At 44.8% G+C, this 72,089-nt stretch overlaps 1 protein-coding gene across 2 annotated transcripts; it reads left to right on the forward strand.

The window, feature by feature from the left end:
- Window positions 1-8,483: 8,483 nt before the first annotated feature.
- On the forward strand, window positions 8,484-13,622 carry LOC125452588 (uncharacterized). 2 transcript variants are annotated; one of them, XM_048531202.2, is made up of 2 exons: window positions 8,484-8,885; window positions 11,279-13,622. In XM_048531202.2, the coding sequence occupies exon 2, from the start codon at window positions 11,827-11,829 to the stop codon at window positions 12,604-12,606; it is 780 nt and encodes a 259-aa protein (XP_048387159.1). In that variant the 5' UTR covers window positions 8,484-8,885; window positions 11,279-11,826; the 3' UTR covers window positions 12,607-13,622. The 2 variants fall into 2 exon arrangements, with proteins under 2 accessions (XP_048387159.1, XP_048387160.1); XM_048531203.2 differs by having other exon boundaries at window positions 8,508-8,538.
- Window positions 13,623-72,089: the final 58,467 nt, after the last annotated feature.

A 72,089-nucleotide genomic window follows, 5' to 3' on the forward strand; every position in this document is an offset into this window, starting at 1 on the left:
CATATTCAGGAAGCTCTGCAAAAGGAAAGAAGAGAGGCATTTTTCATAGGATGCTACAACACAGCAATGTTGAGTGATGTCTGCCTGTGCCATGAAAGAAACTGAAGCATTAGCTATTAGACTGTGTACCAAAGATGTCTCTGATTGTACGGTTATAGAGTTGACCAGCTAGACTTTCAAAATGTTTGACTCCAAGCCCTGTCTTGCGCCCTTTGTTAAGTTTGAGCTGGGTTTTTCCCATGCTTCTTGACAGTGACAAAATGCTCTCTGGCAGACCTACCATTACTTCAAACACATTGTTGGGCTCATTCATCAAAGTTTCCGTCATCAAATTCCTCTGTAGTGGAACGTTACTTAAACGGTGATAGAATTTATCACAGCTGTCAGCAGGATAAAAGCATACTTAATGATTTTGAGGTAGAGACAATAGCCACTTATATTATTCTGCCATCAACTCTGATGCACACTCTCTTGATAAAAGGAGCATATTGCAGGGCATCTCCTGATCAATCTAATAGACTAAAGTGTTGCCTGAGGATTTTGCTCGCACACTGTTCTCATTGTGATCATGCAGCCTCTTTGAATTCCATAACTGTAGCCACCTGAGATACATCCTTGAGCGCAACCTCCTCTTTCCATTAATTCAGGCATTGCTCAGTGGATCATACAAAAGAACCCTCTTAATTGTTCATAATCTGTCCACTTTAACTTCAGTATATTGAAATTCCCCATGATTATCAGTTATTCCTTTCACACTCCTTGATCCGCTCAACCACTGTTTATATCTATGTTCAGCCTGAACTGACAATAGAAGCTTGTTATATGTCAGCCTTCACATGAGAATCGCTGATTTCCTGACTACTCCATTTCATCTGGCTTTTTGATTTCTGTTGTGTAATTTCTGTTTCATTTTGACCAGAGTTCTAAATAGTCCATCAACAAAAATAAATGTGTGGGCAATGTGCCTGCATTTTTAAAGATATGTATCTATTTCTTCAACTGCGTTGGCATCACAGACTAACATCCATATTACACCCACAGTTTTCTGATTATCAGCATGGCTCAAAATGTAAGAATAAGCAGAAATGGAGCTTCCATTAACAACTGAGTGTAAGGAGAGCACCTCCAAAGAAGCAGTGCTGTTTCAATACTCACTTCCTATAATGTTAGCCTGTTTTTTTTATGTTCATGTTCTGAAATGACACTGGAATCCAGGCCCTTATTGTTCAGCCCTGTCTATCCCTTGCAATATATGCTTTTTGGCATGTAGGTATTCTGTGTTATAGTTCCATCAGGTTGACAATTCATTTATAAGTATGCCTTACGTTTCTCCTGATATTCTCTCCTGGAGTCATTATTGGACGACAGCTGATTGCCTGACCTAATGGCAATGGTTGAGGGGGGCATAGATCAAGCCTTGAGGCTGCAGATTGTGTTGGAATGCAATTTTGATGCTGCTGATGACTCACGGGATGTCCAGTCTTAAATTGGTAGAAGTTTCCAAAATCTATCCCATTTAACAAAGTGGCAGTGCCACACAAGACAATGTATCTTCACAGTGAAGATGTCCTCAAGGACCATGCAGTGGTTAGTCAAGTTGTTATTTTCCATTGACAAGTACTTCTGTGACAGGCAGATTGGAGACAGGAAGTCAAGTATGTTTTATTTCCTCTTGATGATTCCTTCAACACCTGCCAAAAATCCAGTCGACCTGCTTTGTTCTTTCGGGCTTAATCAGCTTGATCAGGAACTGTGCTGCCGAGTCACTCTTGGTGATGAACATTGGCAATGGGCACTTAAAGGCCTCAATAGGCTAAAGGACAAGTTGACAATTGTTTGTCTTAGCTACGTCCTCCCAGTCCCTGAATTATGGGAAAGAGGTTGGGGATGGACAAATAAAAGATGGTTTGGCCACCTATAGGTACCCTGCATGTCCCCTACTGTTGTGAACACTTCTGGAGGAACAGCCTTAAAATGCAGACCATGGATTTCAAAATAATATTATGTCTGTATCTTAATAGAAAATCAAATTGCATGGCCATTGAGTAAAAAAAAATGAGACAAGGGGATGTGTGGTGCCAGAAAGCCAGTATTGACACAAGGGGCCAAATGGACTCTTCTTGTGTTGTAACCATTTTATAGTTCAATGGAAAAGAAATAGACGTTGTTTTTCAAATTTCCCCTTTAGCTCATCAACTTATAGAGTACTGCCCTGAATCTCTGAGGATGGATGAAGCTCATGGAAGCACATCATGGAAATTAATTCAATTTGTTAATCTTGCCAGATTCTTGATGGAATACGCATACAACTTGTTTTTTCAAGCCAACACCAGACTGGGGGCAAAAATCATTGTGAGGAACGGTCACTGGATCCGAAAGGTTAACTTTGTTTTCTCCTTCACAGGTGCTGCCAGACCTGCTGAGCTTTTCCAGCAACTTTGTTTTTGTTCCTGATTTACAGCATTTGCAGTTTTTTTTTCAGTTTTTACCAAACTGTGGGAGCTTGCTTTATGCAGGAAGTATTTTGTTCTTCAGCACCGTTAACATTTCCTTCAAGCTTGTCTTGTCATAGTAAAATATGATTAGAACTGGATACCCCAGATCTCTCTATTTAATATTCAATGGACATTGAAAATGGATAATGTTTTTATTGGCGGTTTCTAGCCATATAAGGAGTGCTTCTTATAAAGAAATACAAAAGTTTTAAAATTTTAAAAATTAACAACCATTAACTGCTGAGTACCTATGTTCCACATTCATGGTTCTAGTCAAGCAAACAAGTGCATTTTAGTTTTGTACCTGCTCTCAATATATGAATTTGCATCAGAATTAGGAAGGCCCCTTCAAGGCTGATTTATCATTCAATAAGATCATTTTTAAACTGCATATTCCTTTTTTTTTACCTCCAATAACTTTTAATGACCCTGCCTAACAAGAATCTATCTACCTCCACTTTAAAAATGCTCAATGAACCTTTATCCACCAACTTCTGAGGCAGACGGTTCTAAAACTGCACAACTAACTGAGAGGGAAAAAAAAATTCCCCTCATCTGTGTCCACAGACAGTGCCTGCTAGTTCTAGATGGACCCACAACAGGTATTGTCCTTTCCGTGTCAAGCTTGTTGAGACCATTTAGGATCTCATACACTTCAATCAAGTTACCCTTCTCTCTTCTAAACCTCATTGAAAACAAATAGTCTATTCAGCCTATCCTCACAAGGCAGCTCATTTATTCCGGATATCAATCTCGTAAACTTCCTTTGATTCGCCCCCAACACATTTACATCATCCTTCAAATAAGGACGCCAAACTGCACACAGTATTCATGATGTGGCCTCAATAATTCTCTTTACAACTGAAGTCTAACATTCTTGGTTTTACCTTCAATTATTCTAGTAATAAAGAATAGAATCCTGTTGGGCTTCTTAACATTAAGCGTAATAAACTTTAGTATAATTTACTATTGCTGAATGATCTTCATTGATTTAATTGTAATTTTGTAAAAACAGAAAGAGAACTTTGAGGTCTTGTAAAAGGGGAGTCACAACTGAGAGCTTACACACAAACAATGGGAAATGAGGTGCAAATAATACTCTGTTTTAGTTGAAGGAGAGATATTGGACCAGGACACTGTGGAGAAACTTTCTCGTTCTTCTTTTAAGTATTGGTTGTGGCCTGTAGCAATCACTTGAGAGAACAGATGGAATCCTAGTTTAATGTCTCATCCAAAATACAACATCGCTGGCCATATAGCAGTTTATAACTGTTGTGCAATACTTTCTGCCTAGATTTACTAGAGTGGAACTATGAGCACATAGTCTAGTGACCCAGAGACAACAGTGCTCCCATTTGAGTCATAATTAAGATCTGTAAAAGTTTAATTTGATATACAAGCAGAAAAGAGGACTGAAAGTTAACCCATTCCAAACAAAAAACAAGCACATACATCAGCTGACGCTGGAACTGAGTCCAGTTGAAATTCCACCAGCAATGCTCCTGCCACATTCTCCAGATCCAGTGAGGACATTGTTGATTAAATCCTCATGACTTTATTAATGCCAACTCCACAAGTATTCAGAGAAAACTGCTGCAGAATATATTATGATATACTGAATACTCTGTTCAAATGGTTAACAAACATCCCCCCCTCCCCCCACCAATTCCAGCTTTTCCAACTCTCAAATGGGCAGCATTCCAGCAGAAGACAAAGAAACGGCAGTTGTTGGTCTGCCCTTCAATTTGAAAATGATGTCTACTCACAGCACCAGCTTTGTGCTGCAGGTTCTAACATAAATGAGGTGCTGTTGCTCGATCTACAGGCCTTTGAGAATATGGGGCAGACGTCCGATGTGGTAATGGGCTTTGAAAGGCAGGGTTCTCAATCACGTTCTGTCTTCAGACATTTGGTGAAAGCATGGTACAGCCTGATGGACAACTTGTTGTCATTTTTGAATGATTGGTTTCAAATTCTTTCCAGTCATTAATGTCAATGTCACCACACTACAAAGAGAACTTCAGACTGTATTTGAAGCAATTTTTAGTGCTGCTATGTATTGAATTATAGAATCTTGAGAGTGCAGCCCATCAAGTCTATAATGACCCTCCAAAGAGCATCTCACCCTCCCCACCGTTCCTCTCCCTATCCCTAAAACCCTGCATTTACCATGGCTAATCAACCCAGCCTACACATCCATGGGCACTACAGGGCTGGAATTGCATCTGGGTCCCTGGCACTATGCGGTAGCAGTGCCAACCACTGTGCCATCCAAGCCACCTATATTGTTGATATACACACCAGCTCTCAGTTTAGGGCAGGAATATGGTGGGAAGTGTTCTGAACATGACGACTTCTGCTGACAAGGTCAATTTCAGCAAACTCATGTTGTGCAGAGTAGTTATCAACTCAGTCCACAGGGCTCATTATAATCTGTATTTTATCAGACACTATTACATTTTTTTTTAAAAGACAGTAAATCACCATTACATTTCCTACAAGTAGCACCAGAAGTATTTACACTGAACAAAGCCAGTGTTGATCAAAATGCATCTTGATTGCTCTCCATATAAAGTGTACATAAGTGCATGTTTTTATGTGTCAGACATGAGCTGTAAATGCGCAGGAACATTGCCAAAGATTGCTTTGTAAATGTAACATGTCAAAAATGTATTCATACAAGGTAGCTACTTTTTAGTGTTAAAATATTTATATATACAATTCACAAGGATGATGCCAGTCTGAGAGTTTGTACCTATTATCAATGATTGAAGAGGTTTGGTATTTTTTTTCCCCTTGTATATCTTGTATCACTCAGGAACTTATTGGAGCAGTGACAGGCCTTTTCCAGGATCAAAGACTCCACAGACATGAGTACTGCCCATCAAGTGCAGCTGCCAATCTGTAGTAGCACTATTGGGCAAGCACGTAGGAAACCTATAACCCAATAATCTGTTTTTGTGATATCAGTTGAGAGAAAAGACAGGAAAACAGAAAGTCTGTCGTGCTTTTACCTTCCCCTCCCCCACCCCTGCCACGTGGTATCTTTTAGAGCTTTGCACACCATTTTTTTTTAGGGATGACGGTGAGGCAGGTGTAAATTACTTTTTCATCCAATAAGACAGCATTTCTACTCTGTTGAAGATAAATATGAGACTGCTTAATCTTTGGTATGTACTTCGTTATTCTTGTTAACAAAGATATCACTTCATGCTTGTCAAGGTTAAATTCCTTTGCCATCTAAATAGTTTGTTTTAACAGTCATCACTTCAAATGGGCAATTCCCTTGGGTCTGGAACTGTCTGTAAAACTCTTTTGAAGTCATAAAATTCAGATGATTCTGATTTGATTAAACGTTATAGGAACCCAAGAAAAATGAGAAAGTTAAAAAGCCACCTGAACCCTAGGCGATTATTAAGCTGAACACCCAGCTCACAACTGACCCCTCCAAACCTGAACGCTGACACCCCTTTCCCCTCGCCAACTCAACCCAACCCCACCATGGCCAACACAATCCCTGCAGTCAACACTGTGACATCCCCCAATGCAGACACATACCTACCCTCAGTACTGATCCACTGCTATGGCATCATAAGGCCCTCAGCCGCATGGCACTCTAACACCACCACCTCACTTATCCGGCACCCTACCCCCTCACTCACCTGAAACCCTGCTCAGGCATTTGATAGGTAACCACCTAAACCACGTGGCACATAGCCTTCAAACATCCCCACCTGCCATCCAAGCTGCTCACTTAACTAACTCTTCATCAGCCACAGTCAAAATATCCTTGGGACCGTTAGCTTCTGATAAGTTGTAAAAAGGACATGCCTTGGCCGGCAATGCTATGCCTGCACTGAAGGGGCTTCTCCCTGGTTTTCTCAGATAGGCATATTTGAGATAGGCCAGACTCAGAATCTTGGCTTGAAAGTTATCAAAAGATAAATGGATAATGTTTAAAATACTGGTGATCTGATAGTAATCAGAATTTCTGGGCAAATTTATGCATAAAAGTGTAGTGATCTTCTCGTTGATTAGAGTCAACTACACACTGTACACATCCATGTAGTTCTGCCCTACTCTCCAAAAAGACTTCCACTCTAATCTTTTTTTTCTTATTGTCCATTATTACTTTCATTGCTGCTTTTGCCGTTTGACAAGGCATTTACCAACACTCCACAGCTACATCACATTCTTCAGTGGCTGCTCAGTGGATACCCAATGTGGTTACCAACTTAACCTTCATATTTTGACTCCATCCACAAAGTCCTTTGATAGCTGTTCTAGCTTAATCCTGAGATCATCAGTGCCATATGTCTCCATATCATGCACACTCTCGATCTTTCTATCTGTCAGCGTTGTTTCACTGTCTCTGAGCTGTCCTGCAACTCCCAGTTCCGCCTCATCATCCACCTCATTCAACATTCTAAGAAGGCATTTTTTCTTATCCTTTCAAGCATTAAGAACACAAGATACAAGTCAAAGATACCCTCCGGAACCTTCCATCCCTCCCCTTCCCTCTTATTCTATTGCGTCTCCGAGCCGAGCCTCCTGTCGAGTGATTATTATCCTTTCTGAGTTTCCAGTCTGAGACGTTAAATGTTTTGTTCTCAGTAAAGGTCTTAGTTTTATCCCTGTGCATTACCTCTGCTCCTCTGTTTTTTTTCTGAGGGAACTGTACATACAAAATAATTTAAATATTGACATTAAATCAGTGGCAAAATACTTCTTCACACAAAGGATTGTGAGAATATGAAATGCATTGCCTCAGAAGGCTGCAGTGGCAAGATCAGTTGAGAAATTTTGCAAGTACTTTCCAGAAAATGAAGAACATTTGACTTGTATTTACAGCTGTAAATGAGGAAGCACGGCAGCCAGTTTATACATGGCAAGTTTCCACAAGCAGCAGTGTGATAGTGAACAATTTGTCCAGCTCAGTACTGTTGGTCATGGGATAAATACTGTCCAGGGTACTGTAAGATGGGCTAAAAATCTGTCAGTTGTTGAACATACTGGACTTAAAAACCCTTTCAAGGGAGAAGTTATGTAAATTATGGTATATTGCATTAAAGTCACTGGGACTCCAGGAACCAGGGGGCTGCACTGAGCTGGGAAAAGGCTGGCTGGAACAGACTAGGAAATATACAAGCCCAGAGGCAGGTGTCTAGGACAGGGGCTAGCTAAGCAAAACCAAAAGGAAACCTCCCATTCATCCCTTAGCTAAAACAATGCAAGCCAGTGTACAGAAAATAAACAATCTCAACAATTCCTGACCCTTTGAAGACCACACGGGTATCAAACCATTCAATTCCAAATCAGTGCTCAGGCACAACGGTACTGAACATTCCATGCCATTGTGCCGCATGAAAACCTGTTTCACCTTGGAACCTTCACACCACCATGTAGACTGAACAGATACCTGTCGGACACTCTAAACCCATCAAACCCTTCTTTCCAATAAAAAAATGATTACCACCCACTTTAGTACTGTAAAAGATTAGAAATGTTGTTTCTGCAGATAAGGATGAATGGTGGGGTCTTGCAAAAGTAGACCATTATAGTCACAAGATTTTATAGCAGAAAGTCACATGATTTTGTAGCAGAAGTTTATCATTAACCAGAAATTAGGTTCTGCAAAGATGGCAGTTAGCACGACCAGAAACATTCTTTCTGCAGACAAGGACATGGTAGAGATAAGGGTGTTGTAGCAGAGGCTTATTTCTGCAAACCTGACGATTCGCACGTACAGCATGTCTAGTGCTCTTTAGGATAGCCAAATAAGGATTGCAGTAAAAAAAACAGAATGGGGCCTTCGGCCAGCAGAAAAGGGAACAATAAACAAAGGCTGTCCGACAGGACGGAGAATGATAGGATAAGACCAATGGGAGCAGGGAGGCGTGATTCTGCAACTCATAAATTGTGTAAGAATGTTTAACATTCTTTGTAGGGTGTGCCTGTTTAGCAGACACCCTTTCTTGCAAGATTGTACAGAATAAAATTGTCTTGTTCCCAAGGCTTTGTCTCAGGCTGAATTTGTGAGCAGGTACTGTTTCTCATAACTGGGGGCTCATCCAGGATCCGACACTCCGACCGTTCGACACTCATGGGATGACGGGGAAGGTGCGCCTCGCCGATTTCGGCGATCTCCAACTCCCTTGTTTGTCGTTCGCGGTTTGGGCGAGTGCAATCCGGACTGGGAGACCCTGGAAGCAAGACGGGTAGACGCGGCGGGTCCGGTCGGGTAACTTTTGTGCACAAGACGCGGGTCAGGAAAGGTCTTAAAGATCTGACCGGGGGAGCAGCGGTGTTTGCTGCAGGTATTGCCACGGGGACGTACGGGAAGTACGGGAAAGAGTTGTAACGAACAGGTAGCTCCGTGCGCGGACCAAGGTAAGAAAATTGACCTTTAAGTATTGCCTTGGTGGTCAGGACGTACAGACAGTAGGGGGAATTGGCGAAATAAAGAAAGTATATAATTGGCCTGATTAATCGGACGAGTAAGGTGTCTGCCTGATTCGAGCACCCAGCCTTAGACCGGTTGTTAAGAGGGGAAATCCCCCACGCGAGGGTTAGGACCCTGAAGTGGGTGTGGAAGAAGGCACCACCGAATCTCGACAAGATTAATTAAATTAGCAACAATGGGAGGCAAGGGGAGTTGCCTGAGTAGCGATCGATCTGCAAATTACGTCAAAGTGGAATATATTCCGCCCGACAGCCCTTTGGGGAGAATGTTGGGCAGTTGAGAATACGGCTCCCGGACGCGGGAGAAAGACAAGACTACAATGATAAATTATTGTTGTTTTGTTTGGTCTAGAGAAAGCATTAAGGTACCTGATACTTTTATTTTGGCCCAAATATGGATCCGACGAAGATCAGCTGTGCCAATACCTATATATATATACATCAATCGGAAAGAACCATTCAGTCAGAAAGAGTCAGATTATGCGGCTTGTTGGATAGGAGGTGTGAAGGTAGGACTATATCCTATGAGTGCAGAAGGATCAGGGGGAGGACAGGGAAAGGACGAACAAGAAAAACCACAATGGGATCCCCTAACATGTTTGCCGCCTCCATATTCCCCCCCTCCCCACTGACGGCCGTGAGTAGCCTCCACAACCAGCCCACGGCCCCAGAACTAACCCCAAACACCTGAAAAAGAGACGAACTCTGAGGTAAAAGACGCGGAACCTAGAGGGTCCAGAATTACACGATCTGCCACACATAAAGGAGGGGCAGAAACAAAGGAAAAGGAAAAATTATACCCTTTAAGGGAGGTCCCGATTGGGGATGGTGAAATTGGGTATGTGAATGCTCCCTTAACCAGTAGTGAAGTTAGGATCTTTAAGAAAGAAATGAAAAGTTTAATAGAGGATCCAGTCGGACTGGCCGAACAGTTAGATCAATTCCTAGGACCCAATTTATATACCTGGGGAGAACTGATGGCAATTCTAGGAACTCTATTTTCGGGGGAAGAACAAGGTAAGATTAGGAGGGCAGCCTTACAGGAGTGGAAAAAAAAGGCACCCAGCGGGACTAAACGTAGTCCCGGCAGATCAGAAATTCCCGAATGCCGATCCTCACTGGGATAATAATAGACCAAACGATAGAGAATCAATGCGGGATCTGAGGGAAATGGTAATATTGGGAATTAAAGAGGCAGTACCCAGATCACAGAATTTTGCTAAAGCCTTCGAAGTATGACAGGAGAAGGATGAAACTCCTTCTACATTTCTTCAAAGGCTCAAGGAGGCCACAAGGAAGTATTCGGGGATGGATCTCGATGATTCGGTAGCTCAGGGACTCTTAAAGGTCCAGTTTGTAACTAAATCGTGGCCGGACATACAAAAGAAATTACAGAAAATAGATGGATGGAGTGAGAGACAGATGGAGGAATTACTACGAGAGGCGCAGAAGGTGTATGTAAAAAGGGAGGACGAGAAGCAGAAACAAAAAGCAAAAATGATGGTCACCGCCATTAAAGAAGTAACAAAGAAAGAAAGAGAAACAAAGAGAAGAAGCAGATACCTGAAGCGGGAGACGACAGGCAGGATGTTACCATTGTGGGAGAGTGGGACATTTTAAGCAGGAATGCCTAGAGTTAACACGGGAAACGGAAACGGTCTCCCTAATGGCCCTCGATGAGGATTAGGGGAGTCAGGGGTTCCTTCCTCCTAAGGCCCACTGGGAACCCTTGATAAACTTAAAGGTGGGATCTGAAGGGGAGGAGGCAGTATTCTTGGTGGACACTGGTGCAGCACGTTCATCCCTAAGTTTTATACCTACGAGTGTTAAATTGACTAACGAGTATCTCAGGGTTTCCGGAGTAAAAGGCGAAGGATTCCCAGTGCCTATTTTTGACCCAACCCTAATTAGAAACGATGATAAGGAAGTGACAGGACAATTACTATATATTCCTGATATTGGGAGTAATTTACTGGGTAGGGATTTGAGTATATTGCTGGGCTTAAAAATTGGGGTAGAGAATAGTGCGGTAGCTGTAACAATGGCTATGTTAATGCCTAGGGAAGAACAACAAATCAGTCCTAATGTGTGGGTGAGAGCTGATAACACAGGGCACCTAACTATTACCCCGTTGGTAATCACACTGACTCGAAAAGATGAGACGGTTCGGGTTAGACAATACCCTATATCCTCTCTCCTTATGAAATGATGTTTGGATTACCTTTCTTGGGTGGAAAAGGGGAATTACCAACTGTAGAGTTCAACGATAAGTTTTTAAAGAACTATATTGTGTCGCTTGGTTCTTCTTTGCCTGTCCTCAGGAAGAAGGGTCTGTTGACCCAGACACCTCCACTAGAGTTCGCAGTACATCAGATACGACCGGGTGATTGGGTCTTGATCAAAACCTGGAAAGATACCAAACTACACCCAAGCTGGGAGGGACCGTTCCTAACCCTCCTGACTACTGAAACAGCCGTCCGAACTGCTGAAAAAGGGTGGAGTCATCACACTCGTGTTAAGGGTCCAGTGGACGCTCCTTCCCCTCCGGCCGAGTGGCAAGCTCATCCTACAGACAACCCTTTGAAAGTCAAACTGAACAGAAAGAATGAACTGAACTGATATGAGAGACTATTAAGTATTGGTTAAAATTTTTTTTTGAATTGTAAGCGTTGCATGAACCCACGCCTCCCGGGTACTTAAAGGGTTAGGCAATAGACAGGTAAGGGGAAGGTTGGGAAGCTGAAATGAGCAGGAAGCTTTATGTTGTTACGATAATATTGGCGCTAGTTGCCAAAGGGGTTGGGAAGAATCATTTTACCGCGTTATGTCACAATTATGCTAGAGTAATGGGGCGTACTGACTGTTGGGTATGTGCTGTGATCCCACACCATGGAGAATCTGGAATCCCTCTCACAGTAGTCCATTTACCAATAGAGAGGTGTACGAGGTACAACAATTTGATTTGGGGTCAAATGATACAAAATGGAGATCTGAAAGGGGTGATTATAAATTCGCGGGATGGTTCCCACGACCAGCTCCAAAAACCCCGGGTGCTATCAACGGCCTTAGGGTTTCCACACCGAAAGGAGTAGTCAATACTGCGTGTTTCTGCAATCAGAATGAGAGTGCACCCTTCCAGTTAGGAAACTCATCTTGTGTCGCCACCAGCCAAGCTACTGGCACAAATGTACCCAACATATTGAATGGGACATATTGGATATGCGGCCTAGAGGCCTATCCCTTTATCCCCGGGGAAAGGTACATTCGGGTGACCGAATGCGTAGGAAGCGTAGAAATGCAAGAATGTTATGATCTTGATCTAACACTGCCTCAAAGTCAGAAAGGCTGGAGTGGCTGTTGCTACCTCGCCTACCTAATTCCCCATCTGAGGCTGTTAGATAAAACCCCAGAAATAACTCAGAATGGGCAGGGAGAGAAGCGGACACCCCGAGAATTAACCGAAGGGGATCGCTTCCTCTGGACCTTGATACCTATGTATGAGACTGCCCGAGCAGGAAGAGAAATACAAAAGTTGGCGCCTTCCCTGGAGGAGTTGGCCAACAATACTGCAGATGCGTTGGCCGAGACACAACCCCAAGTGGTGGCCATAACGACTGAAATGATTGCCACCAGGCTAAAGACTCTTTAGAATGGGATGGCTCTAGATCGTATTCTGGCAGAGAAAGATGGTACCTGTGCACTAATTGGGGAAGAGTGTTGTACATACATACCTGATGCTTCCCATAACATTCTGGTAATGGGGGAGTTGGGGATTAGCTGGTTGGGGAAAGTGGTTGGTTAATTTGGCCATCTATGGATTATTGATATTAGTAGGTCTAGTGGTGGGGTTTAATGTCCTCAAATGGATACTGAACCGATTAATGACATCTCTAGGGGAATGAACCCTAGTACATCACCAGATGCTTTTACAATCATCAGATGGTATGCAACAAACAGAAAGTCAAAGAATGCTTCTAGAGTTCGAAAAACGAACATCACAAAGAGTGATTTGAGGGCTAACCGTGTACAAGATTGTGAACCTCAATGCCAGCAAGCGTAAGATGGCAGAAAATGGGAAAATGAATTTAAAAAAAGGGGGCTTAATTAGTGCAGAAACAACAGTTTGAGAAAAAGAAAAAGGGGGAATTGTGAGAGATTAGAATTGTTGTTTCTGCAGATAAGGATGAATGGTGGGGTCTTGCAAAAGTAGACCATTATGGCCACAAGATTTTATAGCAGAAAGTCACAAGATTTTGTAGCAGAAGTTTATCATTAACCAGAGATTAGGTTCTGCAAAGATGGCAGTTAGCACGACCAGAAACATTCTTTCTGCAGACAAGGACATGGTAGAGATAAGGGTGTTGTAGCAGAGGCTTATTTCTGCAAACCCGACGATTCGCACGTACAGCATGTCTAGTGCTCTTTAGGATAGCCAAATAAGGATTGCAGTAAAAAAAACAGAATGGGGCCTTCGGCCGGCAGAAAAGGGAACAATAAACAAGCGCTGTCCGACAGGACGGGGAATGATAGGATAAGACCAATGGGAGCAGGGAGACATGATTCTGCAACTCGTAAATTGTATAAGAATGTTTAACATTCTTTGTAGGGTGTGCCTGTCTAGCAGACACCCTTTCTTGCAAGATCATACAGAATAAAATAATCTTGTTTCCAAGGCTTTGTCTCAGGCTGAATTTGTGAGCAGGTACTGTTTCTCACAGCACTCAGGAAATCTTTTCAGCCCTGAAAAGAGGAACAACAGCTTACAGATTTTATGGGAGATAAGCGGGGCCTGCAATGGACTATAACTAGAGACCCTGAGCCCAGCACAGAGAGAGAGTGAAGTGGAGGGTGTGGTGGGAAGCAAAGGAAAAAGGAGAAAGAAGCCAGGAAAGAGAATGACAACTCTGCACAGTGAGCAGAACACCCCAAAATGAATTTTGCAAGACCAACTACTGAAGACTAACGACAAACCTCCAATCAATGTCTGGAGGCAACCAAAGGAACCCCGAGACATGAAGCACCAACTAGAGCAACACCAGCAACATTCTCCACTAGCCAAAACAACCCGCTTGCAAAACCACCTGGAGGAGGGGAAAAAAAACAGGGTCCTCACCCGGCCGGTCGCATGCGTCCAACCACATTGACTAACAATGCCAGATTAATTATTATCGGTACCTGCAGCCCTTTGCAGAATCCCAGCTCGGCAAGCGGCTTGTATATTTCCTAGTCTGTTCCAGCCAGCCTTTTCCCAGCTCAGTGCAGCCCCCTGGTCGAAATCGCGGTTTTCACACCAGGGTGAGCCTAAGGTCATCAAGACCTCGAATTCAGCTGGGCGAGTCATAGACAGGAAAGCGGGGTTTGGGGTCAATAGTGTATGACACCCCTGTGGAAGGGAAGAGGATTAGAACTGGTAACTCTCTCACTCTTTTTCTCTTTCTCCCTTTATTCCTATTAGTGTAGTAACAATCACCTATTGTATTTATTTTACTCACTGTACTAATTAACTGGGAGAAAGTCTCAGTCAGAGACAGGGGGACTTCAATTTGATATTCACTTTCTTGTTTCGTAAAAATGTTGATTTTGCTTGTTTGTTTAATAAAAACAGAGCTTTCTTGGCCTTTGAAACATCTGCCGCCAGTGTTTTTCCACCCCACCACATCACTCCCACAAGCCCAGTGTCAGAACCAGGGAGCGCTCGCTACATAAGATAACAAAGCGTGGAGCTGGATGAACACAGCAGGCCAAGCAGCATCTCAGGAGCACAAAAGCTGACGCTTCGGGCCTAGACCCTTCATCAGAGAGGGGGATGGAGAGAGGGTTCATCCCCCTCTCTGATGAAGGGTCTAGGCCCTAAACGTCAGCTTTTGTGCTGCTGAGATACTGCTTGGCCTGCTGTGTTCATCCAGCTCCACACGTTGTTATCTTGGATTCTCCAGTATCTGCAGTTCCTATTATCTCTGAGCACTCCCTACGTTACCTGAGAGACTTCATCTGATCTCCAGAATCTCTTCCCTGGGAATATTTGCATATGCCTAAGAAAACAGCCAGGGCTTACTTCCGATCCCTCAACTGAAAGATGGTGTGAAACAACAGTGTAAACCATAAGATCATCAGAGATAGCAATAAATCTGCCATTCATCCCATTGACTCTCCTTTGCTTCTCAATGATATCACAGCTGATCTGATAATCCTCAACTCCACTCTTCTGCATTATCCCCATGAACTTTGATTCCCTTGTTAAAAATCTGTCAATCACAGTCTTGAATATACAAAGCAAACAAGCATTGACAGCTATCTGTGGTAAAGAAGCCCACAGTGCAGCACTGTGAGAGCCCTGTGGTGGCTCTCAGCCTGGATTTTGGGCTTGGCTCTGGAATGCTCAGTCACCTAAGTCCAAAGTGAAAATGCTATCCATTGAAACACAGTTGGCACGTTTGATAACAATAGGACAGCACAAAGGACGACCCTACTTCAGTTCCTATGTTCTGAATTTTTTCAATAATGACAGTAAAGCATTTACAATGTGGTTAAAAACATCCAAAGGCATTTTATTTTAGTATTGCCAAACAAAATTTGACAACACACAACATCAAGAGAAAATAGGTAAACAAAATTCAAAAGAGCTTTATTAAAGAGATCGGTTTTAAAGAACACTTTAAAGGAAAATACAGTGTTACAGAGCCAAAACAAGTGGATAGACAAAATATAGATCTCAAAGGAGATAAGAGGAGTGGCAGGATTTAGAGAGGTGATTACAGATCTTAGTGCTGAGATGATTGAGGGTACAGCCACCAATGGTAGAGTAATTAAAATTGGATATGTGCCAGACAGCAGAATTGAAAATATTTCAGAGAGTTGTAGGAATTAAGAAGATTACAGAGGTAATGAGTATCAGGACCGCAGAAAGATAAAGGGTGAGAATGGTAAAGTTGAGATGTTGTTGGGCCAAGAACCAATATTAGTCAGAGGTGATGGGCAAAAGGGACTTGTGTTAGGCTACTGGCAGCAGGACTGTAGCTGTTCAAAACTTGAACAGTTGAATAATCTTCAATTTTTAACACAGTACTGTAGGTTTCTGGTTTGCAATCAGTAATTTGCTGATTTTAGTTGGTTCAAATCATTGACAACATCCCTGATTTTAGACACTGGACTTATTTAAAGAGTGAGAAATGAAGATGGCAATAGACATATATTTCAGGACAAATGAATTGCTGCATTTATTTGCAATACTAAAAGGTATAATACTGCAGAAAAATAGTGAAGTCAATAAATAGGGAAATTGACACTATCCGTTGTAATGAGGACAGTAATGAAATACACTATTAAATAAAACACAGATTAAATGCTATCAGAGCCTAAAACAATAGTTTTATCACAGGAACTTAATCATGCTTCCTCCCCTTGATGTTCTACGCACTATCACCGCCCATCTTCCCCACCCTATTAGCTAGGTCAGAGGCCTTGTGTCTCAGGAGATTAAGATCATGACTGAGGAAAAGACATAACAAGGTGTAGAGCTAGATGAACACAGCAGGTCAAGCAGCATCATAGGAGCAGGAAGGTTGACATTTTAGGCCTAGACCCTTCATCAGAAATGGGGGAGAGGAAGGGGGTTCTGAAATAAATAGGGAGAGAGGGAGAGGCGGATAGAAGGTGGATAGAGGAGAAGATAGGTGGGGAGGAGACAGACAAGTCAAAGAGGCAGGAATAGAGTCAGTAAAGGTGAGTGTAGGTGGGGAGGTAGGGAGGAGATAGGCCAGTCCAGGGAGGATGGACAGGTCAAGGAGGCGGAATGAGGTTAGTAGGTAGGAGATGGGGGTGTGGCCTGAGGTGGGAGGAGGGTATAGGTGGGATGAAGGACATGTTAGGGAGGCGAGGACGAGCTGGGCTGGTTGTGGGTTGTGGTAGGGGGAGGGGAGGTTTTGAAGCTTGTGAAATCCACAATGATACCATTGAGCTGCAGGGTTCCCAAGTGGAATATGAGTTGCTGTTCCTGCAACCTTCGGGTGGCATCGTTGTGGCACAGCAGGAGGCCCAGGATGGACATGTCGTCTGAAGACTGGGAGGCGCAGTTGTTTATTGTGAACCGAGCGGAGGTGTTCTGCAAAGCGGGCCCCAAGTCTCCACTTAATTTCCCTGATGTATAGGAGGCCACAATGGGTACAGCAGATGCAGCATACCACATTAGCAGATGTGCAGGTGGACACTTGGTTGATGTGGAAAGTCTTCTTGGGGCCTGAGATGGGGGTGAGGGAGGAGGTGTAGCACTTCCTGCGGTTGCAGGGAAAAGTGCCGGGTGTGGTGGGGTTGGAGTGGAGTGTGGGGCGGACAAGGGAGTCACGGAGACAGTGGTTCCTCCGGAAAGCAGACAAGGATGGAGAGGGAAAATTGCCTTTGGTGGTGGGGTTGAATTGCAGATGGCGGAAGTTTCGGAGGATGATGCGTTGGATCTGGAGATTGGTGGAGTGGTATGTGAGGATGAAGTGGATTCCTTTTTAGTTGTTATTGCGGGGACGGGATATGAGGGATGGGTTGCAGGACCTGCGGGGGACATGGTCAAGGGCGTTCTCTATCACTGTGGGGGGGGAAGTTGCGTTCCTTGAAAAATGAGGACATCTGAGATGTATGTGAGTGGAATGCCTCATCCTGGGAGCAGATGCAGTTGTGGCGAAGGAATTGGGAATAGGGGATGGCATTTTTGCAGGAAGATGGGTGGGAGGAGGTGTATTCTAGGTAGCTGTGGGAGTCGGTGGGCTTCAAATGGATATTGGTTTTTAGGTGGTTGCCCAAGATGGAGACAGAGAGGTCCAGGAAGATGAGAGAATTGTTAGAGATGATCCAGGTGAACTTAAGGTTGTGGTGGAAGGTGTTGGTGAAGTGGATGAACGGTTCAAGCTCCTTGTGGGAGCATGAGGTGGTGCTGATACAGTCATCAATATAAACGGTGAAAGAGGTGGCTTTTATGGCCGGTGTAGGTACGGAAGAGGGATTGTTCCGTGTAACCTACAAAGAGGCAGCATAGCTTGAGCCCATGCGGGTAGCCATGACCACCCTCTTTGTCTGTAGGAAGTGGGAGGAATTGAAAGAGAAATTGTTGAGGGTGAGGACGAGTTCGGCTAAGCAGATGAGGATGTCAGTGGAGGGGGACTGGTCAGGCCTGCGGGACAGGAAGAAGCGGAGGACCTATAGGCCATCTGCATGGAAAACGTAGATTTAAAATTTGCTTGGTTGCTGAGGTTCTTGCCATTGATTCTCTTGATGCTGAAGAGGCCCACGTCTGGAAGATTTTGTTTGAATAGTGCTTGGTTGGCTGCACCTTCTTGGATGTCCTTTGTTGTGATGATACCCTTGGTTTGGCTTCTAGATCCAGCTTCTCTGTTCGGCCTCTGTGGTTCTTGATTATGAAGGTACTTGTTGGTGGTGGTAGCCTGTGGGGAAGCTATTTGTGCAGAAGCTTGTTGTCAAAAAAGGCTCTCCCTCATGTGAGATCAGGTCTGGCAGTTGTGCAGACCGTGAGCGCCATTATCCCTCCTCAAATCTGTGTCGCCCATTGGGTTTCTGATGTTTCCTTCTGAAGTCAATTGGTTTCTCAATAGTTAGGAGTATGTTCAAGGTATTTTGATTGAAGTTGAATGGCTGGTACCTCTGTGAATGAATTTTTATTGAAGTTGAGCTTTGGTATTTCTGTCAGTCCCATGTTCTCTGTGATGGGTAGCCCGAGGTGTTAAGATTAGTTTTGGTCCAGAGTGTTAGGTTTGGTCAATTGTTCTTCTAGAGTGGAGGTGTAAATTGGAATTTCAAGTTGAACAATAGATTGAAATCATTCTGGCTATGCATGTATTTGTTACTATCTGAGTCTTTGTTCATTATTTTAGAAATCAGAAAAGCCCAGGGGCTCTCTGATGAAGGGTCTAGGCCCGAAACGTCAGCTTTTGTGCTCCTGAGATGCTGCTTGGCCTGCTGTGTTCATCCAGCCTCACATTTTGTTATCTTGAAATTCTCCAGCATCTGCAGTTCCCATTATCTCAAACACTGGATGTGAGTTTGCTCACGGAGCTGGAAGGTTCGTTTTCAGATATTTTGTCAATTTTTTTATTTGAAAAAATGTACTTTATTCATAAGGTGTACAGAAAACAAAACATATTAATACACCTGAGATGATGGAACTGCAGATGCTGGAGAATCCAAGATAACAAAATGTGAGGCTGGATGAACACAGCAGGCCAAGCAGCATCTCAGGAGCACAAAAGCTGACGTTTCGGGCCTAGACCCTTCATCAGAGAGGGGGTTGGGGAGAGGGAACTGGAATAAACAGGGAGAGAGAGGGAGGTGCTGAAGGGTCTAGGCCCGAAACGTCAGCTTTTGTGCTCCTGAGATGCTGCTTGGCCTGCTGTGTTCATCCAGCCTCACATTTTGTTATATTTATACACCTACCCAGTCATGCAAGCCGCTCTGGGTTACCCAGGGGCTACGTACACCAACTAAAGGAAAAAAAACGAAGAAAAAAACAAAGCAAAGAAAATACCCCGGCAGTCGTCATCCCGCACAGTCCCCGTTGGCCCCCTGACCAGTTGGGGAAGGCGCCAGCTGGGCCCAGTTACCAGATAGGGCCCTTTATTCCATTCTGGATGAGGGGTTTCATACAGTGGTCTTTCCCGACTGTGCCTTGGCGGCGGCTGCCCCAAGCTTTAGCGCATCCCTCAGCATGTAGTCCTGGACCTTGGAGTGCGCCAGTCTGCAACACTTGGTCGGGGCCCGTTCTTTCAGCTGGCAGACCAGCAAGTTGCGGGCAGACCAAAGAGCATCTTTCACCGCATTGATGGTCCTCCAGGCGCAGTTGATGTTGGTCTCTGTGTGCGACCTAGGAAACAGCCCATAGAGCATGGAGTCCCGCGTCACGGAACTGCTCGGGACGAACCTCGACAAATACCACTGCATCCCCTTCCAGACTTCCTGCGCATAGGCACACTCCAGAAGGAGGTGATCGACAGTCTCGTCCCCCCCGCAGCCGCCTCGACAGCAGCATGCGGTGGCGCAGAGATTCTGGGCATGCATAAAGGATACCACTGGCAGAAACCCTCTCACCACCAGCCAAGCAATTTCCTTGTGCTTGTTTGAAAGTTCTGGCGATGAGACATTCTGCCAAACGTCTTTGGCAGTCTGCGTGGGGAACCACACGACGGGATCCACCCTCTCCTTTTCCCAAAGGGTCCCGAGGATACTATGTGCTGACCATTGCCTGACGGCCTTGTGGTCAAAAGGTGTTTCCTTTCAAAAATTTCTCGATGAAGAACAGGTGGTACGGGACGGTCCAACTACACGGAGCTTTCCGCAGAAACGAGGACAGGCCCATCCTTCGCAACACGGGGGACAGTTAGAACCTCAGTAAGTAGTGACACTTGGTGTTTGCTTACTGAGGATCTACGCACAGCTTGATGCAACCGCACACAAAGGTAACCATCAGGGCGAGGGTGGCGTTCAGTACGCCCTTTCCCCCATTTTCCAGGTCTTTGTACATGGTGTCCCTGCGGATCTGGTCCATCCTCGACACCCAAATGCAGTGAAAGACGGCCCGGGTGACCGCAGCAGTGCAGAACCAGGGAATAGGCCAGGCCTGCGCCACATACAACAGTACCGAAAGCCCCTCGCACCTGGCCACCAGGTTCTTAAACACGATGGAGTGGGACTGGAGCGTCCACCTGCCCAGCTTCAGCTTCAGTTTGGTGATACGCTCCTCCCAAGTCTTAGTGCACGCCCCAGCTCCACCGAACCAAACACCCAGCACCTTCAGGTAGTCTGTCCTGACGGTGAAGGGGATGATGGAGCGGTCATCCCATTTCCCGAAGAACATGACCTCGCTCTTACCCCTATTGACTTTGGCACCCGAGGCCAGTTCAAGCTGACCGCAGATGTCCAACAGCCTACTCACCGACCGACGATCGGTGCAGAAGACGGCGACGTCGTCCATGTACAGGGAGGTCTTGACCTGAAGGCCTCCACTGCCTGGGATAGTCACGCCCTTCAGGCTCACGTCCTTCCTGATGGATGCAACAAAGGGCTCCACACAGCACACGAACAAGGCAGGAGAGAGCGGACAGCCCTGCCTGACTCCAGATCTGATGGGAAAACTGTCCAATTCCCACCCGTTGATCGAGACAGTGCTAACGATGTTGGTGTAGAGCAGCCGGATCCAATTGCAGATGCCCTCCCCGAACCCCAATTTTGAGAGGATGTCCCTCATGTAAGCATGAGACACCCTGTCGAAGGCCTTCTCCTGGTCCAGGCTGACGAGGCAGGTGTCCACCCGCCTGTCCTGTACGTAGGCGATCGTATCCCTGATGAGCGCGAGGCTCTCAGCGATCTTCCTGCCCGGCACAGCACAGGTTTGGTCAGGGTGAATCACCGACTCCAGGGCAGACCTAACCCGGTTGGCTATGACCTTGGCCTGGATTTTGTAGTCTACGTTCAATAGCGAAATGGGACGCCAATTCTTAATTTCTTCTTTCTCCACCTTCATCTTGTAAATGAGGGTGATGATGCCCTTCCTCATGGACTTGCACATTTGCCCTGCCTGAAGCGCACTATCGTACACCTCCAGCAGGTCCTGGCCGACCAGGTCCCACAGAGCGGAATACAGCTCGACCGGTAAACCGTCGCTCCCGTGAGTCTTATTCCTCTCCAAGCACTTGAGGGCTCTGGTCAGCTCGTCCAGGGATATCGGCAGGTCCAGCCACTCCCTCGTGCCGTCGTCTAAGGCCTCCGTGATATACGACAGGAACGACTCAGAGGCCGTGCTGTCCGTGGGCTTCGCGTCGTACAGTCCGGCATAGAAGGATCTGCTGATCCTCAAAATGTCTGGCCGAGTCTGCCTAGGTTTCCTTGGGTTGGTGATGTCATTTCCTGCTTTAGTGATGATGAAGAACAGGAAATAGCATCACCAAATTCAAGAAAAGACATCACCAACCCAAGGAAACCTAGGCAGACTCGGCCAGACATTTTGAGGATCAGCAGATCCTTCTATGCCGGACTGTACGACGCGAAGCCCACGGACAGCACGGCCTCTGAGTCGTTCCTGTCGTATATCACGGAGGCCTTAGACGACGGCACGAGGGAGTGGCTGGACCTGGCAAGGAAACCTAGGCAGATAAATAGAAAGCGGGACATAACACCACTGCTTTACTGGAGGCTCACTGATAATGTTACTTTGAATAGTGACGAAACATCTGGGAACAAACCTTCCAGCCTTCCAGCTCAGTGACCCAGCTTACATCTGGAACAAAATAAAGACCCACTCTTTTGTGGACCGAGGGGAGGAGAGCGCTGTTTTGGAGGTGGAAGGAAGACGTTGGGTTGGCTGTGCACCCTTGCAACCAGTAGATCTTAATGCTGGCTTCGGCCTAACGCTGGTTCAGGGGAGCAGCCAACCTGCAATGATGGCTGCGGCAAGTGCTCATGCCCCAGGTCAGGGGGTCCGGAACACCATCCGTGCTTTCGTAAAGAAGGTGGATGAAGGAGCACCTGTGGACCGCACCTTCTTCGTGAAGAGTGTCCTGTTGGACTACTGTGGGTTCACTGCTGCGGACATTTACTGCCTGCAGGATCTCCCCGGAGGAGGATTTTACGATGTGACCTTCAGGAGTGCCAAGCTTTGCGAGCGCTTCCTGGAGGTTTTCAAGGAGAAAGGAGGTGAGGGCCCTCTCTCTGTATTGACCGCTGTCCCGCTGTTTGTGATGCCAGCGCAGAGGAGCTGTATGGTGACTGTACACATGTACAATGCGCATGTGCCAGCAGTTGTTGTCCTGACCTTCCTTGGAAGGTACGTGAAGGTGGAAGGGGACCTAACTGACAACATGGACCCCTTTGGCATCTGGCCCAGTAAGAGACAGGTCAAGGTGACGCTGAGGATGGGCATGGACAGGAAGGTCGTACACCCACCGTCCAGCTTCGCGATCGGCGGGAGCAAGGGCTACCTGGCCTATGCAGGGCAACCTAAAGTCTGCCATGCCTGTGGTAGGCCAGGTCACGTGGCGCCGACTGCAAAGCCACCATCTGCAGGAACTGCAGGGAGGAGGGAAACCTTGCAAAGGATTGCCCACAAAAGAAAAGCTGCAACCTTTGCGGGGAAGCGGGCCACCTCTATAGGGCTTGCCCGCAGTGGGGGACCACCTACGCCCAGGTCGCCGGCAGGGGCAGTGCGGGTCCAGCCCTCCCGGAGGAGAGGAAGACACCAGGGCCCTGCAAGGACCCCACTAATGTGCAGGAGGGCCAGGTCGTGCAGGAGGGCCCAGCCCCGCACGATGGGCCCAAGGCCAGAAAAGCGCCCCTGCAGGCTCCGTTCCCCTGCACCCCCCCCCCCAACCCCGACAACCCGGAGTCGATGGAGGTGGCGACAGGCGACCCAGGGGAGTGGACGACAGTCTGGAAAGCGGGAAGGAAGGTGCGTCAGCGGGACCAGGAACCACAACCATCAGGCGGGAAGAGGCAGCTGCAGTGGGGCTTTAGGAGCTCCTCTGACGAGGGGGATTCGGAGAGGGCCCGCCCGAAGCAGAAGTTAAACATCTCAAGGGAGAAGGAAAGCACCACCATGCTTCAAGGTGACGGGAGGCGTCCTGAAGCTCCCTCCGACACCCAGTCACGTGCCGCTGGGGCACTGGAGGGCCCCCTGGAACCTCCAGGCGAGAAGGAGGAAACAGTGCGTCCCCAGCCTGACCCAGAGCTGGACTCTCCTGCCTCCATACCCCCGACGGGGGGATGCCACCCGGAAGGCAGCACGGATGGTTTCCTGAGCCCGGAGGGCGTCCAGCAGTTAGCCCGAGCAATGGGCATGAAGGCTCAGATAGAGGGGCTGGACCTTGGACTTGGGGAGGATACTGCAGTCACTGCCCACAATGGGGGTCCGAATTGCGAGCATTAATGTGCGCAGTGTCAAGTCAACCGCAAGATGTGCGTCCACGTTGGCCTACCTGACCACCGTCAGGGCGGACCTCCTGTTTCTGCAGTAGTACGGGATACCGCACATCAGCAGGTACGGGAAATGGTCCGGCGACTGGACCTGTGGGCATTCGATCTGGTCGGGGGGTAACAACTGTCGCTACTCGGGCCTGGCTATTCTGATGTGGGGGCGTAACTTCACCATCTCTCAAGTTCAGGAGGTGGTGGGGGGGGCACCTCCTTGTGGCTGACATCACCTACAGGAACGCTCCCCTGAGGATGATCAACGTGTACACCCCAGCGGTACGGAGTGAGCGGTTGGCCATCTTGCAGCAGCTTCCACCCCTGCTGGCTACGTCCAGGCCGGTCATTCTAGGCGGAGACTTCAACAGCATCATCGATGCAGATAGAAGATCCGGAGTGGGGAAAGCTGGGGGGGGGTGTGGGTGGGGGGAGTCAACTGGATGTCACGTCCAGATTCCTGATGGGCACTGTGAAGGACGCCAAGCTGCTCGACGTCTTCAGCGTCCCTGCAGATGGAGTGCAGCAGAGATACACTTGGTCGCGGCCAGACGGGTCTATTCGCTCAAGGATAGAATTCCTGTTTGTGTCACGGGCGTTCTCAGTCAGGTCCACCGGCGTCGAGCCGGTGTTCTTCTCTGACCACTGCCTCCTGCTGGCCGACTGTCACTTACAGGACGACCAGCCGGCCGGCAAGGGGACGTGAAAGCTCAACGCAACTCTGTTGACCCCAGGGAACATCGAGGAGCTTAAGAGGGAGTACGCCGGTTGGAGAACCGTAAAACCCCTCTTTGAGTCTCCAGGCGACTGGTGGGAGACGGTGAAGGAGAACATCAAGAGGTTCTTTGTCCTCAAGGGTGTTCGGAAGGCGAAAGAGAGGCGGGGAAAGCTGTCGCGACTCCAGAAAACGGTGCAGAACCTGCTCCTTCTGCAGTTGATAGGGGTCGATGTCACGGAGGACCTCCGTGAGGTGAGGGGCCAGCAAGACTCGCTCTTCGCGCGGAGGCCTCCAGGATAATCTTCCGGTCCAGGGTCCGCTCCGTGGAGCAGGACGAGACATGCTTGCGTTTCTTCTTTCAGAAGGTGCTCAAAGAGATCTCTGTGCTTAGCCGGCTGAAGGAGGACGATGGCTCGGTGACGTCGTCTCGGCCCGACATTTTGAGGATCAGCAGATCCTTCTATGCCGGACTGTACGACACGAAGCCCATGGACAGCACGGCCTCCGAGTCGTTCCTGTCGTCTATCACGGAGGTCTTAGATGCCGGCACAAGGGAGTGGCTGGACCGGCCGATATCCCTGGACGAGCTGACCAGAACCCTCAAGTCCTTGGAGAGGAATAGGACTCCCGGGAGCGACGGCTTACCGGTCGAGCTGTATTCCGCTCTGTGGGACCTGGTCGGCCAGGACCTGCTGGAGGTGTACGATAGTGCGCTTCAGGCAGGGCAAATGTGCAAGTCCATGAGGAAGGGCATCATCACCCTCATTTACAAGAGGAAGGGGGAGAGGGAAGAAATTAAGAATTGGCGTCCCATTTCACTATTGAACGTGGACTACAAAATCCTGGCCAAGGTCATAGCCAACCAGGTCAGGTCTGTCCTGGAGTCGGTGATTCACCCTGACCAAACCTGTGCTGTGCCGGGCAGAAAGATCGCTGAGAGCCTCGCGCTCATCAGGGGTACGATTGCCTATGTACAGGACAGGCGGGTGGACACCTGCCTCGTCAGCCTGGACCAGGAGAAGGCCTTCGACAGGTTCTCTCATGCTTACATGAGGGACGTCCTCTGCAAATTGGGGTTCGGGGAGGGCATCTGCAATTGGATCCGGCTGCTCTACACCAACATCGTTAGCACTGTCTCGATCAACGGGTGGGAATTGGACAGTTTTCCCATCAGATCTGGAGTCAGGCAGGGCTGTACGCTCTCTCCTGCCTTGTTCGTGTGCTGTGTAGAACCCTTTGCCGCATCCATCAGGAAGGACGTGAGCCTGAAGGGCGTGACTATCCCAGGCAGCGGAGGCCTTCAGGTCAAGACCTCCCTGTACATGGACGATGTCACCGTCTTCTGCACTGATCGTCGGTCGGTGAGTAGACTGTTGGACATCTGCGGTCAGTTTGAACTGGCCTCGGGTGCCAAAGCCAATAGGGGTAAGAGCGAGGTCATGTTCTTCGGGAACTGGGACGACTGCTCCTTCATCCCCTTCACCGTCAGGACAGACTACCTGAAGGTGCTGGGTGTTTGGTTCGGTGGAGCTGGGGCATGCACTAAGACTTGGGAGGAGCGTATCACCAAATTGAAGCAGAAGCTGGGCAGGTGGACGCTCTGGTCCCTCTCCATCGTGGGTAAGAACCTGGTGGTCAGGTGCGAGAGGCTTTCGGTACTGTTGTATGTGGCGCAGGCCTGGCCTATTCCCGGGACCTGCGCCGCTGCGGTCACCCGGGCCATCTTCCACTTCATTTGGGGGTCGAGGATGGACCGGGTCCGCAGGGACACCATGTACAAAGGCCTGGAAAATGGGGAAAAGGGCGTACTGAACGCCACCCTCGCCCTGATGGTTACCTTTGTGTGCGGTTGCATCACGCTGTGCGTAGATCCTCAGTACGCAAACACCAAGTGTCACTACTTACTGAGGTTCTACCTGTCCCCCGTGTTCCGAAGGATGGGCCTGGCCTCGTTGCCGCGGAACGCTCTGAGTCGTTGGACCGTTCCGTATCACCTGTCCTTCGTGGAGAATTTTTTGAAAGGAAACACCTTTGACCACTAGGCCGTCAGGCAGTGGTCAGCACCTAGTGTCCTCGAGACCTTTTGGGAAAAGGAGAGGGTGGATCCCGTCGTGTGGTTCTCCACGCGGACAGCCAACGTCGTTTAGCAGAATGCCTCATCGCCAGAACTTTCAAACAAGCACAAGGACATTGCTTGGCTGGCGGTGAGAGGGGCTCTGCCAGTGAGATCCTTTATGCATGCCCAGAATCTCTGCGCCACCGCACGCTGCCCTCGAGGTGGCTGCGGGGGAGACGAGACTGTCGATCACCTCCTTCTGGAGTGTGCCCATGCGCAGGAGGTCTGGAGGGGGATGCAGTGGTATTTGTCGAGGTTCGTCCCGAGCAGCTCCGTGACGCGGGACTCCGTGCTCTACGGGCTGTTTCCCGGGACGCACACCGAGACATCAATGTGGTGAAAGATGCTCGTTGATCTGCCCGCAACTTGCTGGTCTGCCAGCTGAAAGAACGGACCCCGACCGAGTGTTGCAGACTGGCGCACTCCAAGGTCCAGGACTACATGCTGAGGGACGCACTAAAGCTTGGTGCAGCTGCGGCCAAGGCGCGGTTGGGAAAGACCACGGTATGAAACCCCTCGTCCAGAATAGAAAAAAGTGCCCTATCTTGTAACTGGGCCCAGCTGGCGCCTTCCCCAACTCATCAGGTGGCCAACGGGGACTGTGCGGGGATACGACCGCCGGGGTATTTTTTCTTTGTTTTTGTTTATCCTGCTTTGTTTAGTTTTTTTCCTTTAGTTGGTGTACGTAGCCCCTGGGTAACCCCGAGCAGCTTACATGACTGGGTAGGTGTATAAATGTTTTATTATTTTGTACATACTGTGAATAAAGGATATTTTTTTCAAATTTAAAAAAAGAAGTGACGAAACGTCTGAAAACCAACCTTCCAGCTCAGTGAGCCAACTCACATCCAGAGCCTCAACCTGAGCTGCAAATCTTCTCAAAACTCGCTCCAACCAACACATTTGCATCCTTCAGAGACAGAGCACTATCCCCTGCAAGGAAAACACAAGGCAGGATTAGGGAATGTCAAAACATACAAGGAAACAATATGCAGTGCTCATACACAATCTTACATTCAAACCTGAAATACCTGTTGCACAGTTTGTCTCTACTCAGGAAAACAAAGTACATTCCCCTCAAAGGAACACAATTTTCACACATTTTACACTTCCTACCCATTGTATGTTCTCTGGTATCAGAGTCTGTGGACTCAATGTCATGCCGTCCAATGGAACCCCTTGGGTTAGTGTCTCCTGATATGTTTGGTGTATAAATCTGCTTGATTTGTGTCTCCCAAATTCTAGCTAATCGAACCATTAGAACATCTCCTGGATTAATGTTTTGTGTAGTCAACCTGTCTCCCGTAAGCACAATTTGGGTAAATGAACTTCAGTATAATCACTACAACACTATATACACCTCTAACCTAACCTTAAACTTTATTCAAAAGCTATATGCAGTGCCACCAGTATCCAGACGGCCAGGCCAAAACATGATATGTCTGTTCTCCCTATAGTCTCTAGACGGCAGGTATGTCGGGAACCATGGTGTCCTCAGACTCTGGGCTTGGAGAGTTGTCTGCAGTGCCCCCACTTTGCTTACCAAGTGGCCATCCCAAGTCCCAGACGATGGGCAGGTTGGTCTGGCCTGAGGACATCTTGGCTTCCCTGGCTGTGCAGCTTCTCTTGGAGGCTCTTCACTGCCTGTGGCTGCTGCTTGGCCTGTGGCCTCCTCTGAGGGATTTCCACATTCCAGGGCTGATGCCTGGCTTCCCGCCTCTGGGGACCACAGTGTCCCCGACTTTGCAACACCTTCTGGGTACCAAACTATGTGCACCTGACCTGGTCTGGAAGTTGTGCTGATTGTGAGCCTGCAGCTGATGGGACGATGGCTTCCCTTAGGAGGTCTTCTCTATCTGTGGCTGCTGCCTGGCTTGTCACCACCCATAGGGACCCCATCTGGGGCCACTCCTTGACTTGTGGCCTCCCCTGGGGGGCATTTCACCATCTGGGATATGTATAAACTTCCTGCAGCCTCTGAGCAGTAGGTACACTGGGGATCATGGAGTCCTTGGCTTCGAAGCCAAGGAGTTATCCTCAGCACTCCCCCCTTACTAACCAGGTAATCTCCAGAGTCCCAAACTCTGAACAGGCTACCCTGCCTTGTGAGTCAATTCACCAGCCCTGGTCCTGCAGCCTATGGGACTGTGGCTTCCTCCAGTGGTTCTCCATAGTCCAGGGCTGCCGCTTGATTGCCTGTCCCCTGACCACAGCCTACAGCTCCCAGTCACCTCATTATTTTGTGTATTATTTTCTTTTCCCCAGTCAGTGTTCCCAGGAGAGGCAGAAGGATAGAATCCTGCTCCTGGACCATCCTCAGGTCTGGAGTCAGTGCTACCCTTGCTCCCTGCTTTGCTCCCACTCTATCCCCGGCTGCTGCTGTTGTGCCTGAGCTATTCAGGTCCCAGCTGGTACCTGCTCAGCAGCCTTTGTTGACCAGGTTGCAGCTTCGGGTTGCCCTCAGCATGGGGTCTAGTTTTTGTTTTTTTTTCCCTGCTGCAAAGTTAACCCAAGAATTTCACTACCTGTTGGTCCACCTGTGCCTTCTTTAGGTTCATCTTGAACCCTTCCAGTTCACGCCACAGTTTGGACGCTGTGGGGCAATGGAAGTTCTTATGCTCACTGCCATGTTTCCTCTCCCTGATCTTGTGAATTCAGTCTGGAGTGCCTCCATAAACCCCTCAAAGGAGTTGGGAGAGCCCTGCACGTACTGTCATCCGTGAGGGCCTTGGCTGCCCAAGGAGAACAACAGCAACTTAGCCATCTTGGCATCATTGCAGCCATTTATTTCTATGCCTGTTCCACTTTCATGAGATGTACACATGGATCCCTTTTATACGTGAGCTTCTCCAGGTGTGCCACCATCGTCCTGAGTAGCTAGGTTCCATGGGGACTCTCAAAGCACCTCGCTAAATCCCCTGCTCTTGGCCATCCCGAGGTTCATCATACTTCTGCTGCTGTAACAGGCACATGATCCCTGGCCCTGACCCTTCCCATACTGGCTCTGTGCCCCCACCAACTGGCTTCTGGTGCTGCAGAGTTTCCTCCTGCCCTGCAGTCTATTTGCTGTCTGAAGGGCCGCAGATGGCTGAGTGACCCCAACTACCCTACAGTCTGCTATAGCCTCACCCCATTGCTCTTTCCTGCCTGCCTGCCGGCCTGGGTTGCACCTGAGCTTATCAAGCAAACAATGGCACTGGCCTGCGACAGAGCGAAGCTCAACTCATGGATGTGCACCTGGCAGAGACCATGCTCTCCCCTCTGTACCCTTCGCTGAAGGCTACTTTTTAGGCTGTCTGGATGCCACTTAGTTTCTCCTCCTGCACTTTAACTTGCTTCCCCAGATGGCTATTTTCATCATTCAGGCCCTGTGTGCTTTTCTTGGCTTCTGTGACCTGACAGCACAGGTAATCTTATTTGCTTATGTATCTTTCTTCTGCCTGACACCTCAACTGTCTCTCTCAGTGGAGGTCTGCATGCAACATTTCTCCTACCCTGATCCTCAAGCTAAAGCAACCCTTTGCCTCCCTTAACTCTGACTTCAGTTCCCTAACTTTCTTGTATCAGTGATAATGGGAACTGCAGATGCTGGAGAATCCAAGATAATAAAGTGTGAAGCTGGTTGAACACAGCAGGCCAAGCAAGGTCTCAGGAGCACAAAAGCTGACGTTTTGGGCCTAGACGCTTCATCAAAGATGGGGATAGGGTGAGGGTTCTAGAATAAATAAGGAGAGAGGGGGAGGCGGATCGAAGATGGAGAGAAAAGAAGATGGGTGGAGAGGAGAGTATAGGTGGGGAGGTAGGGAGGGGATAGGTCAGCCCAGGGAAGACGGACAGGTCAAGGAGGTGGGATGAGGTTAGTAGGTAGGAAATGGAGATGTGGCTTGGGGTGGGAGGAGGGGATGGGTGAGAGGAAGAACAGGTTAGGGAGGCAGAGACAGGCTGGGCTGGTTTTGGGATGCGGTGGGGGAAGGAGAGATTTTGAAGCTGGTGAAGTCCTCATTGATACCATTGGGCTGCAGGGTTCCCAAGCGGAATATGAGTTGCTGTTCCTGCAACCTTCGGGTGGCATCATTCATCATTCTGGCACTGCAGGAGGCCCATGATGGACATGTCATCTAAAGAATGGGAGGGAGAGTTGAAATGGTTCGCGACTGGGACGTGCAGTTGTTTATTGCGAACCGAGCGGAGGCGTTCTGCAAAGCGGTCCCCAAGCCTCCGCTTGGTTTCCCCAATGTAGAGGAAGCCACACCGGGTATATTGGATACAGTATACCACATTGGCAGATGTGCAGGTGAACCTCTGCTTAATATGGAAAGTCATCTTGGGGCCTGGGATGGGGGTGAAGGAGGAGGTGTGGGGGCAAGTGTAGCACTTCCTGCGGTTGCAGGGGAAGGTGCCGGGTGTGGTGGGGTTGGAGGGCAGTGTGAAGAGAACAAGGGAGTCACGGAGAGAGTGGTCTCTCCGGAAAGCAGACAAGGGTGGGGATGGAAAAATGTCTTGGGTGGTGGGGTCGGATTGTAAATGGCGGAAGTGTCGGAGGATGATGCGTTGTATCCGGAGGTTGGTGGGGTGGTGTGTGAGTACGAGGGGGATCCTCTTGGGGCAGTTGTGGTGGGGGCGGGGTGTGAGGGATGTGTTGCGGGAAATGCGGGAGACGCGGTCAAGGACGTTCTCGACCACTGCGGGGGGAAAGTTGTGGCTCTTGAAGAACTTGGACATCTAGGATGTGCGGGAGTGGAATGTCTATTTGTGGGAGCAGATGCGACGGACGCGGAGGAATTGGGAATAGGGGATGGAATTTTTGCAGAAGGGTGGGTGGGAGGAGGTGTATTCTAGGTAGCTCTGGGAGTCGGTGGGCTTGAAATGGACATCAGTTACAAGCTGGTTGCCTGAGATGGAGACTGAGAGGTCCAGGAGGGTGAGGGATGTGCTGGAGATGGCCCAGGTGAACCCTCATCCGCCTAGCCGAACTCGTCCTCACCCTCAACAACTTCTCTTTCGATTCCTCCCACTTCCTACAGAAAAAGGGGGTGGCCATGGGCTCCCACATGGCCCCAGCTATGCCTGCCTCTTTGTAGGTTACATGGAACAGTCCCTCTTCCGCACCTACACAGGCCCCAAACCCCACCTCTTCCTCCGTTACATTGACGACAGTATCGGCGCCGCCTCTTGCTCCCCAGAGGAGCTTGAACAGTTCATCCACTTCACCAACACCTTCCACCCCAACCTTCAGTTCACCTGGGCCATCTCCAGCACATCCCACACCTTCCTGGACCTCTCAGTCTCCATCTCGGGCAACCAGCTTGTAACTGATGTCCATTTCAAGCCCACCGACTCCCACAGTTATCTAGAATACACCTCCTCCCACCCACTCTCCTACAAAAATTCCATCCCCTATTCCCAATTCCTCCGCCTCGGCTGCATCTGGTCCCACAATGAGGCATTCCACTCCCACACATCCCAGATGTCCAAGTTCTTCAAGGACCGCAACTTTCCCCCCGCAGTGGTCGAGAACGCCCTTGACCGCATCACCCGCATTTCCCGCAACACATCCCTCACAACCCGCCCCCGCCACAACCGCCCCAAGAGGATCCTCCTCGTTCTCACACACCACCCCACCAACCTCCGGATACAACGCATCATCCTCCGACACTTCCGCCATCTACAATCCGACCCCAACACCCAAGACATTTTTCCATCCCCACCCTTGTCTGCTATCTGGAGAGGCCACTCTCTCCGTGACTCCCTTTTTCACTCCACACTGCCCTCCAACCCCACCAAACCCGGCACCTTCCCCTGCAACCGCAGGAAATGCTACACTGGACCCCACACCTCCTTCCTCACCCCCATCTCAGGCCCCAAGATGACTTTCCATATTAAGCAGAGGTTCACCTGCACATCTACCAATATGGTATACTGTATCCATCATACCCGGTGTGGCTTCCTCTACATTGGGGAAACCAAACGGAGGCTTGGGGACCGCTTTGCAGAACACTTCGGCTCGGTTCGCAATAAACTGCACCTCCCAGTCGCGAACCATTTCAACTCCCCCTCCCATTCTTTAGATGACATGTCCATCATGGGCCTCCTGCAGTGCCACAATGATGCCACCCGAAGTTTGCAGGAACATCAACTCATATTCCGCTTGGGAACCCTGCAGCCCAATGGTATCAATGTGGACTTCATCAGCTTCAAAATCTCCCCTTTCCCCACCGCATCCCAAAACCAGCCCAGTTCGTCCCCTCCCCACACTGCACCACACAACCAGCCCAGCTCTTCCCCTCCCCCCACTGCATCTCAAAACCAGCCCAGCCTGTCTCTGCCTCCGTAACCTGTTCTTCCTCTCACCCATCCCTTCCTCCCACCCCAAGCCGCACCTCCATTTCCTACCTACTAACCTCATCCCACCTCCTTGACCTGTCCGTCTTCCCTGGACTGACCTATCCCCTCCCTACCTCCCCACCTATACTCTCCTCTCCACCTATCTTCTTTTCTCTCCATTTTCAGTCCGCCTCCCCCTCTCTCCCTATTTATTCCAGAACCCTCACCCCATCCCCCTCTCTGATGAAGCGTCTCGGCCCGAAACGTCAGCTTTTGTGCTCCTGAGATGCTGCTTGGCCTGCTGTGTTCATCCAGCTTCACACTTTATTATCCCTAACTTTCTTGTTCAGTACCTGCACCTGTTGCTGAAGGCAGTGGAGCCAGACTACTTTCTCTATGGAGCGCTAATTCTCCTTGCTGTCAGTCCATTGGGTTACTACCCTCCAGACAATCATCTCACAAGAAATCAAGGACCTGTTTCTTTGATGCTTTTACCTTTCTAATCACATAGGAGGAGGCCTCTTGCATCAGAGACTTTGCTTTTGAAACACTCTCTACCACATCATTTTCCTTCTGCCAGTGTCGTGCTGCGGTCATCATTCTGTAGGTTCAGGGTTGTGATCAGTAATTTGCTGATTTTAGGTGGTTCAGTCGCCACCAGATTCCTGGCTTTCGATGCTGGACTTAGTTAGGGAATGTGAAATGAAGAATGCAGTAGACAGGAGTTTCAGGAGAAAAGAATTTCTGTGTTTACTTACAATACAAAAGGTAAGAATAATGCAAGAAATATAGATAACAAACAGGGAAATTGACACTATCACTCAATGAAATACACTATTAAATAAAACACGGATTAAAAACTACGAGAACCTAAAATAACAGTTTTAATCACAGAAACTTTAATCAGGCTTCCTATCCTTGGGGTCCCATGCACTGTCACCACCCACCTTCCCTTGCTGCTGGGTAGGTTGGAAACTTTTGGATCTTGGGAGTTTAAAGAACACCCAGGTGCTGAGGTTCTTGCCATCGATTCTCTTGATGCTGAAGAGGCCCGGTTCTGGAAGATCTTGTTCAGATAGCACTTGGTTGGCTTCACCCTCTCGGATGACCTATGTTGCGATGATGCCCTTGGTTTGGCTTCTTGATTCAGCTTCCCACTGTTCAACCTCCTGGTTCTGAAGCTGCTTGTTGGTGGTGGTAGCCTATGGGAGGGGAAGCTGTTTGTGCAGAAGCTTGTTGTTTAAAAAAAAGCTCTCCCCCAGACAAGATCAGGTCTGGCTGTTATACAAATTGTGTGCACTATTATCTCCCCTCAAATCTGTTTTGGGATTTGATGTTTGGCATATCTGTAGGCCCCATACTGTCTGTGTTCCATCGCCAAAGTGTAAAGATCAGTTTTGGTCCAGAGTGTTAGGTTTGCTCGATTTGCTCTTCTAGAGTGGAAGTGCAAATTGGAATTCCAGCTGAATAATAATCCCATATCGTAATCATTCTGGATTCTTGCATTGTTGATGTGGCCTAAGTTTAGGCTTTTGTTCAGTATTTTGCATGTTAGAAAAGTCCAGGGTCTTGTCCAGTATTTTAGGTGATGAGGATTTTTGCTTAAACCTACAAAATATTCTGCCTTAGGTTTAAAGCGTTCACCCATATATACAATTTGTTTTAACTTACATCAACAACATGGAGTACAAAACAACATAGTTGGATAAGAAAAGCTCCTAACCTTGCTGTGATGACAAGATGTAGAGCTGCCTGAACATAACAGGCCAAGCAGCATCAGAGGAGCAGGAAAGCCAACGTTTCAGGTCTAGACCCTTTTTCAGAAAACGACCTTGCTGTGTCATTCATTCAAATCATGGCTGAACTATATTTTGTGCTTCCACTTGTTTAGGTTTTGTAACACTTAGCACTTTAATTCCTTATTTCCTAACGAAATTCTATTAGCAGCTGTTTTAACATTTTCAATTGATCCCCAAGCTAAGTAGCTCTTATTATGGTTTAAGAATTCAGTTGTGTTGGACAGTGCCTCCTGACATTTTCCCAAACCACCACACTCTAATTTGAAATCTGCAACTCTTTGTTCCATCCACCATCTCGTGATTCACCCAAGTTGATGCTCCCCAATCAATCTGAGAAACCAAACACAACATCAAAATCAATTAAGCAATTTGGCATCAGGTTTCCCAAAGGTTCAAGCATTCCACTGTTGTATAACCAAATGAATACAGCACCAGCTGCTATAACACATCACAGGAGATGGAGTAATTGAAGCTGAGGCTGAGTGCATGTCTTTATTAGACAACACGTACTGAGTTATGGTCGACAGCAAGTGCTTGGCAAGCCTAATGGATTTGAACTAATGCAAACGTATCACGGTGAGTGCTTTGATTTGTCAGTGGTCAAGCTAAATCACTTCACAAGAGAGGAGAGCAGGGTCAAAACTAAATAAACACTTTGGTGAAATGCCCTTCATCAATCCTTCTGGCACTAAACGCAAAATCAATGTGCTGAATATTTGTGGGATCCCAGAATCAGATTCAAATCAATTCAGGATCATAACTGCTATTTGTAAATTTCATTGAAATAGCATTTACAGATAGGCCATCAGGAATTTATTTTCCAATTAGCCCCAGCTGATTATGCCAAACATCAAGTCAAGCTATTTAATAATGTGATCTGATTATGTTTCTGTTTTCAAAGTTTCACAAAGATCACACTATTAAGGAAAAGTACTGTTTTAGAAGAACTGAGCATTTGTAATGATCCTCTTTGTTAGTGAGGTGTAAATGAAGTGAGTTCAATATGAGTTGCCTGCAACTGAGCATATGTTAGCCTTACTCCAATTTGTTGTGTCTGTCAAAAAGTTCATGTCCCAGAGGACTATCAACTGAATGAAATTGAATTAAATCTCATTAGAGAGAGATGACTGGTAATGGCTTTAACCTGAGGGTCACCACACCTCAGGCAAGGAGCAAGATGAGAACTTTGTTGTAACCTTTGTTGGCATGGAAATTGAACCAGCACTGAAGACATCATTCAGCATCACAAATCAACTATCATCCAAGTGAGCTATCCACCTCCCAGATATCCATTCTCTGATCGACATCAGGATCCACAATTTCTAGGGAATTATCATGATTGGTGGTTCCATAAAGCCTTACAAATGCACTGACAGTACAAACACATAGCAATATCTTCCCCAGCACTGAGGCACTGAGTACAATCTATCAACTGTTTGAAAAGGCTATATCAACAACATGTCTGACAAAAGATTTCCAAAACAAGCTCTCTACTCCATGCTTCGTCTCAGAAAATGGATGCCAAGTGGGCAGAGGCAATCTTTAGGCACATCTCCCAAAAAATGAATATCTCTATGCTCTTGCTCAAGAACACCTAAACTGGAGAAAGAATATCATAAATGCGCCATTCTGAGTGTTTCTGACAGGCCCTGGTAAGGCCAAGAACAAACAGCAGAAAGAACATGCAGCAATCAGAGCATCCTACCCACCTACCTCTCAAAACACTTCCTGCCCTACCCTGTGGAAGAGTCTGAGTATCAGCCATCAAACAAAAAGATGTTGCCATGATATAAATGGAATTTTCTTTGACATTTCATATGAAAAATTAATGACTGAGGAATATTATGAAACATGTTTGGAAACTCCTAAAGTTGAGTTTGAAGAAATATGAATAATTTTATAGATTCTTCCAAATGGAAGAGGCTGATTGAAACTCCAGGACAGGAATAAGCCTTACTTTAAAATACTTTAAAATATGTTCTTTTACCTTTTCTATTGAATAAAGACTTTAAGATATAGATTTTTATTTCTTTTCCTTTTGGCTCTGTTTCTTTTATTTCTTTTCTTTATTTTAAATTCGGGTTTTGTATTTTAAGATGGTGCCAGAGAATGGCAACTTTGTACACTTTTCACTGCATTCCTGCAGGTCTGATCTTGAGTACATGTGTTAACAAAATCTGACTCTTAAAATCTACTTGCAAATTATTTTCAGATACACAGTAAGTCAGCACTGAATGTAATTAAAAACAGTGTTGAAAACATATGTGAAGACAATGGAGGAATTCAAACCTAACAAGAAGAGACTGGTGTAATTGCAAATTAAAATTATCCATTTAGCTGAAAATGAATGAAATAGGAATGAAGATAACCTAAATCTTTACCTTACCATGGTAGAGTTAAATGTATTTGAGGTGGTATACAACCAGTACTGCAAGTGTATTGGACTATTGAGATCAATGTAGTTTTGCACTCATAACATGGCATGATTGAAATTGTGATGACATTGAGAAATGCACTTTGTAGAAGGTACAATTGAGACTGTACATGAGACTGCTGCGCACTGCATTCTTGAATTAATGAATCTCTCTCAACTTAATGTGTACAGTATAAGCCTAAAAATGAAACATAGTGACACATGGTAGGAGGGCTGTAAATTTGTTGGATGCAATGGTTTCTATTGGCAACATGCCTTTAAATGGAATTACCTCAGCATCCTACCCATTACATATTTCCAGTACCTAGATGATACATTGCTTTGTTTGAAATTGCAGTTAAATACAAGAAAATCCTCACAGTGCTTAGTGGACTCCATTCTGCACCGAAATACACTTTTGAAATGGGCAGCCTAACACACACTCTTTTCACGATCTGCTGACAAACCTGCTAATCGTTTCTCTGCTGCTGTCTCCTACAGTCCTGTCTTAACTGGGCAAAGTACACATAGGGATTCCTGCAATTCCACATGATATTGTACTAGATTTATCAATAATCTTGTAATAACCTTCTCTTTTGTTGACTGCACAGCTTGATTAGTAAGTTTGTGGACGAAAGAGAGATTGGTGGAGTTGCAGATAGTGAGGAGGATTGCCAGAGGATACAGCAAGAAATGAGCCAGTTGCACAGAAAAATGGCAGATTGAGTTCCATTTGAACTAATGTGTGGTGGTGCATTTTAGATAGTCAGGTACAGGTGGAAATGATTCAGTGAATGGCAGAAACCTTAGGAGCATTGATATGCAGAGGGTGTTCAGGTTCATAGATCAGTGAAGGTAGCAGTGGAAGAGTATAAGGTAGTAAAACAAGGCCTGTGGCATGCTTGGCTTCATTGGAAGGGGCATAGAATATAAGGTTCAACAAGTTGCACTGCAGTTTTATAGACTTTAATTAAGCCATATTTGTATTATTATGCACAGTTCTGTTCACCATACAACCAGAAGGATGTGGATGCTTTGGAGAGGATTAGAAAAGGTTACCAGATATTCCTTGGTATTAGATTTTTAGCTATGAAGAAAGGTTGGATAAACTGAGTTTGTTTTCACTGGGATGCAGGAGGTTGAAGGCTGACTTAATAGAAGCTTATAAGATTGTTAATGGCGTATATAGAGTGGAAAATATGAGGCTTTTTCCCAGGGTGGATGGGTCAATTACTAGGGGGGCGCGGGTTCAAAGTGGGGAGGTGAGTTTAAAATAGACACGAGGAAAGTTTTTCACACAAAGGGTGGAGAGTGTCAGAGGAGGTGGTGGAAGCAGACACAACAGTAGCATTCAATAAGGACCTAGACAAATACATGAATAGGAAGGCAATAGATGGATACAGATCCTGTTAGTGAAGAGAGTGTTAGTATGAAAGGACAAAATGTGTCAGCTCAGGCTATGTGAGTTGAAGGGTCTATTCCTGTGCTGTGTTGTTCTTTATTCTTTTTTAGTCTTGACGCCAAAGCAACCCTGTGATATACTGCACCTCCCAGTCGCAAACCATTTCCACTCCCCCTCCCATTCTCTTGATGACATGTCCATCATGGGCCTCCTGCACTGCCACAATGATGCCACCCGAAGGTTGCAGGAACAGCAACTCATATTCCGCCTGGGAACCCTGCAGCCATATGGTATCAATGTGGACTTCACCAGTTTCAAAATCTCCCCTTCCCCCACTGCATCCCTAAACCAGCCCAGTTCATCCCCTCCCCCCACTGCACCACACAACCAGCCCAGCTCTTCCCCCCCACCCACTGCATCCCAAAACCAGTCCAACCTGTCTCTGCCTCCCTAACCGGTTCTTCCTCTCACCCATCCCTTCCTCCCACCCCAAGCCGCACCCCCAGCTACCTACTAACCTCATCCCACCTCCTTGACCTGTCCGTCTTCCCTGGACTGACCTATCCCCTCCCTACCTCCCCACCCACACCTTCTCCACCTATCTTCTTTACTCTCCATCTTCGGTCCGCCTCCCCCTCTCTCCCTATTTATTCCAGTTCCCTCCCCCCATCCCCCTCTCTGATGAAGGGTCTAGGCCCGAAACGTCAGCTTTTGAGATGCTGCTTGGCCTGCTGTGTTCATCCAGCCTCACATTTTATTATCTTGGAATCTCCAGCATCTGCAGTTCCCATTATCCCTGTGATATAATGGTTAGCCGGGTCAAATGAATTTCTTGCTATACGCTATGTACAGGAATGGGGCTAAAATCACCAATCTCAATCCTGATCGTTGCCCAGCCTACTTCTGATTCCCCCGGAAGTATTAGTTATTTTAAACATTTAAGCAACAACTGACACAGTTACAATGCAGTAGCCAGTAGTGCAGGTAGTGCTCACCATGAGCAGGATCCTGCCATTAAGACAATCAAACATTCTGCCTACCTTGTAAATGAGTAATGTAGTAAATGATATTCATGACTGTTGTGATGCCAGATGTGGCCCAACAGCAAACAGCACATGCCTTTGGCTATTCACAATAGGTAGAATTTTGATTGTACTCAACCAGCTTGTGCTTGGGAAACTAAGAACACAGTGTCCGACATTAGATGTGATTTTGCAACAACACAGTACTTGCTAAATCCTTTTGTTTGTCCCAAACAGATGCTAAAATTCATTTTAAGATTATGCGACAGACCTGCAAGTATCAGAAATCCTGTCCTTTGCACATCAGAAAGAGCATGACTACGCATCTAATTTGTTCAACCAAACAAAAGCTTAGACAATAACAATTCCCAATAAGCATTTCCCAAATAATGCTTGACCAATTAGTCAACTTACCTGATTTGAATTTAACTCTGGAGGTTACTGTTTGCAGGTGCATTTTCCATGTCAGCAACTCTACCAATTAGAGTTCACTTTGCAACCAATGAGCGTCCTCTACTCATGCAGTCTAAATTGTTAAAATAAAAGTGAAGGACTGCCAATGCTAAATATCATTATATTAAACAGAAAGTGCTGGAGAAATTTGAGAGCCTGGCAGCATCTGTAGACCGAGAAACAGAGTTGATATTTTGAGACCAATATGATTTTTCTTCAGAACTGAAGTATAAATCATAATTCCCTTTGATGTCTGACATGCTTGCAACTGGATTCCAAAGAGTCAAGATGAAAAGCTTCAAGAACATGTGTTTTTTTTCAGCTTTTTTGGTTGCACTGTGGGTCCATGACTAGCACTGCTGCGTCACACTGGCAAGGACCCGGGTTCACTTCCAACCTCCAGTAACTGTTTGCATATCCTCCCCGTATCTGTATAGGTTTCCTCCAGGTGCTCCAGTTTCCTCCACAAACCAATGATGTGCAGATTAGGTGGATTTGTCATGATAAATTGCCCATAGTGTCCGGGGATGTGCTGGCTAGGTGGTTAACCATGGGAAATTCATGCTTACAGGGATGGGGTAAGTGGGGTGGATCTGGCTGGGCTGCTGTTTAGAGGGACAATGTGGGCTTGATGGGCCAAATGGCCTGCTTCCACACTGTGTGGATTGTGTGATTCAATACTCAAGTTCTGTTCTACTAAATGAGAGTCTTTTTTTCTGAATTCCTCAATATGACTTCATATTTATGCAACAATGTGAAATGGGCGTTGAGTAAGTGGTGCCACTTGAATAAATGCTTCCACATGATCTAATCAAAAGTAAATCAGAAAACATAACATATGTGAGATTGTTGTTAGTACTGGGGTAATATATTAAGTGAAGGGTTTTGTTTACTTTTTTGAGTTTTTTTTAAATTTTGCGTTTCCTGTGAGAGTTAATTAATAATTAATTAATCCTGAAGAATAAATTGGCAGGAATGTTTTTGTTAATGTTAAAAATATGTTTAATCATCAGAACTTTGGAATGTTTGACTAACTCTCTTGTGGAGTGTACAGGGCTCAGGGATTTTTATTCTGATTGACTCAGGTGAAAATTAATTAATACAGAAAGTTCCATTTAACAAATATATCTAACTAACCATTCTGAGTCCTATAAGTACCAACATTTTTGCTTCACTGTCACAATATGGTAATTGAAAAATAGAAACATAGAAGATAGAAGCAGAGGTAAGCCATTCAACCTTTCAACTGCTCGATCATTCATTATGAATCATGGCTGATCATCTAGCTCAATATGATAATCTGCACCATTTGCCACCCCTCAATTCCTTGATCCTTTTAGCCACAAGAGCTTTATCTTTGTCTTTTGGTGGTGGGGTTGGATTGTAGATGGCAGAAGTGTCAGATGACAATACGTTGCAATCCAACCCCACCTACAAAGATATTTTTCCCTCCCCACCCTTACCTGCCTTCCGGAGGGACCACTCTCTCTGTGACTCCCTTGTCCACTCCACACTCCCCTCCAACCCCACCACACCCAGCACTTTCTCCTGCAACTGCAGGAAGTGGTACACCTACGCCTAACCTCCACCTCCCCCCCCTCACCCCTCACCCCTCACCCCCATCTCAGGCCCCAAGGAAGTTCCACACCAAGCAGATATTCACCTGCACATCTGCTAATATGGTATACTGCATCCGCTGTTCCCATTGTGGCTTTCTCTACATCGGGGAGACCAAGTGGAGGCTTGGGGACCGCTTTATAGAACACCTATGCTCGGTTTACACTAATAACTGCACCTCCCGGTCGTGAACCATTTCAACTCCCCCTCTCAGTCCTTATTCAACATGTCCATCCTGGCCCTCCTGCAGTGCCACAATGATGCTATCCGACAGTTGCAGGAACAGCAACTCATATTGCCCCTGGGAACCCTGCAGCCCATTGGTATCAATGTGGACTTCACAAGCTTCAACACCTCCCCTCCCTCTACTGCATCCCAAAACAAGCCCAGCTTGTCCCAACCTCCCTAACACGTCCTTCCTCCCACCTATCCCCTCCTCCCACCTCAAACCCCAGCCCCATCTCCTACCTCCTACCCTCATCCCACCCCCTTGACCTGTCCATCCTCCCTGGACTGACCTATCTCCTCCCTAACTCCCCACCTACACTCACCTTTGCTGACTCCATCCCCACCTCTTTGACCTGTCTGTCTCCTTTCCACTTATCTTCTCCTCTGTCCATCTTATATCTGCCTCCTCCTCTCTCCCTATTTATTTCAGAACCCGCTTCCCCTCCCCCATTTCTGAAGAAGGGTTTAGGCCTAAAATGTCAGCCTTCCTACTCCTCTGATGCTGCTTGGCCTGCTATGTTCATCCAGCTCTACACCTTGTTGTCTCAGATTCTCCAGCATCTGCAGCTCCTACTATCTCAAAAATAAAACCCTGTTCCCTGGCCAACATCTCTGTCTCGGGCTTGCTGATGTGTTCTAGGGAAGCTTAGCTTCCTCATTTTCCACTTGGGGACCTTGCAGCCCTCCTGACTCAATACTGAGTTCAATATTTTTAGGGCTTGAACTCTCCATGTCCTAGCCCCAACGCCACGCACCAGGCCTTGTTATCACGTAGTCTGCCATTACACACTATCTATTGCTAGCCACTACCAGTTTCCATTAACAGCTATTCACTCCTAGCCAGGATCATTAACCACTTGTTTGTCTGTCTAACTATTCCCTCTCTTTGGGCTTTGTCCCCTCCTATTGATTACCCCCTTAACCCTTACCCCACCCTATCTTCTGCAAATAAACTGATTTTTTTCCAACTATCATCACTTCTGAGGAAGGGTCACCGGACCCAAAACACTAACTCAGATTTCTCATCAGAGATGCTGCCAGACCTGCTGAGCTTTTTCAGCAACTTCTGTTTTTGTTTTTAGTTCTTCTTTGGCACTGGTATGTGAAGGAGAATTAACAGGATATGTACAAAATATATGTGAGATATTATGAAGATTGACATTAAGCTTACAGTTGCTGCAGGACATTCATGCTAGTATTTCTGTTTCTGACAAGCCTCCTTGAATGCCTTTTCATTTCACCCTATCAGTAAATCTTTCTATTCCTTTCGACCTCACATGTTGATATTAGTCCACTCTTGAATGCCTTTATCTGTGTTCTTCCAACTATTTCTTTTTGTAGTAACATCCCTGCTAGATTTAACAGTGATTATCTTATGTTGACAGGCCCTAATTTTAGACTCCCACACAAGTGGAGTCTATTTCCCAATGCCAACCTTTCAATTATTTCATAACTGTGAAAGCCTGTGTTAGGTCATCCCTCGCAGTCTTGTATTTTCAGAGGAAGGAGCCTCTGCCCTGTTCTGGGTTTTGTATTCAGTCACAGTGCATAGCTCACATGTTAACCACTACTTGACCCCCTCATATCCAGATCTGCTGCATTACAGCAAAGTAACTAATAGACCTGTCACTAATATATCTTGTGCCCTTGTAGCCAGTCTGTGGCTTATACAGCTTGTGGGCATCTTTCCAATCAGGACACCATGCAGTTTTTATTGCTCTCACATTGCCACTTGTCTATGCGGTACCACAAGCTGGCTCTGTCTTTATTTTTCTGGTCACTCTATGTCCCTTTTATGTCCTATGCTGTCATCCATTCTGGAATGAGCATTGCATTTACATTCTCCATTAATAGGAAAGCCTTAAGGGCTTTCCCATTAGCCTCTTCAATAGTTCCTTAACAAGCAAGCAAACGACTTTCAGATCCCATAATCTGTGTGCTAATGCAAGAACCACACCTTTACAGATATCAGAAACTAGGCCACAGAAATAATAACAAAAGCCATTGCAAACAAACAAAATTACACCACATTACTGTGAAAGTATATAGCATTTTTTTTGCCTGAGGAAAAGTATAATATTTAGGTCATTGCATCTTAACAATAAACTAATTGAACTTAATATGCACCTAAATATTAGTTATTGTGAAGCAGTTTATTTTATATAATGCATGTCCTTTATGAAATACTATGTCTTCATGAAATATATATTTAGGTAAGATTACTGCAGATTAATCTTTAATGAACTTGATGCTCTGTGTTTTGATCCAACACACTAGAATAACATTATGCACATGTATTCCCTTGTTTACTGAATTAAATATTTAGCTAGTGCAACATGTGAGAATGCTATCTTTTCACTATTTGGTTTTAAATTAAGCATTCAAAAAGTAATTAGACTTTCAGTTAAACAGAAAAACATACACAAGACTATGAGGCAATAGCAATGTAGTGGAACTAATTGGAAAGAGCTCTTTTGAATTGCCAACACAGACGCAATGAGCCCAATGGCCGCCTTCTGTGCTGTATGATTCTCTCTCAGCAGGAACTACCCTGCTCAGATTTCTATTATAACATGGGTTCTTTTATGGCCATCTGAGGGGAAGGCAAGTCTTGATTTCGTGTCTCTTCTGAAAGCACCAAAACAAATGAATTGACATCAAATAATAGAGTTTTACATGCCTTTAAAGTTTTAGCACTTCTTATGAACTACTTTAATCTGATTTAGACATGAAGTCATGAAAGCTGATCTGAGTGATGCACGTTTGCAGTCACTATTTGCAAGTGGTGAAGAGAATGAGTGTTGAAGATAATGGATAGGGTAGCGATCAAATAGAAATTGGGTTATTCTAGATGGGATGAATTCTTTGAGTGTTCCTGGATTAACAATCATTTGAGGAAATGGAGACTTGTGCGCTGTCAATGGTGAACAGATGTGGGGAGTCAGGAGGTACGTTTCTCCACGCAGCATTCCTAACATCTGACCTGCTCTAATTTACTGCAGTATTAGAATGGCTGGTCCAGTTCAGTTTCTAGTCAAAGGTAAACCACAGATGGTGATAGTGGCAGCATTGGTGAATGTCAAAGATGACGGTTATACTATTTCTTGTTGGAGATGTTATTGAATAGCAGAGCAAGCTTAATGGGATGAATGGCCGACTCCTGCTCCTATTTTCTCTGGTCATAATCTGGCACTTGTATGGCACGACTGTCGCTTGCCACTTGTCAGCACCAGCTTTATTACTGTCCATGTCTTGTTGCATGTGAACATGGTCTGTGCCAGGATCTGAGCATTCACCAACAATACTGAATATTGTGCAAACATTAGCAAACATCCCCACTACTTACCTGATGATGGAAGGAAGGCCATTAATAAAGTAACGATGGGTGACTGTGCCTAAAATGCTGCCTAAGGAACTCATTCAGTGACGTCCTACAGCTGAAATGACTGACCTCCAACTACTATACCATGAACAAAAGAGGCTGAGATGAGTGAATGTCCTTGTCAACAAGGCAGTGTTTAACCAAGTGTGGCATCAAGGACATCTAGCAAGATTGAAGTCAATGAGAATCAGGGGTGAAACATTCTGCTAACTTAGTACAAAAGAAAATGATTATCAGAGAAAGCCCCAAAGAATGGTGGGTGCTGGAAATCAGAAACAAAAACAGAAATTGCTGGGAAAACTCAGGAGGCCTGGCATCACCTATGCAGAGAAATCAGAGTTAATGTTTCGGGTCCAGTGACTGTTCTGTTCTGAAGTAGGTTGCTGGACAGACAATGTTAACTCTGCTTTCTTTCCACAAATGCTGCCAGACCTTCTGAGTTTATCTAACAGTGCCTGCTTTAGTTTCTGATTTCTCATACACACAGTCAGAACATAGAACGTAGAACAGTACAACACGGTACAGGCCTTTTGGCCCACAATATTGAGATCAATCTACACTGCATACTCTACATTTTAGTATCCTCCATGTACTTATCTAAGAGTCATTTAAAAGTCTCTATAGTATCTGACTCCATTACCACTGCTGGCAGCACATTCCACACGCTGACCACTCTGTGAAGAACCTACCCTTTACCTTCCTCCAATCACCTTCAAATTATGCCCCTCTGTAATAGTCATTTCCATCCTGGGATAAAGTTTGTAACTATCTACTTTATCTATGCCTCTCGATATCTTGTACACCTCTATCAAGTCACTTTGCAGCCTTCTTTGTTCCAATGTAATTAGCTCTAGCTCCATCAATCTTTCCTCCTAAGACCATCCCTCCCATCCAGTCAGCATCCTGGTAAATCTCCTCTGTACCTTCTCTAAAGCTTCAACATCTTTCCCGTAATGAGGTGACCAGAATGGAACACAATATTCCAAGTGTGGCCTAATCAGAGTTTTGTAGAGCTGCTTCTTTGTTCTTTGTTTCTGTAAACAATAGTCACCTTTCTTTGCGTGAGTTTTGACTCTAGTCAGCAGACTGTTTTCCCCCAATTCTCATTGACGTTAATTTTGCTAGACCTCTTTAATGACATGCTTGGACAAATGCTACCATAGGCCTCCTACCAAGGTTGGAATGAGGTTAGTGCTTTATTGTGGCAGGGTTTTGAGACCAGAAAATGACCATACCTTTAAGACAAATACATGACATCATGACATGTGACCTTTTGATATAAGTTACTTTTGCTGTGTCGTAGAGTTAATGTGGTGTTCAATCAGTCAGTAAATGTGTATGTGCAACACACGATGATAACTGTACCAAGGTAATGATCAGAATGGCATGACGAGAATTGTGCTAGTACACAGTGAGAGGATTATTTGCATGTGTTAAAATCTCAGTAGCACCAAATTTCAGTCATTTTTAAAGAACAAATAGCAACTAAATGTTCAGTACAGGAACAGGACACGCTGCCTATCACAACTAAACTCTCCTGCCCCTTCTGGGACCATATTGCTCTATTCCCATCCCAATCTTGGATTTGTCAAGACGCCCTTTATAAATCACTTTAATATCTGCTTCCACTACTTCCCCCAGCGGTGAGTTCCAGGCACCCACCATCCTCTGTTTTTTTTAAAAAAAACTTGCCTTGTACATTGCCTTTAAACCTTGCCCCTCGCACTATAAACCCTTAGTCCCGGTAACCGACTTTTCCAATCTGAGAAAAAGCTTCAGACTGTCCAGTCTGTACATGCCCTTCGTAATCTTGTAGACCTCTAACAGATCCGCCCCCAACCTTTGTCATTCCAGTGAGAACAACCCAAGTTTCTCCAACCTCTCGTCATAGCTACTGCTCTCTACATCAGGCAACATCTTGGCAAATCTTTTCTGTACCCTCACCAAAGCCACCACACCCTGCTGGTAGTGTGATGGCCAGAATTGAACACAAAATTCCAAATATGGCCGAACTAAGGTTCTATAAAGCTTCAAAATTACCTACAAATACTAAGGGTACATTTAAACTCAATGCCCCTGCCAATTATGGCAAGCATGCCATATGCTTTGTTGACTCCCTTCTCCACCTGTGTTTCCACTTTCAGTGCTGTGTACCTATACACCCAGATCCTTCTGTCTATCAGCACTCTTAAAGGTTCTGCCATTTACTCTATATTTTCCTAGATTAGACTTTCCAAAATGCATGGCCTCACATTTTTCCAGATTAGACTCCATCCGCCATCTCTCCGCCCAAGTCACAAAACGATCTATATCCAGATGTATCCTTTGATAATCCTCATCGTTATCCACAATTCCACCAACAGTACTGTCATCAGCAAGCTTACTAACCAGACCAGCTGCATTCTCCTCCAGGTCATTTGTATATATTACAAGCACCAAAGAGCCCAACACTGATCCCTGAAGAACACTACTACTCTCAGCCCTCCATTCAGAAACACACCCTTTCACTGCTGCCCTCTGTTTTCTATGACTGTGCCAGTTTGTTTTAATCCATCTTGCAAGCTCACCTCTGACCCCATGTGACTTTACCTTCTGTATCAGCCTGCCATGAGGGAATTGTCAAAGGACTTACTGAAGGCAATGTAGACAACATCCACTGCCCTACCCTCATCGATCATCTCGGTCATTCACTCAAAAATCTCAACCAAGTTTGTGAGACACGATCCCCTCCCTTTACAAAACCATGTTGCCTCTCGCTAATACTCCCACTTATTCTCATGTGGGGGTAAATCCTGTCTCGCAGAATCCTCTCCAATAATTTCCCTACCAGTGACGAAAGACTCACCAGCCTGTAATTATCCCTCCCACCATTCTAAGACAAAGGAACAACAATGCCTATTCTCCAATCTTCTGGAACCTCCCCGGTATCCGGTGAGGATACAAAGATTGTATTCAAGGCCCCAACAATTTCCTCACTTGCCTGCCTTAGTATTCTGGAGCATATCCCATACTCCCCTGGGGACTTGTCTACCTTAATGTTTTTCAAGACCCCCAATACTTCCTCCCTTTTGATCTCAACATGATCTAAATTATCTGCCACCCTTCCCCAGACTCGTCCACCAAGTCCTTCTCTATGGTGAATACTGACTCAAAGTGCTCATTTAATTTTTCTTTTTTTTTGCCCATTTCTACTGGCTCCACACATAAATTCCCTCCCCTGTCCTTGAGAGGGCCAGCCCTCTGCCTGGCTCTTGCTCTTTATATGTATAAACAGCCTTGGGGTTTTCCTTAAGCCTGTTGGCCGATGACGTTTCATGACCCCTTTTAGCCCTCCTGATTCCTTGCTTAAGTTTCTTATGAATTTCCTTGTATTCCACCTTGGCTTTGTGTGTTCCCAGCTTCCTAGCCTTGATAAATGCTTCTTTTTTCTTTTTGTTTAGAATCTCTATCTCTTGTTATCCAAGGTTTCCTAAACTTGCCATACTTATCATTCATCCTTAAAGGAACATGCCAGTCGTGAATTCCCAGAAGCTTACACTTGAAAGCCTCCCGCATACCATATATTGATTAGCCCTCAAACATCCGCCTCCAATTTGCATTCTCCATTTCCTGCCTGATATTGTTGAAATTAGACTTCATCCAATTTAGCACCTTCACCTGACAACTGCATCTATCCTTATCCATCAGTATCTTAAAACTGACTGAATTTATATGTGGCTTGCTATTTTCCCATGTAAAGGAGAAAATAGATGGCCATAATTCCTGACATCAAAGCTAGAGTGGGCACCTGGCATCTCTAAATTGCCATTTGATCCTTCAGGCTTCCATCTTTGACAGAATCCCAAGGCCTACTACATGAGTTGTGATTTCCTGAACCTCCTTCCCCATTCATGGCAACTATCATCAGACATGCATCAGCCTCACCACATTATCATGACACGCCTCTGACTCAGTTTTAATACAGTATTGCACTTCAATGCCATAGTTTGGAGAGCACCAGTTCCTTTTATTGTAATGTTTTTGTCAGGACACTTTGTGGGCAGGGACAAGAACCCATCTTGGGTTCTCACAGAATCAACGCCTTGTCATTCCTTTGCGTGCTTTTCCACTTCATTCAGAACTTATTGCCTCACAACACTTCTGCTTTGATAACACAGTGTGGAGCTGGAGGAGCAGGGAAGCTGACGTTTCGGGCCTAGAACCTTCTTCAGAAATGGGCTTCTTAGAGGCTTCGAAGTGGGGTTAAAATTGTTTCAGCGATAGTAGGAAATGCAGTTGCTGGAGAATCTGAGATTATAATGTATAGAGCTTGATGAACACAGCAGGCCAAGCAGCAACAGAGGAGCAGGAAGGCTGACATTTTGGCCTAGACCCTTCAGAAGAAGGGTCGAGGCCCAAAATGTCAGCCTTCCTGCTCCTCTGATGCTGCTTGGCCTGCTGTGTTCATCAAGCTCTACACCTTATTATCTCAGATTCTCCAGGAGCTGCTTGGTATGATTAGATCCCTGGTTTCCAGTTCATGTTTTGGACCATAGCGAGTAATGCAGGTCCTAGTGCAACCAGTGTGAGCATTAGCAGTAAGCCAAACAGGGAGTTGCAAAAAAATCTGTCAGAGTGACTGTTTACTCATCTGACAGTCAAAGAAAATGGACCATGGTCAGCCTGGAAGTCTGTTCACTGGAAGTCAATGGGGGGGTAGGGGGGGCACGCTATCAGCGGTTACCATTGTGCTTCAGAGGTTGGGCAGGTCAGTTGTAGAGGCAACAGAAAGCATGTTGTGATGATGAAGGAAGATCAGGGCTGCTGGGTGCAACAAGGAGTACAAGAAAAAAGATTTGTGGGTTCTCCAACACACCAGACTGAGACCATGATTCTGCTTGTGAAGCACAGTTTGAGTTTCCTTCCATCCTCATTGAGAGAGGAAACGCTCAATGGAAATGAAACATAGCTGCTAGGATGAGTAGAATAATTCTTTTTTTCTGTCTGAACACTTGAGCTGTATTTGTGATGGATGCAAAATCCTTCAAGGGTAATTGCATTAATCAGGCACTTTCATTGTATTTAGAATGTGTAATTATACTCTCCTGCAGTGTCAACTGTTTGGGATACAAATCCTGGTTCCAAACAATCTTGAACTTTCCTTTGCTCATAGTGATCTCTGTGAAGCAGAAGTAATCACAGATGAACTTAAAATTTTGTATGTGTGACACAGTTTACAAAAACAATGCAAGATCTCAACATCTATGCAAGGGCACAGCTGATCTACTGTAAATATTCACCAACATGCAATGCTGTCTTTCCGTGGATGACATAAAAGGTGGAGGGACAACATATCAGTAATCTTACAGCACTGACACTCACCTACAGAATTTCTGTATAATAGCTTGTGCTGCATTCATTGGAATAAGGTTTCTGTGTCCCAGGTTTATGTAGATACATTTGATGACTTTCCTTTTCAATGTCCTCCATGTCTAACCAAATGCATGATTATACTAAATGCATCATTGGTATGTGGTGTGAATGCTGACTGCTGACAATACTAAGGAATAGTTTTGTTTCTAACAGTCCCCATTTAAGCCCATGGGAACCATTAACAATAGAATCAGCCACAGCAGGGGTAATTGTCACTGTAATGAAGATGCAGAGAAATGGAGGAGAAACAATTGCACTAGAAACCCAGGACTAGCAGAAAACTCCAGTAGCTGCTGATCAAAGTGAATTGGTCACAGCTGAAGGTTCCCTCAGATTGTGGAAGAAGTACAGGGGACCCAGAATCTATCACCTTCAATACCATTTCCTCTAGCTAAGTAAGTTAGTTCATTGTATTATAGATTGGGTTGGGTGAGACTGAGTGAGGCAAAATGTTGTAGGAAATAGTAAGAGTGACAGTAAGTGAGGCAGGTAGGGGGATTCAGAGTTCAGGAGTACAGGAGCCTCAGCCCTTGACTTTGAGCAACACGTATGAGATTCTTGCTCCCTGTATGGTTGAGGAAAAGGACTGTGGACAGGATGAGCCAGCTGACCACAGCACCATTGTGCAGAAGGTCATTCAAGAGGGGGGAGCAAAAAGACAGGTAGCTGTTATAGGGGATTCTATAATTAGGGGAACAGAAAGTATCCGATGCAAGCCGGATCAGGAGTCCCGCATGGTGTGTTGCCAGCCCGGTGCCAGGGTGCGGGACATCTCCAACCGGGTTGAAAGGATATTGGAGTGGGAGGGGGAGGATCCAGTTGTTGTGGTCCACGTTGGGACTAACAACCTAGGCAAAGCTAGGGTAGAGGACCTGTTCAGGGATTATGAAGCACTAGGAAAGAAATTGAAGTACAGTTCATCAAGGGTCATAATCTCCGGATTACTGCCTGAGCCACGTGCCAATTTGGCATAGGGAAAAGAAAGTTAGGGAAGTAAACACGTGGCTAAGGGATTGGTGTGGGAAAGAGGGATTCCATTTCATGGGGCATTGGCATCAGTTTTGGAACCGGGGGATCTGTACCGTTGGGATGGTCTCCACCTGAACCGATCTGGAACTAGTGTTCTAGCAAAAAGGATAAATAGGGTGATCAGTAGGACTTCAAACTAGTGAGTCGGGGGGAAGGGAAAGTGAAAGAGTCAGGGAGTATGGAGTTAAATGGAAAGATAAGCAACAGGATAGCATGTGTACAGGTGGATTTAAGCTTGAGGCAGACTAGGAATACAGCAAAAAGGAAGGATAGCTTAAGACATCTTGGGATTTCCAACCTCTCTAATAATGATAAGAAAGCTAGCATTAAGACACCTTATCTAAATGCTCGTAGTATTTGCAACAAAGTAGATGAATTAACAGCACAAATCCTCTTGAATGATTATGATGTGATAGGCATCACAGAGACATGGTTGCAGGGAACTCAGGACTGGCAGTTAAACATCCAAGGATTCATAACATATCGAAAAGACAGGGAGGTGGGCAGAGGGGTTGGGGTTACCTTGTTAGTTAAGAATGGAATTAAATCTACGGCACTGAATGACACAGGGTCAGAAGATGTGGAGCCTGTGTGGGTGGAATTGAGGAACCACAAAGGCAAAAAATCTATAATGGGAGTTATGTACAGTCCTCCTAACAGTGATCAGGACCAGGGGCGCAAGATGCACCAAGAAATAGATAGGGCATGTCAGAAAGGCAAGGTCACGGTGATCATGGGGTCTTCAATATGCAGGTGGATTGGGTGAATAATGTTGCTGGTGGATCCAAAGAAAGAGAATTCATGGAATGTTTGCAGGATGGCTTTTTGGAACAGCTTCTGATGGAGCCCACAAGGGAGCAGGCTATTCTGGACTTAGTGCTATGTAATAAGCCAGACTTTATAAAAGACCTTAAAGTAAGGGAAGACTTAGGAGGCAGCGATCATAATATGGTAGAGTTCAGTCTGCAGTTTGAAAGAGAGAAGGCAAAATCGGATGTAATGGTGTTACAGTTAAATAATGGTAATTACACGGGCATGAGAGAGGAATTGACAAAAATCGACTGGAAGCAGAGCCTAGCGGGAAAGACAGTAGACCAACAATGGCAGGAGTTTCTGGGTGTAATTGAGGACACAGTACAGAGGTTCATCCCAAATAAAATAAAGATTATCCGGAGTGGGATTAGACAGCCATGGCTGACAAAGGAAGTCAGGAAACATATCAAAGAAAAAGAGACAGCCTATAAAGTGGCCAAGTGCACTGGGAAATCAGAAGATTGTGAAGGCTACAAAAACAGACAGAGGATAACAAAGAGAGCAATAAGGAAAGAGAAGATTAAATATGAAGGTAGGCTAGCTAGTAATCTTAGAAATGATAGTAAGAGCTTCTTTCAATATGTAAGAAACAAACAAGAGGCAAAAGTAGATATTGGGCCATTCCAAATTGATGCTGGAAGGCTAGTGATGGGAGATGAGGAAAGAGCTGAAGAACTTAACAAGTACTTTGCGTCAGTCTTCACAGTGGAAGACATGAGTAGTATGCCAACAGTTAGAGAGAGCCGGGGACAGAGTTGAGTACGGTAGGCATTACAAAAGAGAAAGTGCTAGAAAAGCTAAAGGGTCTAAAAATTTATAAATCTCCAGGCCCCGATGGGCTACATCCTTGAGTTCTGAGGGAGGTGGCTGAGGAAACAGTGGAGGCTTTGGTCATGATCTTTCAAAAGTCACTGGAGTCAGGGAAAGTCCCAGATGATTGGAAAATTGCTGTTGTAACTCCCTTGTTTAAGAAAGGATCAAGGCGAAAGTTGGAAAATTATAGGCCTATTAGCCTAACCTCGGTATTTGGTAAAATTCTAGAATCCATTGTCAAGGATGAGAATTCTAAATTCCTTGAAGTGCAGGGTCAGATTAAAACAAGTCAGCATGGTTTTAGTAAGGGGAAGTTGTGCCTGACAAACCTGTCAGAATTCTTTGAAGAGGTAACAAGTATGTTAGACCAGGGAAACCCAGTAGATGTTATCTATCTAGACTTCCAAAAGGCCTTTGATACGGTGCCTCACGGGAGGCTGCTGAGCAAGGTGAGGGCCCATGGTGTTCGAGGTGAGCTACTGGCTTGGATTGAGGATTGGCTGTCTGACAGAAGGCAGAGAGTTGGGATAAAAGGCTCTTTTTTAGAATGGCAACCAGTGACGAGTGGTGTCCTGCAGGGTTCAGTGTTAGGGCCACAGCTGTTCAGCTTATATATTAATGATCTGGATGAAGGGACTGGGAACATTCTGGCGAAGTTTGTCGATGATACAAAGATAGGTGGACAGGCAGGTCGTACTGAGGAGGTGGGGAAGCTGCAGAAAGATTTAGACAGTTTAGGAGAGTGGTCCAGGAAATGGCTGATGAAATTCAATGTGAGTAAATGTGAGGTTTTGCACTTTGGAAAAAAGAATACAGGCATGGACAATTTTCTAAATGGTGAGAAAATTCGCAAATCAGAAGAGCAAAGGGATCTGGGAATGTTGGTCCAGGATTCTCGAAAGGTTAACTTGCAGGTAGAGTCTGTAATTAAGAAAGCGAATGTAATGTTGTCGTTTATCTCAAGGGGGTTGGAATATAAAAGCAGCGATGTGCTTCTGAGGCTTTATAAGGCTCTAGTTAGGCTCCATTTAGAATACTGTGTCCAATTTTGGGCCCCACACCTCAGGAAGGACATACTAGCCCTAGGGTGTGTCCAGCGGAGATTCATACGGATGATCCCTGGAATGGTAGGTTTAACGTATGATGAATGGCTAAGGATCCTGGGATTGTACTCATTATAGTTTAGAAGGTTGAGGGGAGATCTAATTGAAACTTACAAGATAATGTATGGTTTAGAAGGGGTGAACGCTAGGAAGTTGTTTCCATTAGGCGGGTAAATTTAAAACTGAAATGAGATGACATTTTTTCAACCAGAGAATGGTGGGCTTGTGGAATTTATTGCCGCAGAGTCAGTGGAGGCCGTGATGTTGGATGCCTTCAAGGCAGAGATCGACAAATTCTTGATCTCAGAAGGAATCAAGGGCTATGGGGAAAGTGCAGGGAAGTGGTGTTGAAATGCCCATCAGCCATGATTTAATTGGCGGAGTGGACTTGATGGGCCGAATGGCCTTACTTCCACTCCTGTGTCTTATGGTCTTATGGACAGCACATGAGCATCGATGTGAGATGAGTACAACAACAGAGAGAGTGTGTGTCATGTGTCAGAGAAGCAAAGATGGTGACACTGACTGTGGAGAAAATGATTGACTTTCTTCTGACAGTGCTGGGCATTCATCCAGACAGCTGAGACTGTAATGACTCTGGTGGCAACCTCTGACCAGGTTGGCAGAGCCTGGTGTAATGGCCTGGTATTAGTCCTAGGGAAAGTGGGATGGCCTGCTTGCCCACCATCCCACCCAGCAGGAGATCTAGGTCAGCTCTGGCAAAGGCAGCAACAAATGTACCCATGCCTGCCAGATCTGGCATAAATGTCAGACTGACAGTGTTTTGCTGCACAATGGCTTTTAAAAAATGCCACCTGTGCCAGGAATGCTGATCAGTTCTGGGGTGTTCTGTAATTGTGAGTTGTTCTGAAAACTATGCGGTCAGATGTGTTCAGAATCAGATGTAATTGATGCCATGGGCATGTATAGATAGTTAATGACAAGGGTTTGATAAGATACAGCAAGGAAACACACAACCTCACAATGACTAGACTTAATTGGCACTTAAAACTTCTTGAATAGTCCTAGCAGAGCCTAAAGTTTGTGTCAGTGAATGGGCTTCTGCTGGACAAGTGCAAACTTGATGACATTCTCAATGCTGATGATCACGAGTAGGTTGTATTTGGCAGAATTGAAATTGTGCTGCTTTTGGTGGGTAGGGCATACCTGAGAAATTTTCCATATTGTTAAGTGGGAATTGTAGTTGCCCTCAAGCAGCTCAATGAAGAGGCATGTTTCAGTCTGGAGCAAATCAGAAGTCACACTACACTAGGTTATAGTCCAACAAGGGTGGCATGGTGGCTCGGTTATTAACACTGCTAGCTCACAGTGTCCTCTGCGATTGTCCATGTGAAATTTGCACATTCTTCCATGTCTCCATGGGTTTCTGCCAGGAGTTCTGGTTTGCTCCCACAGTCCAAAGATGAGCAGGTTAGGTGGAATGGACATGGTAAATTGCCCATAGTGTCCAGGGGTGTGTACATTAGGTGGATTAGCCATTGAAAATGCAGTGTTATAATGATTAGGCTAGGAGTGAATCTGGGTGGGATGCTGTTCAGAGCTAGTGTGAGCTTGTTGGACTGAATGGCCTGGTTACACACTGTACAAACTCTATGATTTATAATCTAGGTTTATTTGAAATCACATGCTTTCGGAGAGCTACTCCTTCATCAGATAAAGTGAGTGCTCCTTCACCTGATGAAGGAGCAACACTTTGAAAGCTTGTCATTTCAAATAAACCTGTTGAACTGTAACCTGGTGTAGTGTGACTTTTGACTTTGTCCACTCCAGTCCAATACTGGCATCTTCACATCATTCTAGAGCACATGTCTTCCAGATGTTGTCAGGACCCATAGCCTTTACAGTGCCTTCAGCTATTCCTTGATATGGAAATCAAATTAGTAAAGATTGACATCTGTGATGTTGGTGACCTCCAGAAGTAAGGCAAAAATCAATCATCCACTTATCATTTCTGGCTGAAGTTGGTTGTAAAAGCTTCAGTCTTTTCATTTGCACTAATGTGCTGGATTTGCCAACATGGTAGCTAAGAATATTTGCAGAGACTCCTTCTCTGATCAGTTGTTTATTTGTCCACTTAATAATGATTGGATTTGGCAGAATTGTACTTGTAAAAGAAGAGTGGATAAAAATATATTTTTTAGAATAATACAAGAGATTTCTTTAATAACATGACAGTACCTGAGTCCTGTATTGCAATCCAAGACTAACATTCTACAGTGCAATTTTAGCCTGCAACCTTCAAGCTCATTGGTACCTATGCAACCACTGTGTAATGCTTGTATTTGACTGTATGTGACGTCAGCTGGTTTAAAACATTGCAACCAAATGTTTTTGCTTCTTGTACATTACAGAAGGTACTGCAATATTTTTTGAATCTGTCTTTTTATGTTGATCCAAGCCAGCAGAGACTGTTTTACACTATGGTGTAAGTTTGTCAAATAGGTATATGGTAATACAACATTTTAGTTATGTTTTTTAGTTATTTTAGTTAGTTACTAACAAATGTGAAAAAACATCACATCATATTTCAAAAGTCCAATGCTGTTTCCTAATTGCCTATTAGCTATATGGTGTGTTTGTCTGAATGTACAGATGGTTGTAAAGCATGGGAGACACTATTTTCAAAATGGTGACCCTCAAGCTATGGCACACTTGGCTCTCTTTCCCTCTAACAGAGACATGCCTATGGTACCGATGGGTGAACAGTGTATGGATCTGTATGACACAACAATACATTGCATTGGAGTACTCCACTTTTGCTGTTGCCTGTACTACTTACAATTTCTAATTACTCTCACCTTTTTTGCAAATAATGATGTTTATAATTTTTATCTTTGGACTGCAAAGGAAAGAAAAGCTTACATTAAATTTCCATGACTGTTGAATTCTGAGTCAATGTTTCTATCTAATTCACTCACGGGTCTTTGGAATCACTGGCTGACCAGCATTTATTGCCCATCCCTAGTTGGCATTGAAAAGATGGAGGTGAGCTACCTCCTACAACTTTGCAGTGCATCAGCTGTAGGTAGACCCATAATTCCAGTATTTCAATGCCACAACAGTGAAAAAGCCATGATATATTTCCAAGTCAGGGCAGTGAGTAGCTTTTGTGGGGCAGTGTTCCTCTGTATCAATCTTCCTGTTCCTCTCGATAAAAGTGGCCATGTCTTTGGCAGGTGCTTTCTAAGGATTTTTAGTGAATTTCTGTAGTGCAACATTGGTGGTGGAGGGAGTGGCTACTTGTGGATGTATGCCAATCAACTGGGCTGCTTTGTCCCAGATGGTGTCAAGTTTCTTGAGTTTTACTGGAGCTGAACTCATCCAGGCAAATGCAGTATATTCCCTCATATTTCTGATGCTGTCTTTGAAGTGTCATCTGTGTATTGATGTTAAAAAGATAGCATTCAATTTGTGTGCTTACAAGCTCCCGCAAACAGCAATGAGATAATGAACAGATCATTGACTTTTTGTGTTGAATAACATTTACTAGCCAGGACACTGAGGAGAATCCCCTGCTCATCTTCAAAATAGAGGCACACATTGTTTTATAATCATCTGAAGAGGGCCTCAGTTTAACATCACATCAGAAAAGTGTCATTGAATCCCTTCAGTGTGGAAACAGGCCCTTTGGCCCAACTAGTCCACACTGACACTCAGAGCATCCCATCCAGATACATTCCCTTAACCTACACATCCTTGAACACTATATGGGCAATTTAGCATGTCCCCTATTGTCACCTTGGACCACAGACCACTGCCTCAATCCTGCACTAAAGTGTCAAACTTGAATCTGTGTTTAAGTCTTGTAGCAAGACTCGAACACATGACCATATGATTCAATTATTCAATGAGGATTTGATGATTCAGTGAGGACCAAATGAGACATCTAAGGACAAATGAAAGGGCTGAGAGTCCAAAAGAAATCATCAAGCTTCCAATAATTACATGATTTTTGTTTCTCCAGGAAGGCAGAGTTTGAAAATCAAAGGCTCCAACTTGAACCAGTCACTGAAAGAAACTGTGTTAACAATTTGAAACTACTATGGAGACTGTCAGTTACTTTGTTATGATGTATGATGGTTACCATGAAGATGGAAGTTAATTCGTAAAACCAAGAACAAGCTACAGTTATCTGGAGAACTGACAGAACGTGGGATTGTCTCCTTTATAGAAGAGATGGTTAAGGAGATAAGAATGGCTGTCTTAATATTTAAGGAAACTGTTTGTACTGACAGTAGAATTAGTAATCAGAAATGTGAATGTAGATAATTGACTCAAAAGAAACTAGAGGGAAGATGAGGAAGAATTTCCTTACACAAATTGTTGTGATCTAGTCTGTACGACTTGTAGGTGCTGTGGAAGTGGATTCAATAACTACCTGTATAAGGGATACATGCATGAAAAAGCCTGTGGGGAGAAACCACGGGAGTGAGAGTAATTGGGGAGCTCTTTCAAAGAGCTGGCACAGACACAATGGACCAAGTAGCCTCCTACTGTGCTGAACAATACTATGATTCTATAAATGCCCTTAAAGGGTGATCCAGTAGCAGCTAGAACTTGATGACATGGAAGCATCTGCAGTCTTTTGTCCAATGCTGTCTCTGAATTCTACAGTATCCATGACAATTATGCTCAGTACGATTCATATGCAAAACAAATTTATCATGTTTGTGGTAACTCATGCATGGCAGAAATATTTAATTTTAGACCTTGCAAAGCTCAACATTTCAGAAATTACACAGATGGAATTTTAAAAATATTATTCAAGCTGTGTCTCAGTAGGTTGTTATTTACTTCCACTTTTGAACAATGTATCTCCATACTTTAAAGAAGATAGTTAAAAATCTTCAAACATAAGCAGCATTTATTAAAAAGTGATCAGCATAAAGCTAAGTGAACATATTGATACTCGCTACTCATTCTTAACAGCTATAGGGCAACAGTGATTGATATCAATATTTTGGTAGATGGATTGCAGATGGGAACACTATCCATAAACAACTAGTTAAAGAAGACAAAGAAAGATTTGCTTTTATAGAGAACACATCATGATCACCAGATTATCCTGAAACACTTTAAACAGCCATTGAACTGCTCATTTGAAGTGCTAGTACTGTTGTAATGTAGGAAAGGAGCTGATTCTCAACTAACTGTTTTGATCAGGTAGAGGCAGGCAGAATGGCCACAAGCTCAACTCAGCTCAAAGGAAGGATTAGAGGCATAAACGAACTTTGCACTCAACTTGATTCAATCCTTTTGGAGGAACATGGGTATCTGCTGGGACAGTTGTAAAGCTGCCTGAAGTCTAAGTTAATCTTTCCCATCTGGCTGAAATGATTAGTGAATAGTAATAATTACAATGAATAGTGGACAGAAACTGGATATGGAATCTCCCTAGCGGGGCGGCCCTATTTCTGGATCATCCATCAGGACCCAGCTGTTAATCAACACAGATGTACCTGACCACAACACCCAACAGTAGACAAGTATCTGGAAATTGAAGAGTTGATAATTTTTCTGGCAGAGTGGATGCAGGGGAAAATTTGGAGTAACAGTTTTTGTGACGAAAGATGGAAGAATACAGATTATTTTTGGAGAAATCGTTCCTTTTCTACTTACTCCCTGTCCTACCTGCAAAGGAAAAAAAAACTATTTTTTTTTTACTGATCTCTAAATTCTTCTCAACTAAAGAACAAACAACAAAAGAACAAAAAAAATTACAGCACAGGAACAGGCCCTTCGGCCCTCCAAGCCTGCAGCGATCGAGATCCTCTGTTTAAGCCTATCATCTATTTTCTGAAGGTAAATATCCCTTTGCTTTCTGCCCATCCATGTACCTGTCCAGATACATCTTAAAAGACACTATTGTGCCTGTGTCTACCACCTCTGCTGGCAACGTGTTCCAGGCACCCACAACCCTCTGCATAAAGAACTTTCCACACATATCTCCCATAAACTTTCCTCCTCTCACTTTGAACTCATGACCCTTAGTAATTGAGTACCCCACTCTGGGAAAAAGCTTCTTGCTGTCTACCTTGTCTATACCCCTCATGATTTTGTAGATCTCGATCAGGTCTCCCCTCAATCTCCGTCTTTCGAATGAAAATAAAATGTTCTATTCTGAAGCCAAAACTAAACTAAATACCATAACAGTTTAACTATGCCATCATAAATTTAATAGTATAAATATTTTATCTGTTAATACCACAGGAGTTCTCCCAGGCACTCTCAATTTCTTGGAAGTAATATATTTGACTTGCTGATCATTTAAAAAAAGTCTTCACCTAACAGACACACATCGATTTACATTCGTCTTGGATTCCAAATCAAACATTATAAGATATGCATGTTATGCAACTTTAATCACAACCTTTTATTGTCGTCCATATGGCCTTTGTTTAAGTCACAACCTCAAATAGGGCACTCTACAATGTCGCTACACCTTCTTCTTTAAACAAAAAAACTTCTTGGGATCTGAACATTTCTGAAGTCCAGTATTTGTCAATCATCATCAGTGGCCCTTGGGAAGGAAGTGATGAACTACCTTTTTGTTGCAGCAGCCCTTTCAGTGTAGATACATCAATAGTGATGTTAAGGCAAATGTTCTAGGATTTTGACATAACTTCAGTGAAGGAGCTATGTCTGTCTAAGAACCCTTGCTGATTGTGGCATTTCATATTGCTAACACTGTGCATCATTAGAAAAGATAATTTATGATAAGAAGACAGATGAAATAGCAATTAAACAGACTGCTTTACAGTGGATATGTTGAGTGTTTTGGGTGTTGTTGGAACTGCACTCATCGAGGCAAGAGGGCAGTATTCTATCACACTCCTGATATGTGCCTTGCAGATTGTGGACAGGCTTTGGGAAGTCAGGAGGTATGAAACACACCACAGAATTTGCATTGTACAAATCCAAGTCATTAACCGTCACCAACAAGAGAGGACCTAACAGTTTGTTATTCAATGGAATTACCATTATTGAATTTCTCATTAAGACCCTGGGGATGACTGTTGACTAGAGTCTGAACTAGGCCAGTCAGATATACTATGGCTATAAGAACAGGTCAGGCACTGAGAATTCTGTGGCCTCAATACCCCTCATAATTCCAGCACTGTATGGGACCGAGACTACCATCTTGCTATAGAAATCTGAATGGAAAAATAACAGATTCTAGTTTGTAAACATATGCATTTCACAGAGGAGATGCAATTCAAGGTACTCGAAGGATTGTGATTGAACAATTGGCACTTTACAACAACGTCTCCATAGAGATATATAAATGAAAAAAATCTTTCCAGGTTCTTAGAAGTCTAAAATGGAAAATATGACACAGTGAGAATAAAGAACACAATACTATTATAATTCACTCTCAGATATCCATAGAGAAGTAACAGAAATCTCTCAGCCCCAGAAATGGCAATACTCTGCCTTCAGATGCTATGTATATCAAAAAAGTCTAAAGAAATGATGGCAAAACTTAAAAATTCGAGCATTTTTGGTTGTCCGCAAAACAGGCCCAGTCTCCTCGGAATATTTTGCAGAATACATAACCAACTTAAATATTTATTGCAAGGTTATTATGAAACCTATTGAGGGCTGCACACTTTCAAAACTACAATGATGAAGTTCCTCAGGTTATCATGCAGGACTTTGGAGGTGAAATAGAAGAACAGCCATGAGCTTGTGAACAGCAAAGAAGGCCCAAACAGCATACTCCAGCCGATGTCAATTATACAGAAGGCCCAAACAGCATACTCCAGCCGATGTCAATTATACTCTCCATGTTGGTGAGAATACTACTTGTATGTATATATAAGATTTCTGCACATATTATGGCAAGAAAAATGTTGGTCATTAAGCAGAGGGCAGCTCCCACAGCTTTCAACAGAGCAAAGCTGGTTCTAGCTTTTGGGAACAAAAGCAGTAACTGTTGGTGAAACTCAGCAGATCTGGCAACACCTGTGGTGGAAAAAGCAAAGTTAGCTTTTTGAGTCTCGTGGCTCTTCATCAGACTGAAGTATTGAATTTTTTGTTTCAGATCTAGACCGTCTATGGTTATTTGTTTTAGCCTTGTTTTTGGAAAGACTTTTTCAATCAATTCGGTGTGTACCGTGGTATTTCCGTATAAGGATGAAGCCCCTAATCAGGGTGACATCTTAGTTTAAAAAAATGTAGTGTTATGGTGATCTTAAACATCATTTTGCTCAGCTGCTCTATTTCAAATTTTCCTCTACGTCAGTGTGGAGGAATCTGAGTGATGAAATCCCATTCTCTTGTCTCAATTTTCTCATTTTTACCCCCCAGTGCCTTAAACCTGGTCCCACAAATATCTCATATTTCAACATTGATTACTGGCATGTCAGTCAGAAAGCACATCACATGGTTGTCAGCTTCCGTGCTCATTCAAACACAGTTTCAGTGGAGACTGAAACCTTAAGGATTCCTTAATCTATACACACACAGTCATTTTGACATCTTGGATCATCCATTGAATTTTGAGAGCTTGGAGGCGTAATCAAAACAAAAAAAATACTTTTCTTTCAAGTGTACAATTGCCAGATGCTTTCTTGACTCATTTTTAAAAAAAATAATTAAACACAGGATGATAATTTTATATTCAAATCATTCTCCTCCAATTAAAGAAGCAGCAAAGTATGTGTCCTTCAAGTTAATGCAGAGGTTCCCTTACTAGAAAATTGAGGGCTGCTTACCAGGATATGTGACCTGTATTTTTGACATGTCTAATAAATATTTCTTGAAAAAGTATCACCTGCAGTCACTGATGTGAGGCCAGCTCACAGCCCGACAAGCTGAATGTGTTGGGCTTGAAATTTAATCGAAGGCATTGACCCATTCTGCTTCCCACAGCAGGGACTCAGTTTCCAAGTTAACAAAAATTATGTCATCTGCTTCTGAGTGCCATTCATGTCTTTAGCGCATTCAGTTGGGTTAAGTCCTTTTGAGATTTGATCCTTAAGTTTAGGGGTCCTGTATCAAAAAAAACAGTAATCTGTTTACTCACTCTGGCCAAGTCCTCTCATTAGGTGAAAGTCTTTGAGCTTAGCCAATAATATCCTGTCTCAAAATACAATCAACCAGAACATATTAAAGAGTTAGGTAATTTAATGTAATCTTTGTGGTGCAGCCCATGCTCAAAAGCAAACAAACCTAGATAATATGCAGCTTCAGCTGAAAAGTGGCAAGTAAAATTCGTGCCACGTAAGTGTAAGGTAATAACCATTTCCAAGGAGAGAGAAGGTAACCATCGCCTCTAGACATTTGGTGGCATCCACGTCTCTGAATCCCCATTATCAATATGTTGAAGGCTAGCATTGACCAAAATCTGAACTAGACCAGTCATATATGTACTGTGGCTACAAGAACTGGCCAGAGCCTAAGAATCTGGCAGCAAGTAACTCACCTCTGCACACCCAAAGACTCTCCACTACAAGGCTTACAGAAGGAGTAATATAGAAAAGTCCTGACTTGCCTGACTGAATGCATCTTCAGCAATACTCAAGTATTTTAATGCCCAGCCTGGATAAGCAGCCCACTTGATTGGCACAAAATCCGCAATTGTCCACTCTCTCTACCACCAAAGCTCAGTATTCACCAACGATTGAAAGGGGAGGTTTTCTTGTAGTTTATCTAGACTGATAAAAATCATATGAAAACATTTGTAAAGTTCATTCATTCATACATACGCAGGGGAGATACCCTTTGCCTGTGGGAAAAATAGATCTCCCCAAATTGTTACAGAGCATTGATTTTAGATACAATACGAGCTGGTAGAACACTGCAGGCCAGGCAGCTTCAGATGTTGATGTTTTGGGTCAGAACTCTTCTGCAGAAAATGTATTCCTCTAGCTTCACACTGTGTTGTCTCTGACTCCAGTTCTTGCTATGGCTGAATGATTTTAGATTACTTTTACATGAGTTTTGCGTAATTTGAATGTACCTATCACCTACAATGTATATGATTCCATTCATCCAACCGTGGTCAAATTCCGTCTATGATGATTGAAGAGTAAATTAACAGCAAGGCATATGCACAGGAATTGGGAGAAGTAAACAGATGAACTTCATCCTAATTTTGAAAGGATGCCTAATCCTCATCTACTGAAGCATCTTATCTGTTATTGCCCCAGTACAATTATGATGGCACATCTTGTCGTCTTCTAATTGGAAAGGAGCTATTTTCTCTGGTCATAACATTATTTGTATAGGAATGTTATTGTTTCACTGTCCTATCTGATTCTTTTGTGCCTGTGGGTTATGACCATCTCTTTTAACCCTTTCTTTCTGTTTGGCACCCCGTTTTCTCTGCTATCATGTCTGAGCTCATGCAACCTAATACACTGGATTAATTCATTTATTTTGCCTAAGCCACATTACTTGCTCCACGTACTATAAATGCAAACACAATAAATGCTGGCTGAGCCATTGATGTCCACAACTCATGAACTAATTTGTGAAAGAAAATGAGGTTTAATTTTCTTAGATAAACAGATAGTGAAGCTCTAGGAACGTTCAGTTGCTGATATATTGAAATAATTTTCCATCATAAACATTGTATTTTAAAGCATAGAAGGAGACCATCTGGCTCACCATGCTTCGGGTAGCTCATCAAAGGAACAGCATAACATAATCTAACAACTGAGCTTTGTCACCATAATCCTGCAAACTTGTTTCCTCCCACATCATGTCCATTTGCTTTAGAAGTGTTTCTATGGGATGTGATTTTACCATTAGTTTAGGCAAGTCATTTTGAATCAATAACACTGATAAGGTACCCTTAATTCCACTCAAGTTCCTAATCAATTATTTCAGCTCTATGATCTATGGGTACTGGCCCACATAGAACATAGAACATAGAACAGTACAGCACAGAACAGGCCCTTCAGCCCACAATGTTGTGCCGACCATTGATCCTCATGGATGCACCCTCAAATTTCTGTGACCATATGCATGTCCAGCAGTCTCTTAAATGACCCCAATGACCTTGCTTCCACAACTGCTGCTGGCAACGCATTCCATGCTCTCACAACTCTCTGCGTAAAGAACCTGCCTCTGACATCCCCTCTATACTTTCCACCAACCAGCTTAAAACTATGACCCCTCGTGCTAGCCATTTCTGCCCTGGGAAATAGTCTCTGGCTATCGACTCTATCTATGCCTCTCATTATCTTGTATACCTCAATTAGGTCCCCTCTCCTCCTCCTTTTCTCCAATGAAAAGAGACCGAGCTCAGTCAACCTCTCTTCATAAGATAAGCCCTCCAGTCCAGGCAGCATCCTGGTAAACCTCCTCTGAACCCTCTCCAAAGCATCCACATCTTTCCTATAATAGGGCGCCCAGAACTGGACGCAGTATTCCAAGTGCGGTCTAACCAAAGTTTTATAGAGCTGCAACAAGATCTCACGACTCTTAAACTCAATCCCCCTGTTAATGAAAGCCAAAACACCATATGCTTTCTTAACAACCCTGTCCACTTGGGTGGCCATTTTAAGGGATCTATGTATCTGCACACCAAGATCCCTCTGTTCCTCCACGCTGCCAAGAATCCTATCCTTAATCCTGTACTCAGCTTTCAAATTCGACCTTCCAAAATGCATCACCTCGCATTTATCCAGGTTGAACTCCATCTGCCACCTCTCAGCCCATCTCTGCATCCTGTCAATGTCCCGCTGCAGCCTACAACAGCCCTCTACACTGTCAACGACACCTCCGACCTTTGTGTCGTCTGCAAACTTGCTGACCCATCCTTCAATTCCCTCGTCCATGTTTCTTTTTACTTCAAAACCCTCACTGTTTTTGAACATCTTCATTTAATCACCTCTTGATCATTACTGTAGGAGCAAATGACTGCAGATGCTAGAATTTGTACTGAAAATGAAAAAATGCTGGAGATCACAGCAGGTTAGGCGGCATCCATCCCAACACTTCAAGTACACGTGACTCTTCATCAGAGCTGAAGCTTTTTGTTTTCAGTCTTGATCATCACTGTTGTCCAGGAGACTGACCTCACTTTCTCTTCACATTTCTGAAATCCATCCATCGTTGTATTATTCTAGTGAATCTCCACTTCTATATGTTTGAGATGTTGGCCTTCTTTCTGTTCTGGTGTTCAGATAAAAGGAATCCATGCTGCTGCTATTTTATAATAGTACTCTTCCCTTGGGTTGTTGCTGTCACCAGAGTGTAGGTCTGTGGGTAGGTTGTAGTGAAGGATGAACCACTAGTAAATGTCAGCTGAAGAAGCTTGACCTTTAGTGACATTAGGTAATTTATTAATCAGTTAGGAGAACAGGATACATTAGCTGTTCTACTGTTCAACTTTTTCTAACATTAGGTAGATTTAGATTCATTTCCTAAGACACAAATGTCTAGACTTCTGACTAACTCGTGGCTACAGATAGACTGATGACTCTCAGACAGTGAGTGGACACACTAATTCCATCCAGAGGCTATGCAGACCAGTAGGTGGAACTATAGCATGCTTATGTGTTTACCCTGTGGCCAGGTAGGCTACAGCCTAAATGGCTAGACCTGAAACCACAATGGATAACCTTAGAGCAGCCAAGCTTGATGGGAGTTTCAAGACACAAAAGTCCGTAAGGACATGCCCAGGCTTGTCCTGTAAAAGTAGGCCAGTTTGTGTATTTGAGTATGACAAGTGGTTTCATAGGAGCGTCAGGTTCCCACCATGACCATGTATAGAAAAGCGGAACACACCAGTGCCTCAGTTTCCCGCTATGACCATGGAGAAGTGGATATGCTCTCGACATATCAGAGGATGGAATTTGGAGGTCCATGATCTTGAAGTTTGACAGGCTGAGGGCCAGTGAACATTCTGAAAGGTGCAGAAAGGAGGAATGTAACAACCAACCCTCAGCAAAGACTCAACCTGACCCAGCAGAGGAGCTTCAAGCATCAGGAAAGAGATAGAGGATGACAACATTAGACACTGACGTTCACAAAGTTCACCAGAGCTAACTACACAGCCTGGCACCTTTCTCCAGCTTCCCTTGAAGGTGGTATTGAGTTGCCTTCTTGAACCATAGTCCACATGCTGTAGATTGATCCACAAAGCCGTTAGGGAGGAAATTCCAGACTTCGACCCAGTGACAATGAAGAAACAGTGATATCTTTCCAAGTCATGATGGTATGTGGCTTGAAGGAGAATTTGCAGCTGGTCATACTCCCATGTATCTGCTAACTCTGTCTTTCTAGATGGAAGTGATAGTGGATTTGGAAGGAGCTGGCTAAGAATCTTTGCTGAATTTCTGCCATGCAACTGGGAGATAGAACATCTTGTTGCTACTGAGTGTCAGTGGTAGAGAGAATGGATGCTTGTGGATATGATACAAGTCAAAAAGGCTGCTTTGTTCTGAATGGTGTCCAGTTTCTTAAGTTGGAGTTCCATCCATCTATGCAAGTGGAGGTGTTCTATCACACTCCTGGCTTGTGCCTTGGTGGAGAAGTTTTGAGGAGTCAGGAGGTGAATTATTCTCTGCAATATTCCTAGCCTCTGATGTGTTCTTGTGTTTATATGGTAAGTCCAGTTGAGCTTCTGATCATTGGTAATGCCTCCCCTCTCCCCCACCCTCCCGCCCACCCCGCTACCAGATGTTGATAGTGGGGATTGATTGATGGTAATACTGATGAATTTCAAGGGGCAGTGTTTAGATTGACTCTTACAGTTATTGCATGTCTTTTATGTAGTGGGAATGTTATTTGCCACTTGTCAGCCCAAACCTGTATATTGTCTAGATCTTGTTGCCTTTGAACATGAACTGCTTCATTATCTGAAGAACTCACATGATGCTGAACATGGTGCAATAATCAGTGAAAAGTGGTCCATATCTTGCTGCATTTGGACATGGAAGGCTTCAGTATCTGGGCAGTGACAATTGTGAAATCATCAGCGAGCATCTCTACCTCTGACCTTATGATCAGAAGAAGGGCATTGCTGAAGCTGGTTGGGCCAAAGACAATATCCTGAGGAACTCTTGCAGAGTTCTCCAGGAGCTGAGATGACTGGCCTCCAATAATTGCATCCATCTTCCTATGTATCATGTATGACTCCAACCAACAGAGACCATGTCCCCTGATACCCATTAATTTCAGTTTTTCTGGTGCTCCTTGATGCCACATATGGTCAAATGTGGCCTTGATTTCAAGGGCAATCACTCTCATATCATCTAGGAAATTCAGCTCATTAGTCAATGTTTGAACCAAGGCTGTAAATGAGATGAAGAGTTGAGTGGCACCGGCAGAACCCAAGCTGGGTGTCACTGAACAAGTTATTGCTAAGAAGATGCTGCTTGATTGAATTTTTGATGATGCTCTCCATCTAATTACTGATGGTTAAAAAAATTGATGGAGCATGATTAACCAGATTGGATTTGTCGAGTTTTCTTCTGTGTAGGACAAAGCTGAGCTACTTTCCACATTGTTGGGTAGATGTCAAGGTTCTAACTGTACTGGAACAGCTTGGCATCATGGAGCAGCAAGTTCTAGAGCGCACGTTTGGGTATTATTGCTAGAATGTTGTCAGGATCTATAGACCTGTGGTATCCAATGTCTCCATCATTTTTTGTTAGCATGTGAAGTGAATCAGATTGGCTGATGCTGTGATACAGGGATCACTTGAGGAGGCCAAGATGGATCCTTCATTTGTACTTCTGGCTGAAGATTGCTGCAAATCTTCTCTTTTGCACTGATGTGTCGGCCTCTTCTATCATTAAGGATGGGGCTATTTGCAAAGTCTTCTCCTACAGTGAATTGTTTAACTGTTCACCACCATTCAATTGTTGGGATCTGAACTGTTGTTTCGAGGATTGCTTAACTCTATCACTTGTTGCTTATGCTATTCCGTATGCAAATAGCCCTGTTTAGTAGCCTCATCAGGTTGGCATCTCATTTTTAGGTATACCCCTGGCATGACCTCCTGGGCATTCCATTCAACCAGTGTTGGTCCCCTGGCTTGATGGTAATGGCTTAGTGAGGAACATGCTGGTGTACAATTCTGTACAGTACCTCATGGATAACAAGGTGTAGAGCTGGATGAACACAGCAGGCCAAGCAGCATCATAGGAGCAGGAAAGTTGATGTTTCAGGCCTAGACCCTTCTTGAGTTTCTAGATCTGTTTGAAGTCTGCCTCAATTAGCATGTGGTTAAGTACCACACAACACGATGGAGGATATTCTCAGTGTGAAGGCAGATCTTTGTCTTCACAAGTACTATGGCCGGGTCACTCTTACGGTACTTTTGTGGATGGATGCATTTACAGCCTGCAGATTTATAAGAATGAAGTTGGGTATGATTTTCCTTCTTGCTCGTTCCTTCATTACCTGCTGCAGACCCAATCTGGCAGCTATGAATTTTAGGACCCGACCAGCTCAATCAGTAATCCTACTACTGACCCACTCTTGGTGGTGGTCATTGAAATCTCACGCCCAGAGCACACTTTGCACCCCTTTGACCCTTAGTGCTTCCTCCAACTGTTGTTCAACATGGATGAGTGCTGATTCATCAAGCTAGGGAAAATCGTACATGATAATGAGCAGGAGATTTCCTTGCTCTTGTTTAACCTGAAGCAATGAAAATTTATGGAGTCTAGAGTCAATGTTGAGGATTCACAGGACAACACCCTCATGCCTGTATACTACTGCACTGCCACCTTTGCTGGGTCTGTCCTGCTGGTGAGACAGGGCATAGCTAGGGATGGTGATTGTGGTGTCTGAAACATTGTCTCCAGGCTATTCCATGAATGTAACTATCAGGTTGCTGCTTGGCCAGTCTATGAGACAGCTGTGTCAATTTTGTCATTAGTCACCAGATTTTTGCAAAAAGGACTTGCAGGACCTACAGGGCTGTTTCTGATGTTGTCTTTTCTGGTGCCGCTATTGATGCCAAGTGATATGTCCAGTTTCATTTTTTCTCGAGGCTTTGAACCAATTGATACAATTCAATAGCTAAAGCAATTGGAATGAAAGAATTGGAAGTTTTATTATGAAGGTGTTTTGGTTAATATTTGGCTAGATGGCCCCTTAAGTATATTAGTATATTTGTGAATAAAATTCCATTGAATTGCAAGTTGCCTCCTACGCTTTTGCTCATTTTACAAGTATGTTGCCCAAGTAAAATAAGTTTTTTTTTAATGCAGAAACTGGTCAAATGTCCAAAGTACGGACAACCTCAGCATCTCAAAGTGGCCAATGGTTGCACAGAAGTCGAACTTCACCAGCCTTCCTGAATCTTCAGCCGAATAAGTAGTATTGGGTCTAAGATCTGATGGGTAAAAATGTTGGGAGGGATGCATGTGCCCAGATTATGTAAGGTGAAAGCAATTACCAATTGTATGGAACAAGCAAAAGGACAGAAGTTGAAAATGTAATGCTTACTGAAGAGCTAGGTAATGCAAAAAATGAAATCAGGCAAATGCAAGCCAAAATTCAACAGCAGAAACAGCAACCAGGTAAATTTGGTGCACGTGGGGCAGTTTCACATTTAGGGAGAGAAAGTTTACTGAGGGGGACAGTATGCACACAATGACAATGCTGATAAAGCAGTAATGTAGATCGCAGAAAGATATTGTCATTTGCAGGCAACTGTCATGACTATATGTTAATAAAATAAGGTAGTAAATCTCACACTACAAGTCATTTGAAGTGCTGGTAGACTAAACTCTCAATTTATGGTCCAGGGACCTGGGTTTGATTCCAGTCTTGGGTAACTCTCTGTAGGGAATTTGTACATTCTCTTCATGTCTGCATGGATTTCCACTGCGTGTTCCAAATTCATCCTACAGTTCAAAAATATGCAGGATAGGTAGATTGGTCATGTAAAATAAAAATTGTCTGTAGTGTTCAGGGGTGTGTAGGCTAGGTATATTAGACATGGGGGTAAACGTGGAGTTATGCGGATGTGGTAGGGGGCTGGGTCTGGATGAGGTATTCTTCGGAGTATTGGTGTGGATTTGATGGGCTGATTGGCCTCTGGCTGCACTTCAGGAATTCTATCATGTAAGGTGTAACGTACTCCTTTATGGCTGCTGTAGCAGAAGACCACCTTATAATGTCTTACAATAGGTGAACCATGTAGATAGGTTAAATTAGTGCCTCCAAAAGAAAGGGAAACACCTGATGAAATTTGTCAGAAACTTATTGAAGCAATTCATTGCTGTCTTTGGTTAACTGAGCAGAACTCAACTCATGATGCAGAATAGGGTCAATTCGACCTTGTCCCTGATCCCATTCACTACCAAAGAGGATAGGAAGACATAGAATACACTTGACCTCCACCAATGATGCGCACACAGAGGCATTGGTACACCACAGAATGGCCCAGTTTGGAGAAACAAAGGGAAAAAGAGGGTGCTGCTGTGATTAGTTCTAGGAACCAACAGCCAACACAACCATCACATTCCTGATACATCTTAGTTTTTTATTCCAAATAGATTATTCTCACAATAGATTATTTTAGATGTTTCATTTATTGTTC

This window comes from Stegostoma tigrinum, chromosome 4, assembly GCF_030684315.1.
Source record: "Stegostoma tigrinum isolate sSteTig4 chromosome 4, sSteTig4.hap1, whole genome shotgun sequence".
NCBI classification, from domain to species: Eukaryota; Metazoa; Chordata; class Chondrichthyes; order Orectolobiformes; family Stegostomatidae; genus Stegostoma; species Stegostoma tigrinum.

Excerpts from the sequence above, each read along its gene's own strand:
- LOC125452588 (XM_048531202.2), top strand. The coding sequence starts at position 11,827 with ATGTGCTGTGATCCCACACCATGGAGAATCTGGAATCCCTCTCACAGT.